The sequence below is a fragment of the Triticum urartu genome, chromosome 2A (assembly GCF_056163025.1).
Source record: "Triticum urartu cultivar PI428250 chromosome 2A, HENAU_Tu73, whole genome shotgun sequence".
In the NCBI taxonomy this organism is placed as follows: domain Eukaryota; kingdom Viridiplantae; phylum Streptophyta; class Magnoliopsida; order Poales; family Poaceae; genus Triticum; species Triticum urartu.
Genome location: NC_141874.1, coordinates 447,315,897 through 447,387,985, shown reverse-complemented (window position 1 = coordinate 447,387,985; position 72,089 = coordinate 447,315,897). Strand labels below are relative to the sequence as shown.

At 47.9% G+C, this 72,089-nt stretch overlaps 1 protein-coding gene across 1 annotated transcript; it reads right to left on the bottom strand.

The window, feature by feature from the left end:
• Nucleotides 1–31,636: 31,636 nt before the first annotated feature.
• On the bottom strand, nucleotides 31,637–55,582 carry LOC147985417 (uncharacterized). The gene is made up of 6 exons (XM_087541559.1): nucleotides 55,241–55,582; nucleotides 54,593–54,784; nucleotides 43,097–43,222; nucleotides 42,690–42,993; nucleotides 32,303–32,415; nucleotides 31,637–32,203 (listed from the first exon to the last, which is right to left on the bottom strand). The coding sequence occupies exons 1-6, from the start codon at nucleotides 55,580–55,582 to the stop codon at nucleotides 31,637–31,639; spliced, it is 1,644 nt and encodes a 547-aa protein (XP_087397685.1).
• Nucleotides 55,583–72,089: the final 16,507 nt, after the last annotated feature.

Below are 72,089 nucleotides of genomic sequence, written 5' to 3'. Positions count from 1 at the left end.
ATTTTAGAGTGTAGATTCACTCATTTTGCTCTATATGTAGTCACTTGTTGAAATCTCTAAAAAGACAAATATTTAGGAACAGAGGGAGTAGAAAACAAAGTTGGTGATGATGGTGTGCGTGTCATCCTACAATATAGGCCGTCGGATTTATATCTAATGGATAGGAAGGAAACTATGGCAATTTTGCAAAAAGATACCCACACCCCTCTCCACGTTTGCAAATAAGGCTTTCCCTCGTTCATCCTTTTCCCTACTCTTACTAGAAATGTGCCCGTGCGTTGCAACGGATCCAAAATATAATAATACAAGTTCACAAACTTGAAAGAAAAATACTCTAGTTTGGTGTATATATCACTAAAAATATACTCGTATTAGGTTTCACTCAAAATATAATCCTTGTGGCTGTTTTGATGAGGTGGGGGAGGGAAGTGGTTGGTTTCAATATACTAAGAGGTTTCTGCAAATTGGATCAGAGAAGTGGGGTCTTGTTGCAAAAAGCCACGAATTACATCATATTCGTTAGATGCAGATCTGATGGTCAGAAATGACGGATGGCAGACACACCATCATCACCAATTAGGTCCTTTATAGGAGTAGAGATAAAAAACAGAGTTGGTGATGATGGTGTGCCTGCCATCCTGCAATATAGGCCGTCCAATTTATATCTGACGGATAGGAAGGAAACTATGGAAATTTTGCAAAAGGATACCCACACCCCTCTCCACATATGCAAATAAGGCCTTCCCTCGTTCATCCTTTTCTCTCACAAGATAAACTACTCATTTAAATGCATCTTGATGTTTTGTGCAACACATGGGCATCTTGCTAGTCTCTCACAAGATAAACTACTCATAAAAATTCATCTTAATGTTCCGTGCAACGCACGGGCATCTACCTAGTTTCTTTTAAAATTGTTACTTTGATAATTGGGTTGAAGTGATATATTTTATGTCTGCCCCGAATGATTTCAGATTCACTAGTAGTAACAAAGAAAAGGTTGTCTTGTTAATTAACATAAAATAGGGTGAAAACTATCACCTAAGGCCGGTAAAAACAAAGCACATTGGGTTCAGTGTCATCCTCACTACAGCTGTGCGCGCACGAGAAGTTTACATATCGAGGGGGCTACGGAGAAAAAGACGTATCGAGTGTGTCTGAGCGAGGCACAGAGACATAATGTTTGAGAGAGAAACCAATTGACAGATTAAGATCATATTGAGGTGTCACCCTTCTGCTGTCATTGTTGGGGTTGGGGTAGGGTGGGGTGGGGAGGGGGAGGGAGAGAAAGACGTATCGAGAGTGTGTGTGGTATGCACAGAGGCACAACTAGCGAGTGTGTGTGTGGGTGTGTCTATGTGTGTTTGAAAGAGGAGTAGATAGATTACTATGAAGATCGAGGTGCCACCCTACTCCTTCAGTGTCGGGTAGTGTGTGTGTGAGTGTGTGTGTGTTTGACAGAGAAGCCAATCGATAGATTAGTATCAAGATCGAGGTGTCACCCTACTCCTTCGGTGTTGGGAAGTGTGTGTGTGTGGGTGGGGGGAGCAGTGACACTTACATATCTCTACTCTTATAAAAACAGAGTTGGTGATGATGGTGTTCATGTGATCCTGCATGTGACGCCCGGATAATTAAGTTACGGTAACCCTCTAGTAATGATGCCTTGTCACCGCTGTTACTGTTGTTAATCTCGCGTTAGATCGAAACCGGTTTGAATTCAAAATTCAAAATCAGGGAAACAATAAAAGTTTTCAAATGTTAAAACTAAAATGTTAAAAATGGGACAACTAAATCCTAAGTAATAATGGTGGAGAAACCACACTTGTATAAAATGCGTAAATATTCAAAAATGAATAAAACAACAGCAAAATAAATTAATTAAATGCCTTTTGTATTTTGTAAAATATTAAACTATTTTATTTAGTTGTCCAAATTGATGTGGCAGTGGTATATTTAACCTACTACATTTAGGTGTTGTTCTCACATTCTATAAAGTTGAAATAAATTAAAAATTTATTAAAACAGAAAAGAAGAAATAAAAGAAAAGAGAAAACAGAAAACAAAACAAAAGAAACCACCCCGCTCCCCATGGGCCTCGGCCCTTCCCACCCAACTGGCCTACTTGGCCCAACCGGCCACCCCCCTGGCCTATAGGCCATAGCCCCACACCCCAGAAACCCTAACCCCCCCACTCCCTCTCCCCCTCCCGATCCAATCTGGATCAGGGACGAAACCCCACTCCCCTCGCTCCTTCTCCCCCCCCCACGAACGGATCTGGATCGGGGGGCAACCGACGCCCCCGACCCCTCCCGCTGCCGTTGCGCGCCATGGCCCCGCCGCCCTCATCGCCGGCGGCCCGAACGTCGCCCGTTGCCGCCCCGCCACGCCTCCGTCCTCCTCCGCGGCATCAGCTCGTCGACGCCGCCCCAACACCTCCCCTCGTCGGCGCCACTTCCTCATCGGACTGCCTCCCGCTCCGCCGTGTCATCCTCGTCGGACCTCCCCGAACTCCATCGAGCCCGCTGCCTGAAATCCCCACTAACCCCCGTGAGCTGCCCCTCTTTCCCTCTCTGCTCCCGTGCCACGCCGTTGTCGCACGTGCTCGCCGCCCGCTCAGCTCGCGCTCGCACGCCCAGCCATGCCGGCCCCTGCTCGACCCCGCTGTCGCCTGAGCCTACGGCCCATGCCCGCCGCTAGCCGCCGCCCCCCGTACCGCCTGCCGCACCCCATCTTCGCTGCTGCTGTGCCGCCCCGCCTCTGCCACTACTGCCGCGCCATGCCGCCAGCCGCAGCCCCGCCTTCCCTCGGCACTGCGCCGCCGCCCCGCCGTGCGCACGCGCCCTTGCGCCGGTTAGCCGCGCTGGGTCGCTTCGGGGCTTCGTTGCCCCGGCGCCCGCTAACCCGCCCCGTTTCTTCCCCTGTGCCTGTGACCAGTGGGCCCCCATGCCCTAGAACGTTTTGTTAAAAAAAGGAATTAAAAATAATATGTAAAGTAAATAAAATAAATAAATAGATAATAATAATTTAATTAATTAATTAATTAATTAAGGAATTAATTAAGTTAATTAATCATAATTAGATTAACCTAACTAACTAATTAGTTTAATTAAACAGTAGTTAGTTTAGTTAAACACTTATTAGGCTAAACAGTCAATGACCAGTGGGTCCCACACGTCAGGTTGACCAGTCAACACCTCTGTTGACTACTGACGTCATGCTGACGTCATGATGACGTCAGCAAGCACTGTTCTGGATAATGTTGTATTAAAATAATTAAATAAATCCTGAAAATGATTTAAATCTTTTAAAATTAATAGAAAATAAACCGCAGCTCAGATGGAAAAACTTTGTACATGAAAGTTGCTCAGAACGACGAGACGAATTTGAATACGCAGCCCGTTTATCCGCCACGCATCCCTAGCATAGCGAACACGCAACTTTCCCCCTCTTTTTCATCTGTCCAAAAACGTGAAACACCGGGGATACTTTCCCGGATGTTTCCCCCTTCACCGGTATCACCTCATACCGCGATAGGGCACCCCTAGCACCGATACTTGTCATGTCATGCATCGCTATGAATCTGTTTTCTTAAATATTTATTGTTTCTCCCCCCTCTTCTCTCGCTAGACACCGGGACCGACGCCGCTGCTACCCAGTACGACTACGGAGTTGACGACCACTCTCTCTTGCCAGAGCAACCAGGCAAGCCCCCCCTTTGATCACCAGATATCGCCTACTCTTCTCTATACTGCTTGCATTAGAGTAGTGTAGCATGTTACTGCTTCCCGTTAATCCTATACTGATGCATAGCCTGTCCTTGCTACTACTGTTGTTACCTTTACCTGCAATCCTAATGCTTAGTATAGGATGCTAGTTTATCATCAGGGGCCCTACATCCTTGTCCGTCTGCCATGCTATACTATCGGGCCGTGATCACTCGGGAGTTGATCACGGGTATATACTATATACTTTATACATGATACATGTGGTGATTAAAGACGGGTCGGCTCGTAGGAGCACCCGCGAGTGGATCTTTGAGGCGGAGCGACAGGGCAGGTTCCGACCACCTAGGAGAGAGGTGGGCCTGGCCCTGATCGGCGTTCGCGGATACTTAACACGCTTAACGAGATCTGGGTATTTGATCTGAGTCTGGCCATTTGGTCTATACGCACTAACCATCTACGTGGGAGTAGTTATGGGTATCCCGGCGTCGTGGTATCAGCCGAAGCCTTCGTGACGTCAGCGACTGAGTGGCGCGCGCCGGATTGGCCTGGAACGCCATTAGGCTAGGTCTGCTTCCGGCCGCGTACGCAACGTGCAGGTGTGCAAAGGGCGATGGGCCCAGACCCCTGCGCCATAGGATTTAGACCGGCGTGCTGACCTCTCTGTTGTGCCAAGGTAGGGCTGCGACGTGTTGATCTTCCGAGGCCGGGCATGACCCAGGAAAGTGTGTCCGGCCAAATGGGATCGAGCGTGTTGGGGAATGTGGTGCACCCCTGCAGGGAAGTTTATCTATTCGAATAGCCGTGTCCCTCGGTAAAAGGACGACCCGGAGTTGTACCTTGACCTTATGACAACTAGAACCGGATACTTAATAAAACACACCCTTCCAAGTGCCAGATACAACCGGTGGTCGCTCTCTCATAGGGCGACGAGGGGAGGATCATCGGTTAGGACTATGCTATACGATGCTACTTGGAGGACTTCAGTCTACTCTCTTCTACATGCTGCAAGACGGAGGCTGCCAGAAGCGTAGTCTTCGAAAGGACTAGCTATCCCCCTCTTATTCCGGCTTTCTGCAGTCCAGTCCACATATAATAGCCTTATTCCAGTTGATACCAATGCATACATATGTAGTGTAGCTCCTTGCTTGCGAGTACTTTGGATGAGTACTCACGGTTGCTTTCTCCTTCTTTTCCCTCTATCCCTTCTACCTGGTTGTCGCAACCAGATGTTGGAGTCCAGGAGCCAGACGCCACCATTGACGACGACTCCTACTACACCGGAGGTGCCTACTACTACGTGCGGCCCGCTGACGACGACCAGGAGTAGTTTAGGAGGATCCCAGGCAGGAGGCCTGCGCCTCTTTCGATCTGTATCCCAGTTTGTGCTAGCCTTCTTAAGGCAAACTTGTTTAACTTATGTCTGTACTCAGATATTGTTGCTTTCGCTGACTCGTCTATGATCGAGCTCTTGTATTCGAGCCCTCGAGGCCCCTGGCTTGTAATATGATGCTTGTATGACTTATTTTATTTGTAGAGTTGTGTTGTGATATCTACCCGTGAATCCTTGATCTTGATCGTACACATTTGCATGCATGATTAGTGTACGGTCAAATCGGGGGCGTCACAAGTTGGTATCAGAGCCGACTGCCTGTAGGAATCCCCCTTTCCAACTCCTTGGTCGAAGTCGAGTCTAGTCATTGAAAAACTTTTACTAACATGGCTGTGCGGCTTACGGGCCCACGTCGCCATCTGGGTGGTATTAGGATCTTTTACTCCTTGATCCTTACTCCGGGACTCTGAACTCTCTTCTATTAGGGTTAAATGAATTTTGCTAAATCTAACATTAGGATCTCGTTATCACTTTCACCCGGAGAGCCCCTTATTACTGATGATCGTCTGCTGCACGTGAAGACCCTGAAGATACTCACCGCTGTTAACCCGAGAACTTGTGTTCATCGCGTTTACAATTCCCCTTCCACCGTCAACCCTTATGGATAAATACTTGCAGTTGTTATGCTTGCATACATCCCTAGTTGGTCTTGTTATTACAAGATACCCCGAAATACTCGTCGTATTTTCGAGAATCCTTTGAGCTTACTGCATTGCTGTTCTTTGTCACCTGAATACCCCTACGGATAATTCTCGCACTCATCGAGTATCCGCTCATCCCCAGATATTCATGCAGTTCACAAAATTCTTCGAAATACCATTCGGTCTTCCGAAAATCCTGAGCAACCTATTGCTCCTGAAATTCTTGCTTGCTTGCATTATGGTTAATCCCATAATTAAGTATAGTAATCTTATTGGCAACCTTTGTCAATATCATTTTGAGTCCATTGACTCAATATGTTGCGAATGCTCGCAATCCTCACTCAGATCATAGAATTCATCCTTCCAGCTCAGATGTCATTTAAAACGCGAGCTGGTCCTCGGCAATCAGATTGCCATCGATTGTACCCCTAAGTCTATTCAACTTGTCCGTACTTGATCAGAGCGTTTGCTCCTGATCCCTTGATTCGAAAATCATAATTCCTTTGTTATTTAAACATTGAATTATTCAGATGTTCTATAAAACGATGCATTTTCATTCTTTCTTCCTTTGATTGGGTATTGATACTCACATCAGCTCCATTGTGGATCACCATATCCACTGTTGGATTATTATCCGACAATGTCCTTCATAATTAATCACCTTGTGAGTTCTTTCTCCGATACATAATGCCTTTGGTAAATTGTATCCTCTCCTTTTGCCAACCATGCTCTGCTTTCGAGCTGGTAATATTTACTCTCAAAGCTTGTGGTATATGTTTCCACGATACCCTGACGGGTTGAACCTATGCCTTCCTTAATTTGTGTGACCTCGAAAGTTATGCGGGTTAAACCCTGCTGACGCTTCGTCAAATAACTTCTCAACACTACAACTTCGAAAAAGGGGAGGTAAATGTAAGGTTATGCATTGAAGAAGTGGGAGTCGACCTTGCTAAATGTTTCCTGCTAAATTATCCAAACACCGCTGTATGGGTAATGTCATGAAGTTTCTCTCCCCTTTTCTAAAGGGTTTTCTACATTATATCCTGTCATGGATATCATACTCTGCTTGTCCTTGGGAAGGATATACCCTTGAAATATGTGTTTAAACACATTTTCCTTTCCATTGTTCTGCTTAAACCTGACAATCACTTTTCCTTTCCATTGGGATTGTTTAAACCTTCTTGTGATCTATATGATGTAAGCAGTAGTTTTCTCCTACTTAGGTAAACACCTCGGTGTACAATTCTGTCGGTAAGACCTTGTTTCTATTATTGATGACATTCCAGTAACCACCGATGGATGAGAACTTTGCCTATTGGTCCGCCTCGTTCAACGAGCAGGAGAATGGTTCTCTTCGTCCCTCGCCCTTGGTATCGATGTTGTTGCCGACATAACTGACAGACTAGCCTCTGACAGCCTTGCTATCGTGACCATGCAAGATGTCACCCCTCCTACTTTTATCCCACATGGTGGGCCCATAACCCACAGTTCCACAGGATCAAAACCTGACTCTCCTGTACACCCCCTGTTCCCAAAGTTATTCCTCCCGCGTGGACTCGTATGTAATTCATGAGCCACCTTTCGATGAGATCATCAATTCTGGCATCGAACACAATAATTATTCCGTCGCTTGAAACCCCTTTCACCTTCTGACTAGGCATTGAACGATTGCCTGGCTGCTTGAAACTTCTTATTGTACCTTCGAACTTTACTCTCGATGTGATTTATTTGTTCAACTCGAGAGGTACTCATATGCTCATTCATGGGTTAATCCTAGATTATTACCCTTATAGCATTATGTCGTTGCCGATTTGCCCCGTTAGCTATTCGTAAGTACGATGAAGATCCCGAAGAAAGGATGTCGACTTCATCAAGATGACCCGAAGCAGAGAAATGAGGACATCAATGTATTGGATCGGTCTCTTCGAGAAGAGCAAGCCCGAATGTTAAGACCTGCTAGATTCGTTACCAAACCTTCCCCCCTTTCACTACCTCTTAAATTTCAGGACGAGATTTCTTGTAGTGGTCGAGAATTGTGACGCCCGGATAATTAAGTTACGGTAACCCTCTAGTAATGATGCCTTGTCACCGCTGTTACTGTTGTTAATCTCGCGTTAGATCGAAACCGGTTCGAATTCAAAATTCAAAATCAGGGAAACAATAAAAGTTTTCAAATGTTAAAACTAAAATGTTAAAAATGGGACAACTAAATCCTAAGTAATAATGGTGGAGAAACCACACTTGTATAAAATGCGTAAATACTCAAAAATGAATAAAACAACAGCAGAATAAATTAATTAAATGCCTTTTGTATTTTGTAAAATATTAAACTATTTTATTTAGTTGTCCAAATTGATGTGGCAGTGGTATATTTAACCTACTACATTTAGGTGTTGTTCTCACATTCTATAAAGTTGAAATAAATTAAAAATTTAATAAAACAGAAAAGAAGAAATAAAAGAAAAGAGAAAACAGAAAACAAAACAAAAGAAACCACCCCGCTCCCCATGGGCCTCGGCCCTTCCCACCCAACTGGCCTACTTGGCCCAACCGGCCACCCCCCTGGCCTATAGGCCACAGCCCCACACCCCAGAAACCCTAACCCCCCCCACTCCCTCTCCCCCTCCCGATCCAATCTGGATCGAGGACGAAACCACCCCACTCCCCTCGCTCCTTCCCCCCCCCCCCCACGAACGGATCTGGATCGGGGGGCAACCGACGCCCCCGACCACTCCCGCTGCCGTTGCGCGCCATGGCCCCGCCGCCCTCGTCGCCGGCGGCCCGAACGTCGCCCGTTGCCGCCCCGCCACGCCTCCGTCCTCCTCCGCGGCATCAGCTCGTCGACGCCGCCCCAACACCTCCCCTCGTTGGCGCCACTTCCTCGTCGGACTGCCTCCCGCTCCGCCGTGTCGTCCTCGTCGGACCTCCCCGAACTCCATCAAGCCCGCTGCCTAAAATCCCCACTAACCCCCGTGAGCTGCCCCTCTTTCCCTCTCTGCTCCCGTGCCGCGCCGTTGTCGCATGCGCTCGCCGCCCGCTCAGCGCGCGCTCGCACGCCCAGCCATGCCGGCCCCTGCTCGACCCCGCTATCGCCTGAGCCTACGGCCCATGCCCGCCGCTAGCCGCCGCCGCCCCCCGCACCGCCTGCCGCACCCCATCTTCGCTGCTGCTGTGCCGCCCCGCCTCTGCCACTACTGTCGTGCCATGCCGCCAGCCGCAGCCCCGCCTTCCCTCGGCACTGCGCCGCCGCCCCGCCGTGCGCACGCGCCCTTGCGCCGGTTAGCCGCGCTGGGTCGCTTCGGGGCTTCGTTGCCCCGGCGCCCGCTAACCCGCCCCGTTTCTTCCCCTGTGCCTGTGACCAGTGGGCCCCCATGCCCTAGAACGTTTTGTTAAAAAAAAGGAATTAAAAATAATATGTAAAATAAATAAATAGATAATAATAATTTAATTAATTAATTAATTAATTAAGGAATTAATTAAGTTAATTAATCATAATTAGATTAACCTAACTAACTAATTAGTTTAATTAAACAGTAGTTAGTTTAGTTAAACACTTATTAGGCTAAACAGTCAATGACCAGTTGGTCCCACACGTCAGGTTGACCAGTCAACACCTCTGTTGATTGCTGACGTCATGATGATGTCAGCAAGCACTGTTCTGGATAATGTTGTATTAAAATAATTAAATAAATCCTGAAAATGATTTAAATCTTTTAAAATTAATAGAAAATAAACCGCAGCTCAGATGGAAAAACTTTGTACATGAAAGTTGCTCAGAACGACGAGACGAATTTGAATACGCAGCCCATTTATCCGCCACGCATCCCTAGCATAGCGAACACGCAACTTTCCCCCTCTTTTTCATCTGTCCGAAAACGCGAAACACCGGGGATACTTTCCCGGATGTTTCCCCCCTTCACCGGTATCACCTCATACCGCGATAGGGCACCCCTAGCACCGATACTTGTCATGTCATGCATCGCTATGCATCTGTTTGCTTAAATATTTATTGTTTCTCCCCCCTCTTCTCTCGCTAGACACCGGGACCGACGCCGCTGCTACCCAATACGACTATGGAGTTGACGACCACTCTCTCTTGCCAGAGCAACCAGGCAAGCCCCCCCTTTGATCACCAGATATCGCCTACTCTTCTCTATACTGCTTGCATTAGAGTAGTGTAGCATGTTACTGCTTCCCGTTAATCCTATACTGATGCATAGCCTGTCCTTGCTACTACTGTTGTTACCTTTACCTGCAATCCTAATGCTTAGTATAGGATGCTAGTTTATCATCAGTGGCCCTACATCCTTGTCCGTCTGCCATGCTATACTATCGGGCCGTGATCACTCGGGAGTTGATCACTGGTATATACTATATACTTTATACATGATACATGTGGTGATTAAAGACGGGTCGGCTCGTAGGAGCACCCGCGAGTGGATCTTTGAGGCGGAGCAACAGGGCAGGTTCCGACCACCTAGGAGAGAGGTGGGCCTGGCCCTGATCGGCGTTCGCGGATACTTAACACGCTTAACGAGATCTGGGTATTTGATCTGAGTCTGGCCATTTGGTCTATACGCACTAACCATCTACGTGGGAGTAGTTATGGGTATCCCAGCGTCGTGGTATCAGCTGAAGCCTTCGTGACGTCAGCGACTGAGTGGCGCGCGCCGGATTGGACTGGAACGCCATTAGGCTAGGTCTGCTTCCGGCCGCGTACGCAACGTGCAGGTGTGCAAAGGGCGATGGGCCCAGACCCCTGCGCCATAGGATTTAGACCGGCGTGCTGACCTCTCTGTTGTGCCTAGGTAGGGCTACGACGTGTTGATCTTCCGAGGCCGGGCATGACCCAGGAAAGTGTGTCCGGCCAAATGCAGGGAAGTTTATCTATTCGAATAGCCGTGTCCCTCGGTAAAAGGACGACCCGGAGTTGTACCTTGACCTTATGACAACTAGAACCGGATACTTAATAAAACACACCCTTCCAAGTGCCAGATACAACCGGTGATCGCTCTCTCACAGGGCGACGAGGGGAGGATCGTCGGTTAGGATTATGCTATACGATGCTACTTGGAGGACTTCAGTCTACTCTCTTCTACATGCTGCAAGACGGAGGCTGCCAGAAGCGTAGTCTTCGAAAGGACTAGCTATCCCCCTCTTATTCCAGCTTTCTGCAGTCCAGTCCACATATAATAGCCTTATTCCAGTTGATACCAATGCATACATATGTAGTGTAGCTCCTTGCTTGCGAGTACTTTGGATGAGTACTCACGGTTGCTTTCTCCTTCTTTTCCCTCTATCCCTTCTACCTGGTTGTCGCAACCAGATGTTGGAGTCCAGGAGCCAGACGCCACCGTCGACGACGACTCCTACTACACCGGAGGTGCCTACTACTACGTGCGGCCCGCTGACGACGACCAGGAGTAGTTTAGGAGGATCCCAGGCAGGAGGCCTGCGCCTCTTTCGATCTGTATCCCAGTTTGTGCTAGCCTTCTTAAGGCAAACTTGTTTAACTTATGTCTGTACTCAGATATTGTTGCTTTCGCTGACTCGTCTATGATCGAGCTCCTGTATTCGAGCCCTCGAGGCCCCTGGCTTGTAATATGATGCTTGTATGACTTATTTTATTTGTAGAGTTGTGTTGTGATATCTACCCGTGAGTCCTTGATCTTGATCATACACATTTGCGTGCATGATTAGTGTACGGTCAAATCGGGGGCGTCACACTGCAATATAGGCCATCCGATTTATATCTGATGGATAGGAAGGAAACTATGGCAATTTTGCAAAAGGATACCCACACCCCTCTCCACATTTGCAAATAAGGCATTCCCTCATTCATCCTTTTCTCCCACAAGATAAACTACTCATACAAATGCATCTTGATGTTCTGTGCAACGCATGGGCATCTTGCTAGTAGGGAGAAGGACTTTCTGTGACACATATCTATATTAAGGGATAGATAGATAGGATGTGTGTGAGGCATACTTAAGGCATCACGGAGATAAACAAACGGTGTGGATGCAAGTGCCAGCAAAAATGAAGCGATAAACAATGTCTACGCGCGTGTGCGTGTGTGTGTGTGTGTGTGAGAGAGAGAGAGAGAGAGATATCAAAACAAAAGGTGCTCTGCTGGAATCCCATTGTATGTATTCATATAGTTCCAAAACTCGAGTTAAACTTGGGCATATGTGTGAGAGACATAATTATCCTTTGAGACATTTGTGGCTGTGGGTGGGCGGAATTAAAGGGGTGGGCGTGTTCGACAGAGAGTGTGTGTGTGTGTTTCTGTGTGAGAGACTTGTAGGACGGGCTAGAAAAACGAATTCTAACCATGACAGAGGGAGAGAAATACACAAAGTGCGTGTGTGTGATTCCGATGCCCACGGGGAAATGAGATATGTATGTGTGTGAGGGAGATTGCACAATTCATTCACATACACTATCTAGCGATCGTGGACATGCATCGCTTGAACATAAATGAATATCTACTTCGTATCGTGGCCAAAGGTACAATATCGATTCAATGCTATAAAGATTAGACACTCACATATCACATTGTTTCTATCTAAATAAACCTTTTCAATTGTGCATGCCAAAGTTACAGTGATGTTTCTTCAAACAACCAATGTAGTTATCAAGTACATGCACCATTGTTACTCTTGCATTCAAATTCATTAGTCTTGGATGATTTAAGGTTCTATTATGAAGTAATATATGTAATATTCATATATGAATTCAACGGTTTTTCAATTTATGAAATGGAGGCTATGTAATCATATGAGGTAACACTTTTAAGTAGCGGACTCCAATATCCATTTCTTTTGTGGGACTACAATATCCATTTCTTTTTGTGCGCCTCTACACTAACACATCAATGCATTATGTTTAAAGTAAATAACCAATGGCACTAAATTATCTATTTACATGAGAAATACATAGGCTCGGCGTTTGATCCCTTTTTTGTGAACGTGCCTCTACACCCATTGGCCGCGCCCGTGTGAACGTCCAAGTTATCAGCGCATCATCCCGAGTTATTGTGTTTTTTTGGGGTGGAGTTCACACTAGTTATTAACTGCTGATGCGTGCCCCTTGTACACAATCTCGCGTGACCTTTCCGCTAGCACGGTCCAAAATTAGTTGAAACTGGATACGAACGATCCCGCGGGCGGCAAAATCTCCCGCCTCCTTCTAAAATTTCTGCCACCTAGTCTTTATCATGCGAAAATCCCCTTTTGTCCTTGGTGCATGGAGAACAACAGTAATAATACCGCCCTCATCTACATATTACGTCGGGGATGCTTTGGTAACTTCCGGTTCCCCCCACCAAACGGCACCCCCATTTCCTCTCCCCTCCCGCAAAAATGACTAACTCCACAGCACCAGAGCATCTTACATCATGCCGTTCGTACTTCCTCGGCCTTTCTTCCCCTCCTCTCTCGAAACCCTAGACTACTCATCCACCGACGTACCAGAGCCCATTCACTGCCAGCAGCGCCCACCTCACCGGATTTGCTTCTACAGCCGCATCTACCCCTCCCGCCTCCACTAGAACCAAGTAGACTGCTCATCCACCACTGTACTACAGCCCATTCAGTGCCGCCCTTGCCCACGGCGCCGGATCTGCTTCGCCGCTACTCTCCTCAACTGCAGCACATCTGCAGCGGCTCATTCATACTCCCCACTAGAGACGCTTCATCCACACCCCCAGGAGCCGCCCCATCGACGCCCCCGTCGACGGCCTCTGATCCTCTTCGCCGACACCTTCCTCAACCCTACCGGAGGCGCTTCGCCAGTACCATCGTCAACCCTACCGAAGTAGCTTCGCCTATACCATTCTCAACCCTATCGGGCCCGCTCTGCCAACTCACAAGTTCACGGCCACAGATCCGCTTCGTGATACCCTCATCCAATCTACCAGAGCAGCTTCTGACGCCCCGTCCATGGCTGTAGATCCGCATCGTCGACTCCATCCTTAACCCAACCACCAGAGCAGCTTCACCGACGCCCTTGTCCACGGCCACAGATACGCTTCGCCCACACTGTAGTCCACCATACAGGAGCCGCTCCACAAACACCCTACTCGATGATTCTAGATCTCCTTACCAGCCCCCGACAGCCAGTGAAGCGTCATCACCCTTGACGTTTCTAACCTGATTCTCATTGTCTGGCAAGATGCCAAGCACCCACCACGGCCTAGGTACTTCACCTTTAAACCCGTCCATCATCACCTGCCCGATGTACTTCGAATATACTAACATGTCGCTGTTACCTGTTATGCAGCTGGCAAAAACTACAAGGATGATGTTTCTTCTGGATCTAACAGCTTGGCCAACCAAGTTCCTAGACTAAGGCATTTCTATGATCTTGTAAGTGCGTCTCTCTCTCTTGTATTGTTGTGTGTCTGCCAGCGTGCTTTGCTAGGATTCTCGACCAGTAATCCCTTTGTGCGGACAATGATTTCTACTACCAGCTTCTAAATTAGATATGTACAGGTCAGACATGATACTACCTTGTATCTTCGTTCCTAAATACAAGTCTTTCTAGAGATTCCACTATAGGCTACATACAGAGCAAAATGAGTGAATCTACACTCGAAAATGCATCTATATACATTTGTATGTGGTCCATACTGGAATCTCTACAAAGACATATATTTAGGAACAGAGGTAGTACATTACACAAAATCGTAGGTGGCATGTAGGAATTCAGTGCACTACCTTAGGCTCCCTTAGAGTGCCTGCTAGTCCAGCACACAGAGTCATGGCTAGTTTATGCTATGCACACAATCGTTAATTGGTGGTTTAAATATGCACAAGGGATATGCAATGTACTCCCTCCGTTCCTAAATATTTTTTCTAGAGATTTCAACAAGTGACTACATACGAAGCAAAATGAGTGAATCTACACTCTAAAAGATGTCTATATACATCCGTATGTGATAGTCCATTTGAAATCTCTAAAAAGACAAATATTTAGGAATGGAGGGAGTATTATCATGTAGAGATGTATGAAATTAGCCGTCTCAACTTGCAGATAGGGTTACACAATGAAAAAGTACAAGATGTATGTGGCAATTTCATGGAACATCACAAAAAAGGAGAGGCAGCGGTGAGCCTATACAGTGTGATATGGTAGGTCACTCCTCCATTGCAATCATCGTGACATGTTATTTGTATGTCAATTCTATTGTCCAAGTTTCTTAGGGGCAGTTATTATGATTTATCCTAAGAAAATAAGCACATGTGAATATAAGCTTCGGGTAATAAGCCAACCAGTTCTTTTCGTTGCCTTCCTTTTCAGCTTATCTTTGGTATGATCACTGAAAAGTCTAGATTGCATTATATTTTGTCATTTTTCTGCCCATATGAAAATTAATTTGACTTGCAGACATCACAAATTGAACTTACTGCAGTAATTAATATGATAGGAAAACAGACCATGACTATTTGTTTAAAATGCAAATACAAAGATACCATCTACTTGGCACAATCTACTTTGGTCAATGTCTTCCATAGAGATCCCATTGTCAAATTTAAATGAAGAACGCATGACCCACATTTAAATGAAGAACAATTATTTATTTAAATTCAATGGTCCAAGTGGCTGGTTATTATCATATAGCAGCACCACCTGAAAGCATCATATAGCAGCAGCAGCTCGTAGCAACTCATCATACAGTAGCAGCAGCATTGTGTAATTCATCATACACCAGCAGAAGCTCATAGCAATTCATCATATAGCAGCAGCAGGAGCAGCACATAGCAATTCATCATATAGCAGCAGCAGAAGGAGCTCATAGAAATTCATCATATAGCAGCAGCAGGAGCAGCTTATAGCAACTCATCATATAGCAGCAGTAGCTCATCGCAATTCATCATATAGCAGCAGCTCTTAGCAATTCATCATTTAGCAGCAGCAGGATCAACTCATAGCAATGCATCATATAGCAGCAGCAGAAGCAGCTCGTAGCAATTCATCGTATAATGGATCAGAATACAAATTTGGCAAAAAATCAGAGGAGATCCTCACCTTGTTGGATGAGCTCATCCTTCAACAGCACCGCAAGGCCACGGCCTGAGAGGAGGGGAGGGGGAATAATGTGCCTTCTACCTCAGTGTGGCACCAGCCGTAGTTGTGCGGCAACCGCCGGAGTAGTGCGTTGGACGGACCACAATGGAGCAGCTGCTGGAGACCATGAGAATGAGGGGCGGCGCCAGAGGGAGGAGCAGCCGGGGAGATTTTTCCCTACCCGCCGGCCATGTAGCCTAGCTGGATAGAGCATCGTCAAGGACCAGGACAGATGGGACCAGTGGCGACGACTCGGTGGAGGAACCCTATTGTTGCAGGCAGGGGATCGAGTAGACGGAAAGGGGAGAGGAGATATAAGCGTGCAGGGTAATTGCATTTTCACTATTCCCCTTCCCTTCAATTTTTAGTGAGCTTCTACCCGAAACACCCCACTCCAAAGTGAAATAAGTTAAGCCCAAGCCCACAACTCAAAAATGACTTCTTTACATCTTTTATGGCTTATTTTGACAATAAGCTCTGAAAAGGCGGAATAGAACTGGCCCTTAACATGCAATTCAATTGTGCGTGCAATAATGAATCACTCCTGCCTGCTATAGTGTATATTTAGGCATGATCATACATGGCATAACCTAATACATATGCATTCCATTGTAGAATCTGGAATATGAAATGTTTATGTTAGTTCATACGTTGCACATGATGTTTAAATGCCCCTTAAATCTGGTCAGTCAAGTGATGGTCTTTAAGCCTCCTTCTTTGCTTCTTTTCTTGATACATCTGTTCAATTGCTTGTTTGCATCAGCCAACCATGCCAGAACTGTTTGCTTTGATTACTTGCTGTTCTTGACCTAACACTCTAGTAGAGCTTGTCAACGATTTAAACACTAAGGGCTGCTGTAGTGGGGGCTTGTCTAACTCATAGGTGAGATAAAGGTTTGGCTGTACACTAAAGTAGGCTCTCCAAGAGTACCTAGAGATCCAGTTTGAAGGTATTCCTAGTTTTTACATAGTGCACACGTAGTAAATGCTCATTTGATTGTGTGCAAGTGCAGGAGATGTGGCATGTTTCATTATGTGGTGTCGTTTTGTTTTAATCTCATCTGTTTGTGTTCACAGACTGGAAAGTATGCATATTTATCTTCCAAGGAGACTAGTAACTAGTTTGTGTCACCTTGCAAAGGGGGTGCAATGAAGATAAGGTTGAGGATTTCCAAGTACAAGATTTTTGGAAGGAGCCTTGCAAGAGATGTAGAAGCAGCGCTGAGCCTATTCAACTAGTTAAGGTAAGTCACTGTATCCAACTCAACAGTTCAATTCCTTGTTTGTTTCAGGCATAGTTAATTTGCTCTTTTTCAATTTCTTTATTTGTCCTTAGTTAATGAGACGCCAAAACAATGATGCCTGATGTTGGGTACCTGTATAACTATTAGTTGACATAATTAAAGGCCTTACCATTTAATTACTCTGGCGAAGTGTGCCTGAAGCTTTGAAGTCTATTAAGCAACTATTATGGCATGAGGCTCATAATCTAGTTTATACTAGGCTAATGATTGCATAGCTTCGCTAGCTGTAGTAGGTTTGTATGAATCCCTCTATTGTTCATTATGCTCGCTAAGACTTTAATTGAGCTACAGAATGGCCAACTGCTGGCTTACTTATATGCAACGTGCTGCCTAAATTTGTAACCTATCTGTGTTTTGGATTTGGCCCCAACATCATGCTCCTCTAGTGAGCTAAGAGAGATTTTTGTATGCAGGCAGCACAGACTACCATTTTTATAATTTTTAAAATATCACCTACTTATGTTTCATGACGTGTAACATTATTGTTAGTCCTGTTTTGCCATGTACAAAATAATCTGTCTTGCTCGCTTCACTGTTGTAACTATATTTTTGCCCTATTCATGTGTACTTAGAGAAACATTTCAGGATGAAGTGACATCAACACAAAGATCTGCGAGCAGTGCGGCATGGCCGTTACCGAATGAGTATGGATTGGAATTGGAATGTGCTGATGTTCTCGAGCATCAACTAGAGGTGGCAAGAAACGTATACATGATTCTCAACGTACAATCAACAAGTTGAGACTAGACATGCAGGTATTAGATAAATGAGTCAAAAAATGAAACAAGACGCTGAGGTAACCACGAAGGAATTGGAGATTTTGCATACTGGAATTTGTGCTATCTGAATCCGGCCAATCCTATTTTTTGAAGATATTATAGTTCAAATGGTAAGTTCTGTTGATGCGTGTCCATGATGTATGAGCTTTATTTGTCCAGTGTATGTAATTTGCTGTTGGTGTATGCTTTATTATCACTGGTGCCGAACTATAATGCCAAGTGGGTATATTCGGCTGTAATTTCTTTATTGCATAGTGTAGGATTATTGTACATTTCTATGCCTTAGTCTTTTTATTGTATAGTGTATGTTTTCTAGAGGCGATAGTATAGAGTAGGATAATTCTTGAATAATATATGCTATATCATTGAAATGGGGGCCCACACGCCCAAACATTTCCTGGACGCCATACAAATGAACAAACATGTGTAGTCAAAGCAGGCCCTAATTGTGCTGGTCAAAATAATATTAAGTGGATCCCAAATGATGTGGCCCACCATAACAACGGCTCTTAGCAGGCCGTTTATAGGCCAAAAGCTCGATAGGGTTGTATAAATGGAAATGGCCCGCGGGCCTGTGGCAGGCCGAAATAGATGTCAATTTTGTCTCGGCCCTTTTACTTTACGGGCCAGTAAGAGGCCGGAAGTGTTATGGGGCAGAGGAGGCCCAATTTGCAAACTAGGCTTTTAATAGGCCAAAAGTCACTCTGGGCTGGAAGGATGCCCTGCGGAACGTGGGCCCCTAATGGACCTAAAGTCAAAGGCCCAACTATTGTGTGGGTTGTTAACAGGCCGGGAGACTAAATGGGCTAGGAGTTGGCCCATTTACCGAATGGGCCGATTAAAGGCCTAATGTCACAGCGGGCTAGAATAGGCCCAACTGCGGAATGGGCTGAGAAAAGGTCGAAAGACGTTCTAGGCCGTTAATGAGCTGGAACTGCCGATGGGCCACTAACAGGACGAAAGAAGCGCGGGCCGCAATTGGGCCCAAAGATGTAGCCGGTTGTTAACGGGCTAAAACTGACGATGGGCTGGAAATTTTCAAATGTAGAATGGGCCTTTGATGGGCCGATTCTGTGTAACTTGTATGGGTCGTGCTTGTAAATGGGCTTGACTCAAGTAGGCCGCTAATGGGCCGGCCCGCTTATTTTGGCAGGCCCGGCCTTTTAACCTGAATGGGCCACTGTTGGGATGGTCCACCTGTCGACATATCATAGGCGCATATCGCCCATTGGATGTGTGACACATGTGCCAACGCGGAGCTGACACGTGGTTCCATCGGGCAATGAGAATTTTACACGTGGAAAATCATCATTGGTCGTGGCTGTTAGCGGGTTATCAAATCCAAAACCAGACCCGATAGCTTAACGGCGACCCGTTACGGTGGATGCCACGTGTCGGTCACCCTTGACAAAAGCACTTCCATGACGCGGCATTTATCATCATGGAAGTGAACACTTCCTGTGATGATAATTTTGGTAATGTCATGGAACACTTCTACGACGGCACAGGTATGACTATATTGATTCTGTCATAAAATCATCATGAATGTACATGCATGATAGAAAACGTGACCTACTGTGACAAACACGTATCATCACGGAAGTGTCTTTTTTGTAGTGAAAACGGAGGGAACAAACTTGTGTTGGAATGCTATGGTCGAAACGGAGGTCCTATTCATCGGAGATGGAGGAAACATACTTGTGTTGGAGCGCAACGATCAAAACAGGGGTCCTGTTCATCGGAGGGGTGTAGTGGCGTACCGCAAAATGGGACTCAGAAGACCTCGACGATATGTACAACGATGCCGGAGAAGAGCAGGCTCAAAACCCGCTGTTTACCGGACGCTGGACGGCCACCTCTTCATATGACGTGTACATGGTGGATAGACCCAAGGAGGGTGACGGCGATAACAAGAAAAATCTAGTAGAGGATAAATCTCCCGAGATACAACCAAAACACCGACGGTGCCACTCTAAATCACGTCATAGGAAAGACAGCAATACCGACACGAGAGACAATAATACTCTGGACGATGTCGAAGACCAAGAAAACCCCGTCGAGCAAAACTCTGAACAAGACGATCGGGAGGATGGGAAAGTTAGACCTGATGAAAAGGACGCAAATGAAGACTCAGAGGACAATTATTACCTTCCACTCTTCGAGGATGAGGTGAGCCTCGGCGACGAAGACTTTATCGTTCCTGAGGAACCTCTCGAGCAGGAGCGCTTTAAGCAATGGCTAAAAGCCACTGCAAGGAGTCTGAAAAGTAATAGCAACAACTTCAAGCTGATCAAGATCTACTCAGCGACAAATGGACTAATATCCTGGCAGCTGAGAAATACGGCCTGGTGCGCCCAACCAAAAGTTACCCAAAGCGGAAACTGCTACCTCAATTCGATGACGAGGCACTTGAGCCCATACCAGCAACACGTAATGCGGCTGACCGACCACCATGTGGCCGGGACAAAACGACAACTCAAGCCGATCACCGGCCCATACTATCTCACCGTAAAGGTAGAGACACAGTGGCTCGGGGATACACATATGACCTGTGGCAGGACCTTAAGAATAGAGTAGGTCCGGCCAGGTCAATTTATGGATTGTGCGGGCGTGCCTCGACGCGCGATGACGGCTATCAAGCCAAACATGACAAGCATAATCATGCCCGGGCCGAAAGCCGCAGATGGACTCCGTCCGAACTACGTCGCGACTTGGCCCGATATAGAGGCACCGCACACCCCCTCTGCTTTACAGATGAAGTGATGGAGCATGAATTCCCATAAGGGTTCAAACCCATAAATATTGAATCATATGATGGAATAACAGATCCCGTAGTATGGATTGAAGACTTTCTTCTCCATATTCATATGGCTCGCGGTGATGATCTTCATGCCATCAAATACCTCCCGCTAAAACTCAAGGGATCAGCTCGGCACTAGTTGAACAGCCTGCCCGAAAACTCCATTGGCAGCTGGGAGGACTTGGAAGACGCCTTCCACGAAAACTTCCAAGGCACATACGTCCGACCCCCGGATGCCGACGACTTAAGTCAGACAGTTCAACAGCCCGGAGAGTCAGCCAGGAAATTCTGGACAAGGTTCTTAACTAAAAAGAACTAGATCGTCGACTGCCTGGATGTCGAAGCTCTAGCGGCCTTTAAGCACAACATCTGCGACGAATGGCTCGCCCGACACCTCAGCCAAGAAAAGCCGAAGTCCATGGAGGCCCTCACGGCAGTTATGATGTGCTTTTGTGTGGGTGAAGATAGTTGGCTAGCCCATAGCAATCATAATGCAAGCGAACCTAGCACCTCCGAACCCAAGAATAGCAATGGCAAGCCCCGACGCAACAGGCATAAGCGTCGAAACAATGGTGAGAATACTGATGACATGGCGGTCAACGCCGAATTCAGTGGCTCCATGTTCGGTTAGCGGAAGAAGCCATATAAAAGGAACAATTTAGGCTCTTCCAGCCTGGAATGCATACTCGATTGTCCATGTCAGATCCACGGCACCCCTGATAAACCAGCCAATCATACCCACCGGAGTTGTTGGGTCTTCAAACAGGCCAGCAAATTAAACGCCGAAGACAAGGAGAAGGGGTCACAAAGCGATAATGACGATGAGGATCCCCGTCCGCTGAACATGGGGGGACAGGAGAAGCCCCCCCCCCCCCCCAGGTTAAAACGGTGAACATGATATACGTTACCCACATCCCCAAGAGTGAGTGCAAACGTGCGCTCAAGGACGTCTATGCGATAGAGCCAGTCACCCCAAAATTCAACCCATGGTCGTCCTGGCCGATCACTTTCGGTCGCAAGGACCATCCGACCAGTATCCATCACGGCACTTCAGCTGCACTGGTCCTTGACCCAATTATTGATGGATTCCACCTCACGCAAGTCCTCATGGACGGCAGCAGCAGCCTCAACTTGCTCTATCAGGATACAGTCCGCAAAATGGGCATCGATCCATTAAGGATCAAGCCCACAAAAACTACCTTTAAAGGAGTAATACCAGGTGTAGAGGCCCGCTGCATGGGTTCAATCACAATGGAAGTTGTCCGGATCCCCGGATAACTTCCGAAGCAAAGAATTGATCTTCGACATCGTCCCCTTCTGCAGTGGCTATCACACACTGCTTGGACGAACTACATTTGCTCAATTCAATGCGGTGCCACACTATACTTATATCAAACTTAAGATGCCCGGACCATGCGGTGTCATAACAGTCAATGGAAACACGGAGCACTCCCTCCGTACTGAGGAGCACACCGCGGTCCTAGCAGTAGAACTACAGAGCGGCATTATCAAGCCGAACCTTAATTCAGCGGCCAAGCTCCCGGACACTGTCAAACAAGTCCGGACTACTCTGCAGCAGGACAGTCCAGCCCGTCAAGAGTTCGACTAGCAATTCGGCCCCTGTCTCCGTCCCGACAAAATGTCGGTGTACGTACCGCGCGTACATAACTATGCACTCAAAGTACTATGGGCATAGACAGAGGCGTAACTTGATTGTCGTCCATCATACGGCTCCCACATATACTTTTCCTTTTCCTTTTTACTATTTTTTAATTTTTCCTTTCATAGGCCCCTCCCGACGGCCTGATCATCGGTCCTTTCGAAGGATAGATATACCAAGGCGGAAAGTAGTACAGACGTGTGGGGGAATCTCTAGATGTTCTCCTTGACGATCACTCTACCTGTTTTCAGGACCTGCACGCAACTCCCCCTTGGTCTTGGCATGTTAAATAACCCTATTGCTTATTGCACTATTTGTACAAATACGCTTTGAGGTATCAATCAAATTATAATGGACACAGCTTGCGGCCCAACTTATGTGGCACTAGCTTACTACTTCATTTTATTATTCTTATCGATTGCACCCGCACACTTTGGTACGCTTTGATTTTCCAGGGCCTCCATTTTGCCCCATACTACGACAACAAAGTCCGAACACTTTTTATAGTACAGTTCGGCACCTCGAATTTTAGCATTATATGCATCGGCTCCGAATCATGTCTTTGGTCAATAGTTGGGTTCCCCGGCTCCTATGCTTGCTACCTTACATTCTGTCCTATCGTCTAGGGTTGTAATGGGAGAACTACTACGATTGTGTTTCTGGTTTATCCGAGCAAACACCTTAGTAGAGAAAGCCGAAAACTGACTGTCATGATACAGCGAGAGTTTGTCAGCTATTCGAAGTTTACAAATCTTTTGCGATTTTTTTCGCATTGTGCGACTAATCGGCCTTTACCCGATCAGGTGTCTACAGCACCCTAGCCAGGATTAAATACTAACTAGGGCTGCGCCTACATTTCTATTGTCAAACTCCTATGGCTAAGTGAAAGTGATAAAGCCACATAGTCTGATTGCCTGGTTCGTTGCCCTAAACACCTCCTTCAAGGACCAAACTCTTGGATCAAGAGTGTTTACATTCCATCCCGAACACCCCCATACTACCTACGTGGGGCCTGAAATCGACGACTGGCCATCTCTCAGTTTTAACAAAACGGCCGCACAGGAGGTAATATTTTTTCAAACAACAAACATTATATTACATAATGGCTTTGTTTCGTAATAGAGGAAGGGATAACATGAATGACTTCATTCAAGGATAATGTCTTTTTAACACTGGCCCTCTACAATGCGGGATCCCTTCAGGACATCATCAAAATACCGCTCGGGTGTGCAGTGCTCCTTGCCCGCGGGCGGTCCCTCAGTGGCGAGCTTGACGGCGTCCATCTTCGCCCACTGCACCTTGACACGGGCGAAGGCCATCCACGCACCTTGAATGCGGACCGACCGCTTGATGGCATCAAGCCGAGGGCAGGCATTGACTAGCCGCTTCATGAGCTCGAAGTAGCTGCTGGTATGGCGTCGGCAGGCCATAGATGGATTATCAAATCCTTCATGGCCAGTTCGGCCACCCTATGCAGTTCGGTCAGCTGTTTCAGCTAATCACTAAAGGGCACCGGATGCTCTGGTGTAAGGTTTGCATCCAGAACAGCTTCCTCATTGAGATCCCCTCTTCGGCTCGAAAGAATTCTGTGGCATCGGCAACACTGCATGGCAGATCTGCAAACGCCTTGGAGAACTCCAAATCCGGGTCAGTAAGAGGAACTTTTCGGCCACAATTTTCTGGGCGCGCCATAATTTTTCTGGCCTCCTGGATTTCCTGGAGGGTGCCCTGGGCTTCAACCCGGGCATCGTGTGCGCTTTGGCGGGCCTTAAAAGTTCGAACTCTTGGTCCGCAATATTGCGCTCCAAGGACTCGCATTTCTTCACGGCGTCCTGGAGCTCCTACTGGACCTCACCAACCCTGGCCTCGTGTTTTCCGCGAGCGGCTTGTTCTTTTGCCGCTCTCTCCTGGTCTTCGGCCAGCACCTTCTTGAGGGTCTCCACCTCGGTTGCCACTCCTACAAAATATCATTGCACTATGGTCAACACAAATCATTCATCCTTTCTAAATCTACACAAGGTCATTGCATACCTTGATGGTCTTCCAGCTATTTTTTCACGCGGCCGAGCTCTTCCTCGGTCCGCTCCAGACTCTTCTTCAGTCCGGAGACCTCAGCAGCATGAGAGGTCGTAGCCAGCAAAGAAGCCTGCTTATTCACATAGACACGTATGGTTAGTCTCCTGCGAAAATTAAGTTGATCCTCTGTCTGGCTTTTCTTTTCGAACACCGGATAGTGTATAAGGGCCTACTGTCTATACTATGACCTTCCTTTTGCATAAATTGTGTTTTCATACCTCAAAGCCTGTTAGAAGGCTTGTGTACGCTTCGGTCAGTCCGCTCTTCGCGGACTGAATCCTCTCAACCACTGTACCCATGAGGGTACGGTGTTCCTCAACAATGGAAGCACTTCGCAGCACTTCCAGTAGAGTGTCCGGTGCCTCTGGATGGACAAAGGTCACCGGTGGAATCGGTGCACCTCCTTCTTTCGAAGGAGGCTGCTTGCCAGATTCCAGAACCGTATAGGTCTCCGAAATTGTATTCGGCTAGGGGCCGGATTGGATATGGCCCCCACCGCCGGTCTCCATGGGGATTTGCTCCCCCATATGTCAGCGGCCGAGGATTCACCCTCTCGCGCCACCCTGACGGCCTCCTGCGTCTCTTCCTGGCCTGGGGAGGTCCTTCGGGACAGCACCTCGGCGTTATACATGGCCTTGGGAGAAGAGGCTGCCGGAAGGGACCCGTTGTCCATCACCTTCAGATCCAGCGAATTCCTCGAAGATGATGATCGCTGGAGGTCGGAACGAGCCGGACTGCAGCGCATAATTCAACATGTTAAAACCATGAAGTAAAGGAGCCGGATATATGTGTGTGTCTTTGAGTACTTACGATTTGGCCAGGGGCTTATCCCTGGGGCGCCACTCGGAGCTACTATCGTTGTCCCATGCAGTGTTGTCCACGGAGGAGACCTTCCCCTTCTTGGACGCCTCTGCCTCCAGATGCGTGGAGGCCGCCCTTTTCTTCCTCCCCCCCTCCGGGGGAGAGTTGCTTTCCTCCTCCTCCTCATCGTTCTAAGTGTGGGAGGAGTGGTTCTCGGTGTCTTCGGACGTCATGTCCAAAGTGCCCTTACGGCGGAGACCACTCCTGGTCTCCTTGGCCTTCTTCTTGGCCTTCTTCTCCGGTGCTTGGTAGGGCGCCGGAACCAGCATCTTCGTCAGAAGAGGGATTGCTGGGTTTTCGGGCAGCAGAGCCGGACACTAGATCCGCTCCACCTTCTTCGTCCAACCCTAAAAAAATATATGGGGAAGCTTAGGCGTCTTCCTTGAGTATGCAAGTAAAGGATACACCTTGAAAAACGGAAAACTTATGGAACTGGCAGTATGGGCCAGGTCGTGCCCGCGGTCCTCAATCGTCGCCGACCACGTCTCGTTGGCCTTAAAGAGAACCTTCCAGAGGTCTTCGTGTGTAGTGCCGAAGAACTATTGCAAGGTCTGGTGCTTGGCTGGATCGAACTCCCACAAATGGCAAGTCCAGCTTTGGCACGGAAGCATTAACAAGCTTGATGTTCTTGTCCACCATGCTCCTAATGCGCGTCTGAAGAGCTGTCAGCTCGTCTGAGGAAGACTAGTCCAGGCCCTTCTCTAGCCAGCAGGTGAGCCGCATCGGGGCGTCGGACTAGAATTCGGGAGCCGCGGCCCAGGTGGCGTCGCGAGGCTCTGTGACGTAGAACCATTGTTGCCGCCACCCTTTGACGGTCTCCACGAAGGTACCTTTGGGCCATGTAACATTGGGCATCTTGCTCACCATTGCGCCTTCGCACTCTGCGTGTTGACCACCCACCACCTTCGGCTTCACATTGAATATCTTTAACCACAATCCTAAGTGGGGTGGAATGCGGAGGAAGGCCTCGCACATGACAATAAATGCCGAGATGTTGAGGAAGGAGTAGGGGGCCAGATCATGGAAATCCAGCCCGTAGTAGAACATGAGTCCATGGACGAATGGGTGGAGAGGGAATCCCAATCCGCGGACGAAGTGGGCGATGAATACCACCCTCTCATGAGACTCCGGGGTGGGGATGATCTGCCCCGTTGCTGGAAGCCGATGTCTATTTCCTTGGCTAAGTACCCGACCTCCTGGAGCTTGGTGATGCCCTTCTCCTTGACAGAGGAAACCATCCACTTGCCCTGCGCTCCAGATCCGGACATGGCTGGAATGCTTTTTTGAGGTGGAAAGGATGGAAGATTGGGCGCTGGAGCTCGAGAATGGATGGGCAGAGAGAAAGAAGGCGTGGGTGAAAAGGTGAAATCCTTATCCATTTATAAAGGCAGCGAATATCAAGCGCCTCCCCACTCTCCTAAAAACTTTCCTATTCCCCAAGGGCCATGCAGACGGCGCGTTGGATTACCCACGCCCGTATTGATGAGAATCCCGCAATAAGGGGACACGATCTCTGCTTTGACAAGACGTTCCAATAAAACCGCATCTTGAAACATGACGCGGGAGGCTAAAAATGGTTCGAAATAATGACCGGGCAGTGACGTGATGTCACGCTACAAAAGTTGTCAGTGGATTGGACTCGTAAAATATTATAATCTCTATGTGTGTGTGTGGTACTCGTTTTGCAGAGCCGGACACGTTTTCGGTGTTTGAAGGCTGTTTTGGAGTATTCGGAGGAGGAACCCGCCTTGCAATGCCGAAGACAATCTGCGCGCCGGACACATCGTCATTGAAGCTTGGTTCAGGGGCTACTGAGGGAGTCCTGGATTAAGGGGTCCTCGGGTGTCTGGGCTATGTAACATGGGCTGGACTGATGGGCTATGAAGATATGTAGATTCCTTCCTTTGTAAGACAGAAGACCTCCCTCCGTGTCCGGATGGGACTCTCCTTTGCGTGGATGGCAAGCTTGGCGTTCAGATATGTAGATTCCTTCCTTTGTAAACCGACTCTGTACAACGCTAGGCCCCTCCAGTGTCTATATAAACCGGAGTGTTTAGTCCATAGAGGCAATCATAATCACAATCATACAGGCTAGACATCTAGGGTTTAGCCATTATGATCTCATGGTAGATCAACTCTTGTAATCCTCATATTCATCAATATCAATCAAGCAGGACATAGGGTATTACCTCCATCAAGAGGGCCCGAACCTGGGTAAAACATCGTGTCCTCTGCCTCCTATTACCATCAACCCTAGACGCACAGTTCGGGAGCCCCCATCCGAGATCCGCCGGTTTTGACACTGACACCCACCGTTGACATCCTTCAGCCACCACCTACATTGTTCATCCACCGCATCTTCCTCCTACCTCCACCTGCTACTGTTTATCCAACCCTCCGCCGGCTACTGTTCATCCACCCCTCCACCAGCTCGTCTGTGGCGGCCTCCTCTCGGGGTCCTGTTCGTCTAGCGGCAATGGGGAACTATTCATCCAACCCCCATAGGGAACTATTCATCCAACCCCAACCACATACGTCTCGACGCGTTCAACCAACCCTCATGTTCACTGTTCATCAAGAGGCAGTAGGTTCGATCGGCTTAGTTAGCAGCAGTAGCGAAGGAGTCGCTCGGGTTTAGTTAACAGGATCGATCGCTCGAGTTCAGTAACATAGCTAGTGCAATCGCTTATGTTCAATAACGTAGCTAGTGCAATCGTTGGGGTTCAGTAAGCGAATGCCTCGCTCGGGTTCAGTTAGAGCCCAATGCCTCGCACACACGCGCGTACATGTATGAGAGAAACATGCAATCCCTCAGTGCATCGCTCGGCCCCGACCAACCACCGTAACCAGGAACTCCCCGAAATTTTCCTCGCCCTCGCTTCTACCATGATTTTTTCCATCATGGATGGCCCAAAGAATGTCATGCATGTGCGTCTCCGGCCCACCTAGGATGAAAAGCTCATTTTCTGTCATGATTTTTTGTCATAGAAGTAGGATCCCACGACATCTATGATGATACCGGGTTTTAATTATCGTAATAGAAATGTCATAAGCATGAAAAAAAATTCATTCGGCTCAAAATGTCACGGACGTGTCTTTTTTTTAGTGGTGGCGACATCTTCGATGTCAAAGATCTCTCTCCCTACCATGGTGATGTGGCTTTCGATCCTAGGTCGGATCTTTCCCAGGCGGGGGGGGGGGGGGGTGATGCAGAGCATCCTATGGTCATCCCCACAGACCTACCTACGTCTCCCACAACACCACTTCAACCAATGACAAGAGCTCGAGCAAAGGCTATCGAAGATAAGGTCAACTAGCTCCTCTCTGAACTACCACTTTCTACATATGAGACATGGATACTACCTCAAGTGGAGACCCTATGTGTGATCAGGTACTTGGAGGAAAGCCATGGGACAGCTATACCCGATGGACAAGACGGCGAGGGCACCAAGTACAATGAACAAGAAGAAGAGTTGCCATAAGTCTACAGCCACCAGACGACTAGTCTGGACCAGACGTCCGAAGCCTGGAAGCGCCAGCCAGACAGTCGAGTCCCAGCCTGCGCACGCTACAGTGGCCGGATAACTGACGCGGACCGGACGTCCAACACACCCCAACGACCGGACGATCGACCCCCTCCAGACATCCCCTGTCACCCAACAAAAGGGAAATTATCGAAAGACCGAAACCTCCGGACGACCGATGACCGGACGACTCCAGAAATCCGATGCCGCTTGATCAGAGCCAAAACGCCGGGCGTCCGACACCTACCTGACGACCGGGCACTCACGAGCCACCGGACGTCCGGTAGCCGCTGGACGACCGACGCCTGTCTGGGCACAGCGTGTTGGGCCGAGGCCCATGTACCCCTTCGCCCACTTAGACTATATATTCTCCCGCTCCTCCCTCTTTCTAGGGTCAGCATAGTGATAGCTCATTTGAGAAATAGAGCTTTGCTCATCCATCCGGATCTACTCCACCAAGAGAGACCGCGACCTCTACGGAGAAGGTCCAGCTTGGATTCAAGACGCCTAACGGGAAGACCCTCAAGACCTCCCCACAGAGAAGAACTTGCTATTTGTATTGTCCCTTGTTGATCGTGGATCATGTATCTCTTTGTGTTTCGAGGATCTAGCACATGCGTAATCGAATCTTGTTGGTTTGAGTGATTCCTCTCGTTTTCCCCTCATGTTTCCCCTCGTGTTCTTCGTAGGATCCGCTCCAATCGTGAAAGATCGACCCCTAGGGTTCCACCCTACATCACGCCGGTTAGCCATCGACTGCCTATAAGAGGGCGAGGGAGGCAAAGCCCCCTAGCTCATTCTCGTCTTCTTGCCTGCAATCTCCTCTTCTCCTATCTCTATGGTGCCACCATCTTGCCGAAGCGACCATGGTGCCACCGAGGAGGTTTTTGGCCGAAGAGAAGGGCAAGGCCCCTCAGGCCTTGTCAGAGGCGCCACTGCCTAAGAGAGGGCATGGTCGTCCCCGCAAATCTGTGGCCGCACCGGTGACGTCTTCACGGGGCCGCGGGCTTCCGCCTCTGGCAGCACGCAATGACCTCAACAATGGGAGATGGGCCTCCCCCGTGAGGGTGATCTCGGGGGGTGCTAGCAGCCATGGCCAAGGGGGAAGGCGTGCCATGGCCAGCCATCCGCTGCGCCCGCATGCCCGCTTGAGCAACTCGGCGTGCGAGTTCGTCGTGCGACTGGAGGGCCCTCCAGGAACTTTGCTTCTACTTCCAAACTCCTTCATGGAGGAGCTGCCGGTGGCAGGACCCGTAGGGCTATGGCTGCTGCAACGGGTCCTCATGGGTGGAGGTGGACGTCAACTCCATCGGCCATGTGTTCCTGACCCGCGGATGGCAGCCATTTGCCCGAGCCTGCGGCCTTAAGGGGAGGCGCACCCTCCACTTCAAGTATGACGGGGCGGCAATGCTCTTCGTCAGGGTCTTTGGGGAGGACAGCAGCCGCCTGGGGTGCTGCCCAGAGGGTGATGACGACGACGACCACCCTTCGAACGATGATGGCCGGCGCAGCGGCGGCATCCTCGGCTTTGAACTTGCCCTTGGCCGCAACACCTCCAGCAGCAGCGATGACATCTTCTCTGGGGGAAGCTCGAGCGATGATGACTACGACGAGCCGCCCTGTCGCCGCACCCAGACTCAGGAGGGAGGCAGGCTGCCATGCCGTCTTGCTCCCGCTTAGGAGGATGCCGAGTCGCCTCGTCACCGTGCCCCCGTCAAGCAGTAGGAGGACTCCGACTAAGCATGGGTAGTGACAAGGCCATCCCTCAGGAGCAACGACCCTCGGGAGGCCGCTCCTTTTGCTTCGCCCCCTTTTTCTTTTTCTTCTTTTTTATTTCCTACATCGAGAGTTTGCGAAGAGCTCCGCAGGGGCATGTAAGGGAATGCGGTGCTTGCACCTTTATGTTACTGTTTCTTGCTTGCGCATCAACATTACATTAGCCTTAATCAAAAGGTTCCTGCCTGGTGTGATTAGGACAACTTAGCTTGGTGCGCTCGCGGTCCTTGGCGGATCCCCTTGTCGTGGGTATGCGCCCCGGCTCCTCCGGAGCTTCTCCTGGTGGCGACGCGGTTAAGGTGCAAGAGTGACCTAGGAAGGCCCCTTATCAGGATCCAAAGTCTTGAACATTAAGCCACCCACGGGCCTCCGGAGCGCCACTTTCGTAGGTCTCTGGAGGCCCCGGGTGATGCGACCATCATTAGCACGCCAAGGCATGACACCCGACGAGGCCAGGAGCTAAGGGATCCTGAGGGTGAGGGGCCGATGGCTCGCTCAAGAGTGTCGCACGAGGATTTTGCCAAGGCCTTGGCGAGGTGTTGCGCAAGCAGGCTTGCTGGAAGGCCGGTTCAAGCGTATACACCGTGCCCAGCCCCCGCTCGCGGGACATGAAAGAGGGAGTCACGGGCAACCGCCGCACTTCTTAAAGACAAAACTAAAGAGAAGAAAAAACTGTTGGAAGAAGAAAGACCAGGTAACTCCCCCCTTTTCTGAAAAAATGCAAGAACTGCAAGTTCCATTCCAAGAAGTAGCAACTGGGTTAAAAGAGCAAAGCAAGAGAACAGCCGCGTTCGGCAGCTATGCTAGTCTTCTAGTCTTCCCGCCAGCACGGAACATGGGGCTTCCACTAGGCGTGGGCATAGTCGTGAACATGTTGTCCGCCAGCGCGGAGCATGGGGCTTCCACTTGGGCGTGGGTGGGAGCCCCTATGAGGCCCAGCGGCGGCACTGAGGAGACTCCGGGGCGCATACAGCCCCACTCATTATTATGTGAGTGTCACGGGTAGAACATCTGGAGGTGCTGGATGTTCTAGGCGTTCTGCATGGGGACCCCGTCCTGCATCTCCAAACGTACCACACCAGGCCTGGAGACGCGGGCGACCATGAACAGGCGCTCCCACATGGGCGAGAGCTTGTGAAGGCCCTCCTTGGAAAGGACCTGCCTCGGGACGAGGTCACCCACCTCGAGGGTCCGGGAGCGGACACTGCGGCAGTGGTAACGGTGCAGCACCTGCTGGTACCTCGCTACACGGAGCGAGGCCTGGCGACGGGCTTCCTCCCCGAGCATAAGGTCTGTCCCCCGTGAGGCATCCTGATGCACCTCGTCGAATGCTAGGACCCACGGGGAGCAGAGATTGACCTCATGAGGGAGGACCACCTCGGCCCCGTAGACGAGGAAGAACGGGGTCTCGCCGGTGGGCTTAGTCGCGGTGGTGCAGATATACCACAACATGGAATGAAGCTCACCGAGCCAAGACCTGCCGCAGGCCTCGAGCTTCTTCTTGAAGCTCCTTGTCTTGAGGTCCCTCAATACCTCCGCGTTAGCGCGCTCGACCTGGCCATTGCTCCGTCGATGCGCCACCGAAGCGTAGCATATCTGCGTTCCAAGGTTAGCACAATATGTCCTGAAGAGGTTGCTCGTGAACTGGGAATCAATGTCAGTAATGATACGGTTGGGCACACCAAAATGGCTCACAAGGCCCTTGATGAACTTGACAGCCGAGCCAGCGGGGATGGCACGCACGTGCTCCACCTTCGCCCACTTGGTGAACTTGTCGATGGTGACGTAGAGGTAGTGGTATCCGATGGCTGCTCGAGGGAAAGGGCCCAGGATATCTGAACCCCAAAACCACGAAGGGATGCTACTTCTTGAGCTTGCGTTGGTTTTTCCCTTGAAGAGGAAAGGGTGATGCAGCAAACTAGAGATAAGTATTTCCCTTAGTTAGAGAAACAAGCACAACTAGGGAAAAGCCTAGCAGTAGCGCTGGTTTTTGGCCAATCAGTAGCACGGGTAAGCGTGCTACTGATAAGGCGCTACAGCTAATGCTTAGCAGTAGCGCCTACTGGCACTCGCTACTGCTGTATCTACTTAGTAGTAGCGCTTTCCAAGTCAATCGATACTGCTAATTATTAGTAGCGCTTTTGAAAACAACCGCTACTACTATTATTCCCTATTCCATTTATTTTGAATTTTAGGTCGTATTCATATACCTGTTGTCGGTGTCAAAACCGGCGGATCTCGGGTAGGGGGTCCCGAACTGTGCGTCTAAGGCGGATGGTAACAGGAGGCAGGGGACACGATGTTTTACCCAGGTTCGGGCCCTCTTGATGGACGTAAAACCCTATGTCCTGCTTGATTGTTCTTGATAATATGAGTAGTACAAGAGTTGATCTACCACGAGATCAGAGAGGCTAAACCCTAGAAGCTAGCCTATGGTATGATTATATGTTGTCCTACGGACTAAAACCCTCTGGTTTATATAGACACCGGAGGAGGCTAGGGTTACACAAGGTCGGTTACAAAGGAGGAGATATGCATATCCGTATTGCCTAGCTTGCCTTCCACGCCAAGTAGAGTCCCATCCCGACACAGGACGAAGTCTTCAATCTCGTACCTTCATAGTCCAACAGTCTAACCAAAGGATATAGTCCGGCTGTCCGGAGACCCCCTAATCCAGGACTCCCTCAGTAGCCCGTGAACCAGGCTTCAATGACGATGAGTCTGGCGTGCAGTGTTGTCTTCGGCATTGCAAGGCGGGTTCCTCCTCCGAATACACCACGGAAGATTTTGAATACAAGGATAGTGTCCGACCCTGCAAAATAAGTTCCACATACCACCGTAGAGAGAATAATATTTCCACAAATCTAATCTGCTGACATGTTTTGGCAGCATGACATCACGCCACGGCCCAGTAATTATTTGAACTGTTTTTCTTTAACCAGTCCCGCACATAACGCGAGGCGGTTTCTTGACACGTCTTGTTGAAGCAGAGATCGTGTTCCCCTTATTACGGGATTCTCATCAATACGAACGTGGGTAACACAACCGTGCCTGTTAGTATGACTCCTAGATCTTAGGTAAGTCTCGAACGGCCACGAGGAGGATGCCTAATATTCATTCCCTTTATAAAGGGACAAGGCTTTTTCTTTTTTCCCTCCCATGCTCAAACGAATCCTTCCCCCGCCTCGAGTTCTAACACCCAAAGCCCAGGTCAGGTGCTTCGGACCTTCAATCATGTCCGGATCCAGCCTTCAGGGCCAGTGGATGCCTTCCTCCGTCATGGAGGAGGACATCAAGAAGTTGAGGGAGGCCAGATATGTCACTGCCGAAATTTCGCATAGGCTGCCTGCCCGAGGGCAGGTCGTCCCTACTCCCGAACCCAACGAGAGCGTTGTGTTCGTCTCCCACTTCCTCCGAGGACTAGGCCTCGCTCAAGATCCCTTTGTTAGGGGTCTTATGTTCTATTACGGGCTGGATTTTCACGATCTGGCCCCGGATTCCCTTCTTCACATCTCGTCATTTATTGTCGTTTGCGAGGCCTTCCTCTGCATTACCCCTTACTTCGGCCTTTGGCTCAAGACCTTCGATGTGAAGCCGAAGATGGTCGAGGGGCAGTACGCAGTGTGCGGAGGTGCTCTAATAAGCAAAATTGCTGACGCTCCATGGCCAAAGGGTTCCTTTCCAGAGGTGTCCGGATTGTGGCAACGGGAGTGCTTTTACGTCACAGCTCCCTGAAGTGCCAAGTGGGTAGCTGCTCCCACCTTTCGCTCGGGCCCTCCACCACAACTGATGTCATGGATCAACATGGGGCTGAGCTGGGGTCCAGCCAAGGACGTGCCAATACTGCAGAGCCGTATCCGAGATCTCTTCGAGGGAGATTTCAGTCTGGTTATGGTAATGCAAGTTATGCTGGTTCGTCGAGTCCAGCCTTGCAAACACTAGCCCCTCCGCATGTGGGAATTCAACCCGGAAGGACCGCGCACTATTCAGAATTTCCTCGGCATGACGCAAGAGGAGATGAACAAATCGTTCTTCGGACCCCAAATAGAGTGTCCGGACACTACCGAGGACGTGGGCCTGAGCTGCAACCGCCCCGCTGCCCAAGTAAGTAATCCCATGGCCGAACACACCGTCCTTTTATTTATCATGACATCATTCTGAAGAATCACTCTTTGACCAGGACTGGATAACAAAGGCGAAGATGATCCGGTGTTCGGCCCCCCTTCCTGAAGGCTTGGACAATCTGATGCAGGAAAAGATGCTCAAGCCAGCACCCTGCCTAGTGCCCTCCAAGGAAGATGAAGGGGGGAATAACGAGGCTAGCGTCTCCACGAAGGAGATTAGCCGGAGAGAAGGAATTGAAACTTCCTCTCCCTAGGGAAGGAAGAGAACCGCCCCTGCGGACCCGGAGACAATGGTCTCCAAACGAGGGATGAAATCTCCACCGGAGGGTCCTGCCCTGGGGGGATACCCTGGCCGTACTATGCCCTCAAGGGGGCTAGCCCTCCCCCGAGCTGTAAGTAAAAGGGGTAGTTAATAACGAAAATATCTTGCTCTACTTCTGAGGAAAATAATCGAAGCATTTATCTTGTAGTTCGGATCTTAGCCCTTCTCAGCAGAGCTCGTCTTTGGGGGATCTTCTTCCGGAGATGATGGAGAGCGAAACGCCTCCCCCTGCCACACCGCCTCACGAAGCAGGCGACCCTGAGGTGTCGTCGTGGAGGGTTTCTCTGGATCCGTCAAGGCCAGAAGGTAATCTTATGGCCACCCAAAGTCCTCAGCATCCGGCTCTCGAAGAGAGTCATCAAAAGAGTCTGGCACCATCTGGTGTGTGGTCGGACGTACTGAGTGGTCTGCTGGAGCAAGCGGCTATCTCAGAAGAGCACCGCACATTGATGGGTACGGTGATTGAAAGGATATCGTCCGCCGAAAGCGGGTTGCATGAAGCTTTTATGAGTCTACCGACGGGTTTTGAGGTACATGAAATGATGTACATTTTTGACGGTACCGCACATTTTTAGATGTGCCCTATGTAGATAGTAGCCCCTGAGACTCTGGTTGTTGTCGAAAACGACGGAAAACAGAGGATCATAGTCCCACGTAATAACGAGACTGCCTTTATGTGCAGGTGATAGAAGCTCCGGTGGCTAGCCGGACTGATGGGTTTGCCGAACTGAAGCGGCAGCTGGATGCGGCAGATGCCGACATCGTGCTTGTCAACAAGCGGCTTGACGAGGCACGGGGTCAATGCTTTTTCTTGTGATTGTCACATAGTAAGAGAAGCATGATGCCAGTATCTTTAATATGTTTTGACTGCATATGGAGCTGCCACCGTGGAGACACTTCGGGCGGAACTTGCCTGAGCCAAGGAGCAAGCGAGGAGCAGCAATGCGGCCGCCTTAAAGGCGGCCGAGGGCTTAAGGGCCGAACAGGCTGCACATTGCGAGAGCAAATAGAAAATTGCCAAGATGGCCGTGGAGTTAAAAGATGCTACTGACCGATACCGGCTTCCTGAAGAAGAAAACCGGGCGAAGGCGATGGACTTGGAGAAGGCCCGGGTGGCTACCAAGGAAGCCCGCTCCAAAATTAGAGCGACGAAGGAGGAACTGAGTCAAGCTTCAGATATCGTTTCTGGGAAGCCCTTCTTGTTGTGGACTAAGTTCAGAGATCCAAAATATGCTCCTCTAGACCGGCTATGGAGTTCTGTTGACGAGTACATGGATTTGGCTGCAAGTGCTGCTGATGCGACCGAGTACTTCAAGGATGAGAAAGGTCCCGAAGTGGAGAAGCTGTTCTGGTCACAGTTTCACGCTACAGTCCGTCCGCTGTTGCTGAATGAGCGATTGACCGGTTGGGCCGAGCTCCATAGATTATCCGGACTTGCCATGAGGTCCGTTGTGGATCATTTGTGGCCAAGAGGGCCAAGGCTGAATAGCTACTTTAGCTTAGTGCAACAATTCCTTGCTGCCGTGCCATGCATTGATGCTGTAAAGAGATCAGTGTGCATAGAAGGTGCGTGGATAGCCCTTGCCCGTGTCAAAACATACTGGGCAGAGATGGAGGCCACCACTGTTGCAGCACAGGGTTCGGCCATAGGCCGAGTGGCTACCGAGCACTACTTTGAAGAAGTCCTTGAAGGCGCTCGTTCGATAGAGGCTCAGTGATCGAAGAATATTATTTTTCAGTGACATGTAGTCCCATTGTACAAACAATGGTTTATTGAATTTATCAAGGCTGTATTTATACTATTGCCCGAAAGCGCTATGATGCCTCCTGTGCGGCCGTTTGTGTATATATGTATATAACCCGAAAGATGGCAGTCGTCGGCTTCAGCCCCCATGCATATAATGCGGGGGTGTTCACAGAAGACGCATGTTCACACTTGATCCAACGTCTTGGTCCATTAAGGAGGTGATAGAGCAGCAAACTAGGCAACCGGACTATAATGCTTTAACACTTTCACTTAGCCAGAGGAGTTTGACAGTGGGGCTACTATATAGCCCCTGGTGGCTCCACGCTCATCCGGATTCGGGGCGCGTACATGCCTGGCCGAGAAACGGCCCTTCGTTAAGGCAGAGGAATCCCGAAGATTCCGCTAGGTCATCGAGTGGCTGACCAGTCTCACGCTATATCATGACAGTCAGTTTTCGGCTTTCTCTACTGAGGTGCTCGTCTGGATGAACCAGGGCACAATCACAGTAGTTCTCCTGGTGCCGCCTTAGCCGATAAAGCGGAACATAAGGCAGCAAAACACAAGAGCCGGGCAAACCCAACATTTGACCAAAGACATGATTCGGAGCTGATGCATATAAGGCCAAACTCGCGAAGCCGAACACTCCCTAAGGTATTCGGTCTTTATGATGTAAACCGGGCCTAAACAGTGCCCTTTATAATAAGCCCCTGGTGTCCAGGTACGTGCAATATTTTGACGTGGCCACATGCCAATACGTCAGCATCCTTCTCAATTGTATTGAGAATCCGAGGGATGTGTATCAACAAGAGACAGTCAAAAAGGTTTACGCAGGGTCTTAATCTAAAAAGAATCCTTAGAACGGGTCCCTGCTGCACGTCTGCGCATGTGTCTCCATTGTGCCGTATTCTGGACGGGTGTAGCACGATGGTCATCTGAAAAAGAGAGGAACTTAATTGAAAAGTTGTCGTGCAGAAGGTAAGTTATACTAAATAAACAATATATAGTTCGAAATGAGTAAAGTTGAGCCTAATTGCCACTTGTTTGCGCGCATTGAGCCCCTTGTATTGTAATAGGTGTATAGACATCAAACCTGTATTAATTACATATAGCTGCACCGGACTCGTCCAACCGTGTCTGTGGTCTTAACGACCTGTGAGATGCTTTAGTTGGTGAGGCCGTTTAGTGTGCGGCTGACAAGGCAGCCGCACGGTCTTCCGCGCGCAAGGAGCGCTCAATATTTCTGTTTACTGTAATGATGCCACGCGGACTGGGCATCTTAAGCATGAGAGAAGCGTAATGCGGTATTGCGTTAAAGCGAGCGAAAGCTTCGCGTCTGAGTAGTGCTTGATAGCCGCTTTGGAACGGAGCGATGTGGAAGGTTAAATTTTCGATGCGGAAGTTATCAGGGAAGCCGAATATAACCTCTAGTAGCAGGGAGCCCGTGCAATGGGCTTCTGGGCCTGGCGTTACTCCTTTAAAGGTAGTATTGCTATGGCTAATTTTTATTGGGTCTATCCCCATTTTGCGGACTGTGTCCTGATATATCAGGTTTAAACTACTGCCGCCATCCATCAGGACTCGTGTGAAGTGGTATCCGTCAATTATCGGGTCTAACACCAAGGCAGCCCATCCTGCACGCCGGATACTTGTCGAGTAATCTCGATGGTCGAAGGTGATCGGTTGGGACGACCAGTGGCAGAACTCCGCGGCGATAGGCCCTGGGGCATGTGTCTCTAGGAGTGCCGCTTTGTTTCTCCCCTTTGTCACGTGTAACACGTTTACTGTTTTGACTTCTGGTGGGAATTTCTTCTGTTCCCCAGTGCTTTTCTTGCAAGGCTTGTCCTCGTCTTCGCTTGGTGTATCCTACTCCTTGTGTGCGGCGTTGAGCTTGTCGGACTGCTTGAAGACCCAACATTCTCTATGGGTATGATTTGCAGGTTTATCGGGGGTGCTGTGGATCTGACATGTTTTATCCAGAATCTTGTTTAGGCTGGATAGTTCGTCTCTGTTTCCTTTGGAGGGCAGCTTTTGCTGATCTGGCCGAGAGCTTCTGAATCCGGCATTTACCGCCGTGCTCTTCGGGCTGTCTTCTTTATTCCGGCTCTTGTTTTTGCTGTGCCGTGGTTTCCTGTTTTCGTCCCTGACTTCGGATGTACTTGGGTCGTTGGTGCTGCATCGGGCTAACCAGCTATCCTCGCCTGTGCAAAAGTGCGTCATGAGGCTTGTTAATGCTGCCACTGTTCTCGGCTTTTCTTGGCCGAGGTGTCTGGCCAGCCATTCATCTCGAACGCTGTGCTTGAAAGCTGCTAAGGCTTCAGCGTCCGGACAGTCGACTATTTGGTTCTTTTTAATGAGAAACCTGTGCCAAAGCTTTCGGGCTGACTCTCCGGGCTATTGAGTTATATGACTTAAATCGTCTGCATCCGGAGGTCGGACATAGGTCCCTTGAAATTTTTTCTGAAAAGCGTCTTCGAGCTCTTCCCAGCTTCCAATGGAGTTTTTGGGGAGGCTTTTAAGCCAGTGCCGAGCTGGCCCTTTGAGCTTGAAGGGGTAAGTACTTGATGGCGTGGAGATCGTCTCCTTGAGCCATATGGATATGGAGGATGTAGTCCTCAATCCAGACTCCAGGGTCTATCGTTCCGTCGTACGCCTCTATGTTTACGGGTTTGAATCCCTATGGAAATTCATGGTCCAGCACCTCATCGGTGAAACATAGGGGGTGTGCGGCACCCTTGTATTTGGGTGTACCATGGTGTTGGGATGTTTGTTGTGTTGCATTGCGTGCTGGAGCGCGCTTGCGTGGCCCGCAGATGGATCTAGTTGCGCCGTCTTTTTGATGCGAGCCTCCACGTGGATCGCGTACTGGCTTATGTGCGGCATCGTTTGCCGCTTTATATTGGCCACGAGGTCATCCATCCGACCGGATAGCCATTTTGTTTTTTGATTGCAGGGGATCTAAGGCCTCCTCATCGAATTCAGGTAGCAACATTCGCTTCGGGTAGCTCTTGGTGTGGCGATTACCTCCGTACTTTGCTTCAGTGTTGAGTACTTCACTCCATCTGATTCTGAGTGTCTCTTGTGCAGCCCTGAGCCTTTGCTTCTGCTTTTTCAGACTCCTTGAAGTGGCAACAAGCCTTTTATGGGTATTCTGTTGCTCCGGGTGCCTGTCCGGTGTGATGTTATCTGGACTGTTATCTTCGACGGAGTCGGGATGTTCGGTTTGATTCTCCGTGTCGCCATGGTCGGACGATGGTTCAATGCCGTGTTTGTCGTCCGCTGGCTCACCTTGCTCTATCGCTGGGTTTATATGATCGCTATTTCTGCCGAGGCGGGATTTGGAGCGGCGCTTATGCTGCCGCTTTGACTGCTTCTCGAGGGAACAACCCTTCGTTGTGTCCTTCCGCTCTTCGTCGTTGTTTTCTTTGGGTGCGTCCACCATGTATACATCATATGATGAAGTGGGCGTCCAGTGCCCTGTGGGCAGTGGTTCCTGTTCGTCTCCTACATCGTCGTCCATACCATCGATGTCTTCGGAGTCGAAGTCGAGCATGTCGGTCAAATCGTCGACAGTGGCTATTAAGTGGGTGGTGGGTGGGCGGCGAATTTCTTCGTCATCCGCATCCCAATCCTACCGGACATAGTTCCGCCAGGACTCTCCTGACAAGGAGAGAGCCCTTAATGAGTTCAGTATGTCGCCGAAGGGTGAGTGCTGAAAGATATCCGCGGAGGTGAACTACATGATCGGCGCCCAGTCGGATTCGATAGGCACAAGCGCAGGCAGTTCAGAGTCCGTGGTCGGGGAAGAATCCGGTAGTTCGGCGTCACGGCTCTCGTGAAGGGTAAGGTCGATACTCGGCTCCATCGCCGCTGAGAATACGACCTCTGTGGTGGGGTCTATCCACCCGTCCATGGATGGCGCAATTGGCTCTGAATTGAGGGTCGGAGCGGTCGCCGGTGCGGCCTCCTGAACACTGTCCGATGGTAGAGCTAAATCATGCTCATCATGACTGTGTGGCGCACTCGGCAAGGGCTCGAATCCGTCGAAGATCAAGTTTCTGCGGATGTCAGCCGTGTAGTTTAAGCTTCCAAACCTGACCTGGTGCCCAGGGGCGTAACTCTCGATCTGCTCCAGATGGCCAAGCGAGTTGGCCCGCAGTGAGAAGCCGCCGAATACAAAGATCTGTCCGGGGAGAAAAGTCTCACCTTGGACTGCATCGCTGTCGATGATCAAAGGAGCCATCAAGCCTAACGGCGACGACACAGAGGAACTCTCAATGAAAGCACCAATGTCGGTGTCAAAACCGGCGGATCTCGGGTAGGGGGTCCCGAACCGTGCGTCTAAGGTGGATGGTAACAGCAGGCAGGGGACATGATGTTTTACCTAGGTTCGGGCCCTCTTGATGGAGCTAAAACCCTACGTCCTGCTTGATTGTTCTTGATAATATGAGTAGTACAAGAGTAGATCTACCACGAGATCAGAGAGGCTAAACCCTAGAAGCTAGTCTATGGTATGATTGTATGTTGTCCTACGGACTAAAACCCTCTGGTTTATATAGACACCGGAGGAGGCTAGGGTTACACAAGGTCGGTTACAAAGGAGGAGATATGCATATCTGTATTGCCTAGCTTGCCTTCCACGCCAAGTAGAGTCCCATCCGGAAACGGGACGAAGTCTTCAATCTCTTACCTTCATAGTCCAACAGTCCGGCCAAAGGATATAGTCCGGCTGTCCGGAGACCCCCTAATCTAGGACTCCCTCACTTGTATACAATTTTCATACAGTAGCAATTTAGAGATTGTTTTTACATCGTAATGAGTTATTAAATCACTAGGTGAAAGAACCTTGGATTAGTTTCAAGTGCATGGATCCAAAGTAACCGATGGTCACTTTGGATCCATCCATTTGAAACTAATCGGCGGTTCTTTCGCCCAATGACATAATAACTTCTCCTCATCATCATCATCATCATAATATATCATTGTCATATAACTCCTCATAATCATCATTTTTGCCCATGATGGGACATCATATAACAACTTCGTCACTAGTTATAATAACAACTCGTCCTCATCATCATCATCATAGTACTCATAGTCACTACTCCTACTCAGCATCACCATCAATTCTAAGACATTGTAGTCATATATAATCAACACTAACTAATTGTTCTTAATACTTAGGACCTACTCCTCTCTCCTAGCTAAAATACCATAAAACAGATAAACCGGTCCTTCACCATAATGAAGAATGGACATAAACCCATCTCCAACTTGTGGCTTGTGCACATTCATTTTGTCTCCAATTTTTTGCGTGTGCACATTCATCACTTTGCTCCATTCTTTGATTTTGAGCCTTACATCATTTGAAGAAATCGAGTATGCAGTATGGTAAGCGTCCGAAGGAGTTGGTCGTAAGCTAAACATATGCATATCACCTTCGGTAAATAGCATGTCAGTCACAACCTGCTTCGGAAGCCTCTGTTGAAAAACGAAATAGTAACATATATAGTTAGCAATGGTTTACTTGAGAATAATGTATGCAATGAAGTTACCATCATTAACAAAATCTTACCAAGTTTTTAGCAATGAAGCTATCATCAAGCAATGTATGGACTAGTGGCACGTATCTAGTATAATTTGGGCTGATAGAGTGACTGGTTTTGAAGGCCTCGACATCTTCTATGAATGAGACAAGATATCCTTTCTCCTCACAATTAAGCTTGGAGTCATAGCTGTAGTATGTATTGTCTACTACCTTCCGAGTATTTCTTGAAGATAAGAAATAAGCTAAAAATTATAAATAAATAAGTTTAGTATGGACGAACACCAAATATTTTTAAATTAACAACATATATTACTGAACTTAACAAATTAGTTTGACAGACTCACATCTAGGAAAAACTGGAGGCATATCCACATCTACCCAAATGTCGATATTATCATCATCATCATAATCTTCGGGAAGAATATCAAATCTTATTCGCATTCCCTCCTCAAATCCATATGCCTTGCAGAGAGCTTCCCAATTACAGCAACCGAAATGGGACCGATTGACCGCATTGTAGAACTTAACCAGAAACTCGTAACCATGTTTAGTTCTTAAGTGAGCCCTCCTCGTATCCACATTCTCAAAGTCATCTAAACCAAAACCAAGCTTCTCCAATACATATTGTCTAGCATAGCACGGGATGTACTAATCGAATTGAAAAAAATCCATAAATTAAACGTTGAACAAAAGAAGCACAAGTGATGATATTAATTACGATGAAATGTTTGTTGTTGTGTAACATACAAACATCGAAGGTCTCTTCCAGCTTCACGGTGAAAAACCTATCATTTTGCAGGTGAGGAAACCTGTCGCACACACCCCGGTCATCATAGCAGTACCCGCACTCCGGGATCCCACCGTCATCAAACATCTCCTGTGTTCAAAATTCAGAGATTATAACTCGACAGCAAAACCCAAAAAATCCGGCATGACCTTTGCTAAAAAAGGACACATCGAGCGCCTGAAATTTGCATGAACGGAAATTAATCAACACTCCGGCAAAACATAGGCCACTTATCGATGGTCATTGCTTTTCAATGGTTCAAAATATGAAGAAAAAAAACATTCGAAAATATCTTATATATAATCCTAACACTAATTAAACTAATTTTATTAACTACTTACTAAATAAACTAGTTTTACTAACTACTTACTAAATAAACTAGTTCTATAAAGCACTTACTAAATAAACTAGGTCCATTAAGCACTTAATATAAATAAGCTAGTTATATTAATCACTTGCTAAATAAACTAGTTACCTACGATTTGCAAAAACAAAGACAAGGGAGGGAGGGAGGAGAGAGGAGGGGGAGGGGGCGGCCGGAGGAGGAGGAGGCAGGGGTGGTAGGAGGACGAGGAGGAGGAGGGAGGGGCGGTGGGAGGAGGGCTGCTGGCAGAGGAGGGAGGAGGGGGTGGCCGCAGGCAGAGGGAGGAGGACGCGGTGGGAGGAGGAGGGAGGAGGGAACAGTGGGAGGAGGAGGGACGGAAAGAGGGAGTACCTCGGTGGTGGATGGACAACGGCGGCGGAGGTGGCAAACGACAATGGATATCGGCGCAGGCAAGAGTGACTGAGAGGGAGAGTGAGTGAGAGAGAGGGTCGGCCGCGTGGGGATAAGGTAGGGTTAGTAGTAGCGCGGGTATGAAAAGCGCTACAGGTAAGGATAATAGCAGTAGCGCGGTACGGTGTAAGGCACTACTTGTAACGCCCTCAATGCAGCTATATCTCCCACGTGTCGAAGCACAGCTTAGAGGCATAACCGCATTGAAAGCAATGTCGCAAGTGAGGTAATCTTCACACAACCCATGTAATACATAAGGGAAAGAGATACATAGATGGCTTACAATCGCCATCTCGCACAATTACATGAATAAAGCATTACATCCTCCAGAATACAATCAAGGTCCGACTATGGAACCAAAATAAAAGAAGACTACCCCAAATGCTACACAGATCCCCGATCGTCCCAACTGGGCTCCACTACTGATCAACTGAAACGAAACCACACAAGGAACGAGATCTTCATTGAACTCCTCCTTGAGCTTGGTTGCATCACCTGCACGGTTTCATCGGCACCTGCAAACTGGTTTTTGGAAGTATCTGTGAGTCACGAGGACTCAGCAATCTCACACCCTTGCGATCAAGACTATTTAAGGTTATAGGTAGGGTAAAAGGTATGAGGTGGAGCTGCAGCAAGCGACTAGCATATATGGTGGCTAACATATGCAAAAGAGAGCGAGAAGAGAAGGCAAAAGCACGGTCGATAAACTATGATCAAGAAGTGATCGTAGAACAACCTATGTGAAGCATAACTCCAACACTGTTTTCACTTCCCGGACTCTGCCGAGAAGAGACCATCATGGTTACACACGTGGTTGATGTATTTTAATTAAGGTCCACTTCAGGTTTTCTACAACCGGACATTAACAAATTCCCATCTGCCCATAACTGCGGGCACGGCTTTCGAAAGTTCAAAACCCTGCAAGTGTGTCCCAACTTAGCCCATCACAAGCTCTCACGGTCAACGAAGGATATTCCTTCTCCCAGGAAGACCCGATCAGGCTCGGAATCCCGGTTACAAGACTTTCCTACAATGGTAAAACAAGACCAGCAAAGCCACCCGAATGTGCCGACAAATCCCAATAGGAGCTGCACGTATCTCGTTCTCAGGGCACACCGGATTGTCCAAGGTTCCGGTAGGCCAGCCCAGAGTTGCCCCTGGTGGCCACCGGCAGCTGACAGGTTGGACCAACACTGAGAGGAGCACTGGCCCAGGGGGTTTAAATAAAGATGAACCTTGAGTCTGCAGAACCCAAGGGGAAAAGGTTAGGTGGCAAATGGTAAAACCAATGTTGAGCCTTGCTGGAGGAGTTTTATTCAAGGCGAACTGTCAAGGGGTTCCTATTATAGTAAGAAACGCAAAATCAAGGAACATAACACCAGTATGACGGAAACTAGGGCGGCAAGAGTGGAACAAAACACTAGGCATAAGGTCGAGCCTTCCACCCTTTACCAAGTATATAGATGCATTAATTAAATAAGAGATATTGTGATATGCCAACAAATATCCATGTTCCAACAAGGAACGAACTCCAATCTTCACCTGCAACTAACAACGCTATAAGAGGGGCTGAGCAAAGCGGTAACATGGCCAAACAACGGTTTGCTAGGACATGGTAGGTTAGAGGCTTGGCTCAATAATATGGGAGGCGTGATAAGCAAGTGGTAGGTATCGCGGCATAGGCATAGAAATAGAGCGAGCATCTAGCAAGCAAAGATAGAAGTGATTTTGAGGGTATGGTCATCTTGCCTGAGATCCCGCAAGGAAGAAGAACGAGTCCATGAAGAAGACAAACATATGTAGTCGAACGGATCCTCACAAACGCGACGTTATCGGAACTAACCCAAAGAAGCAACACCGGAAAGAAGCAAACAACATAGTAAACAACCATCACATAAGCATGGCATGATGCACAAACAAGTATGATGCATGTCCGGTTTAAGTATGGATGGCATGACAAAGTGCACAAACAATACTACAAATTAAGTGGAGCTCAATATGCAACGAGTTGCATATTGACGAAACACCACATGACTTATTTAGTTCACTCTTGTTTATTTACCCAACAATATTAAATGTTGTTAAACATGGCAAGAGGGTGAAGCATAGTAAAACTACCTATCTAGTCAAGTTTAAATGAGGCCGAAAACAATGAACAACAATTCCGGAAAATCCTCATATGCATATATTAGGTTTGGTACTGTTCTGCCCTAAACCATATTTTATCGTTGTTAAACATGCAAAGTAATGCCACCTTGTTAAACTAGGCATTTTTCTACCCCAAATGCATGTAAACTTTATTAAATTTGGAGCTACGGTTATTTAGTTATGAATTAAAGCATTTTAACATGACATAGGAGCAAATTAATGCAAACAGCAGTTTAAACATTCTAAACATGCATGAAAAGGCATAATGTGAAACTAGATGAAATTCTAAGAATTTTACATATATAGTTTGTTTAAATCCAAAGCATGGTTATTTAAATATGAGCAATGCAAGATGATGGCATTTCAGTAAATAAGAATGCATTGGAAAATGCTAAAATACACAGACTGGAAAAAAATATGCACGGGCCCGAAGCATTACGGTGCAGCGGCCTAGATGAGGATTCGGCCCATGTGGCTGTGGTGTGTGCAAAAGAAATAAAAGAACATAGCAAAAACCATATTTTATCGTTGTTAAACATGCAAAGTAATGCCACCATATTAAACTAGGCATTTTTCTACCCCAAATGCATGTAAACTTTATTAAATTTGGAGCTACGGTTATTTAGTTATGAATTAAAGCATTTTAACATGACATAGGAGCAAATTAATGCAAACAGAAGTTTAAACATTCTAAACATGCATGAAAAAGGCATAATGTGAAACTAGATGAAATTCTAAGAATTTTACATATATAGTTTGTTTAAATCCAAAGCATGGTTATTTAAATATGAGCAATGCAAGATGATGGCATTTCAGTAAATAAGAATGCATTGGAAAATGCTAAAATACACAGACTGGAAAAAAAATATGCACGGGCCCGAAGCATTACGATGCAGCGGCCTAGATGAGGATTCGGCCCATGTGGCTGTGGTGTGTGCAAAAGAAATAAAAAATATGCACGGGCCCGAAGCATTACGGTGCAGCGGCCTAGATGAGGATTCGGCCCATGTGGCTGTGGTGTGTGCAAAAGAAATAAAAGAACATAGCAAAAATAGGGGTGCCTGGGAATCGAACCCCAGACCCCTTGGATGGAAACTGGCAGCGCTTACCACTGGGATAGCTATGTGCTGGTGATGCAAAGGGAGCTCAGCAGGAAGATAAGGCATATGGTCAACGCGACCAGGACCCAAACTGAACCGTCCGCACGAGGACACGCCGGCGACGGAAGCCAACAGCAACAACTGCTGTGATTTCAGAGGACCGGCGGGGGTGCGGAATCCTTCTAGGGAGGCTGTGGTGGGGCGCGCGCGGGCATGCGGCAAGGGGTGGCGTGGTGCAGGAGACTGGCGAGCTCGCAGCCATGGCATGGTTTTCTCATAGATGTGCGTGCAGGTGTGGCAGCAAAGAGGCAGCATGTGTGCAAAGGACGCGCGTGCGTGCGAGGAATCTGGCAAGGACACGGGCATAGCATGGAATGCATCGATGCACCTATGGAAAGAGAGCGAGGTGCTCTATTTCATCCGCATGGTGAGAGCATGGTGAGTGGCCTTCGGGCACAAGCAGCACGCTGCTACGGCGAGGAAACCGATAGGGTACGAGGCTTGGAGGAGCGGATGCTCACCGACGATGGAGGCGATGAGGGGGCTCGCTGAACTTAGCGTCTTCCTGATCCGTGAAGGAGACGAAGTAGAGGAAGAAGGGTTCGTCGTGGATGGAGTCCTCGGGCTCGGATCGGCGTCTGAACGGAATCGGGGAGGCTTTGTGGTGCTCAGGATCGACGGAGGGGAGGCCGGCGATGCTCCTACGGCGGTAAGGAGCTCTTTCTCGGGCCGACCATGGTGGCTGGGAGCAGCGAACAGGCACAAGAGGGGGATCTGTGGAAAGGCGGCGGCGTGGAGGGAGGTGAGGAGGAGAGGGAGAAACCCTAGGGCGCGGTCTCGGAGTTCTTTATAGAAGGGTACGCGGAGTGAGGGCTCGGCCACGGTGGCCATGTGATCGTGCCCCTGCCGGTTTTACTGTGAGAGCGAGAGGGGGACCGAGGGGGATGAAGGAGAGGAGGAGGGGTCGCTGCCAAGCGGGCCCTGCATGGGCATCCACGTGGTTTTACCACGGGAGAGAGAGAGAGGGGCTACGCTAAGGCTGCGGCTGGACCTACTGCTGGGCCGGCCTGGTAGGAGGAGGCCCAGCTAGGCTGCTGCTGCTGTCCTCTAGTGTTTCCTTTATCCAAATAATTCCTTCAGAAAGGAGACAAGGACATAAATGTGCAGGGGGTTAGGAGAGGGGTAAGTCCAAGATGAAAATATTTCTGCTCTCCAGGAAATATGGTAGATTTTATAAAATTGGTTTGGGAAATTTTAGAGGTATAAAAATAATACAAGTTTGAATAAAATTCAAACTTGGGCCATTTTTGAACCCAACCAAACACATCCAATTGAGCTTAAATTTAATAGAGTAGATACTGACAAGGTGTAGAATTTATAGGAAAAGAATGAAGGGACTGAGGAGTAAAAAGAATCCTACTCTCCGATATATATAATCCTAAAGGACTCAAAACATTTTTCTAGACTCAACAACGCCAACAATTCGATCAAGCAGGGGGCTCCTAAGTCGGGAAGGCTCTGATACCAACTTGTAACGCCCTCGATGCGGCTATATCTCTCACGTGTCGAAGCACGACTTAGAGGCATAACCGCATTGAAAACAATGTCGCAAGTGAGGTAATCTTCACACATCCCATGTAATACATAAGGGAAAGAGATACATAGATGGCTTACAATCGCCATCTCACACAATTACATGAATAAAGCATTACATCCTCCAAAATACAATCAAGGTCCGACTATGGAACCAAAATAAAAGAAGACTACCCCAAATGCTATACAGACCCCGACCGTCCCAACTGGGCTCCACTACTGATCAACTGAAACGAAACCACACAAGGAACGAGATCTTCATTGAACTCCTCCTTGAGCTCGGTTGCGTCACCTGCACGGTTTCATCGGCACCTGCAAACTAGTTTTTGGAAGTACCTGTGAGTCACGAGGACTTAGCAATCTCACACCCTCGCGATCAAGACTATTTAAGCTTATAGGTAGGGTAAAAGGTATGAGGTGGAGCTGCAGCAAGCGACTAGCATATATGGTGGCTAACATACGCAAAAGAGAGCGAGAAGAGAAGGCAAAAGCACGGTCGATAAACTATGATCAAGAAGTGATCGTAGAACAACCTATGTCAAGCATAACTCCAACACCGTGTTCACTTCCCGGACTCCGCCGAGAAGAGACCATCACGGTTACACACATGGTTGATGTATTTTAATTAAGGTCCACTTCAGGTTTTCTACAACCGGACATTTGCAAATTACCATCTACCCATAACCGCGGGCACGGCTTTTGAAAGTTCAAAACCCTGCAGGGGTGTCCCAAGTTAGCCCATCACAAGCTCTCACGGTCAATGAAGGATATTCCTTCTCCCAGGAAGACCCGATCAGGCTCGGAATCCCGGTTACAAGACTTTTCGACAATGGTAAAACAAGACCAGCAAAGCCACCCGAATGTCCCGATAGGAGCTGCTCATATCTCATTCTCAGGGCACATCGGATTTTCCAAGGTTCCGGTAGGCCAGCCCAGAGTTGCCCCTGGTGGCCACTGGTAGCTGACAGGTTGGACCAACACTCAGAGGAGCACTGCCCAGGGGGGTTTAAATAAAGATGACCCTTGAGTCTGCAGAACCCAAGGGAAAAAGGCTAGGTGGCAAATGGTAAAACCAATGTTTGGCCTTGCTGGAGGAGTTTTATTCAAGGCGAACTGTCAAGGGGTTCCCATTATAACCCAACCGTGTAAGGAACGCAAAATCAAGGAACATAACACCAGTATGACGAAAACTAGGGTGGAAAGGGTGGAACAAAACACCAGGCATAAGGCCGAGCCTTCCACCCTTTACCAAGTATATAGATGCATTAATTAAATAAGAGATATTGTGATATCCCAACAAATATCCATGTTCCAACAAGGAACAAACTCCAATCTTCACCTGCAACTAACAACGCTATAAGAGGGGCTGAGCAAAGCGGTAACATAGCCAAACAACGATTTGCTAGGACAAGGTGGGTTAGAGGCTTGGCTCAACAATATGGGAGGCATGATAAGCAAGTGGTAGGTATCGTGGCATAGGCATAGCAAAAGAGCGAGCATCTAGCAAGCAAAGATAGAAGTGATTTCGAGGGTATGGTCATCTTGCCTGAGATCCCGCAAGGAAGAAGAACGAGTCCATGAAGAAGACAAATGGACGTAGTCGAACGGAGCCTCACAAACGCGACGTTATCGGAACTAACCCAAAGAAGCAACACCGGAAAGAAGCAAACAACATAGTAAACAACCATCACATAAGCATGGCATGATGCGCAAACAAGTATGGTGCATGTCCGGTTTAAATATGCATGGCATGACAAAGTGCACAAACAATCCTACAAATTAAGTGGATCTCAATATGCAACGAGTTGCATACTGACGAAACACCACGTGACTTATTTAGTTCAGTCTTGTTTATTTACCCAACAATATTAAATGTTGTTAAACATGGCAAGAGGATGAAGCATAGTAAAACTACCTATCTAGTAAAGTTTAAATGAGGCCGGAAACAACGAACAACAATTCCAGAAAATCCTCATATGCATATATTAGGTTTGGTACTGTTCTTCCCTAAACCATATTTTATCGTTGTTAAACATGCAAAGTAATGCCACCATGTTAAACTAGGCATTTTTTGTACCCCAAATGCATGTAAAATTTATTAAATTTGGAGCTACGGTTATTTAGTTATGAATTAAAGCATTTTAACATGACATAGGAGCAAATTAATGCAAACAGCAGTTTAAGCATTCTAAACATGCATGAAAAAGGCATAATGTGAAACTAGGTGAAATTCTAAGCATTTTACATATATAGTTTGTTTAAATCCAAAGCATGGTTATTTAAATATGAGCAATGCAAGATGATGGCATTTCAGTAAATAAGAATGCATTGGAAAATGCTAAAATACACAGACTGAAAAAAAATATGCACGGGCCCGAAGCATTATGGTGCAGCGGCCCAGATGAGGATTCGGCCCGTGTGGCTGTGGTGTGTGCAAAAGAAATAAAAGAACAGAGCAAAAACAGGGGCGCCTGGGAATCAAACCCCAGACCCCTTGGATGGAAACTGGCTGCACTAACCACTGGGCTAGCTATGTGTTGGTGATGCAAAGGGAGCTCAGCGGGAAGATAAGGCATATGGTCAACGCGACCAGGACCCAAACTGAACCGTCCGCACGGGGACTCGCCGGCAACGGAAGCCAACAGCAACAACTGCTGTGATTTCAAAGGACCGGGGGGGTGCGGAATCCTTCTAGGGAGGCTGTGGTGGGGCGCGCGGGGACATGCGGCAAGGGGTGGCATGGTGCAGGAGACTGGCGAGCTTGCAGCCATGGCATGGTTTCCTCGGAGATGTGCGTGCAGGTGTGGCAGCGAAGAGGCAGCATGCGTGCAGAGGACACGCGTGCGTGCGAGGAATCTGGCAAGGACACGGGCATAGCATGGAGTGCATGGATGCACATATGGAAAGAGAGCGAGGTGCTCTGTTTCATCCGGATGGTGAGAGCACGGTGACTGGCCTTCGGGCACAACCAGCACGCTGCTACGGCGAGGAAACCGACAGGGTACGAGGCTTGGAGGAGCGGATGCTCACCACGGGGTGCTGGCAGCGATAGATCGGACGGAGAGACAACGGAGGCGACGAGGGGGCCCGCTGAACTTGGCGTTTCCCTGATCCATGAAGGAGACGAAGTAGAGGAAGAAGGGGACGTCGTGGATGGATTCCTCGGGCTTGGATCGGCGTCAGAACGGAATCGAGGAGGCTTTGTGGTGCTCAGGATCGACGGAGGGGAGGCCGGCGACGCTCCTACGGCGGTAAGGAGCTCTTGCTCGGGCCGTCCATGGTGGCTGGGAGCAGCGAACAGGCACGAGAGGGGGATCTGTGGAAAGGTGGCGGCACGGAGGGAGGTGAGGAGGAGAGGGAGAAACCCTAGGGCGCGGTCTCGGAGTGCTTTACAGAAGGGTACGCGGAGTGAGGGCTCGGCCACGGTGGCCATGTGATCGTGCCCCTGCCGGTTTTACTGTGAGAGCGAGAGGGGGGCCGAGGAGGACGAAGCAGAGGAGGAGGGGTTGCTGCCAAGCGGGCCCTGCATGGGCATCCACGTGGTTTTACCACAGGAGAGAGAGGGGCTGAGCTAAGGCTGCGGCTGGACCTGCTGCTGGGCCGGCCTAGTAGGAGGAGGCCCAGCTAGGCTGCTGCTGCTGTCCTCTGATGTTTCCTTTATCCAAATTGTTCCTTCAGAAAGGAGACAAGGACATAAATGTGCAGGGGGTTAGGAGAGGGGTAAGTCCAAGATGAAAATATTTCTGCTCTCCAGGAAATATGGTTGATTTTATAAAATTGGTTTGGGAAATTTTAGAGGTATAAAAATAATACAAGTTTGAATAAAATTCAAACTTGGGCCATTTTTGAACCCAACCAAACACATCCAATTGAGCTTAAATTTAACAGAGTAGATACTGACATGGTGTAGGATTTATAGGAAAATAATGAACATTTTTTTGGGGGAGGAAAAGTGTCACCCGAGTGAATGGCTAAAATCTGAAAGAAGGAAGAAGGAGATGGGGTTTGCTTGGATATGGATTAACTTGAAGGATGAAGATGCCAATAGCAAGGGAGATGAAGAGAAAGATATCGCACCATAACATACACAATTAAAATGCACATGGAACAACAAGCAAGATGATCATGATGCAATGCAATAAAATGACAATAAGCACAACAAAATCATGAAGCATACAACAAAGCAAGATGATCATGATGCGAGAAGCAAAATATGGCAATGGAATTCATCATGAACATGGCAACAAGCATATTGGAATGAAATGTTCAAAACAATTATGATAATGCAACAAACACAATACACACGGCAACAACTAAAATAAATGGAAGACAAACTGGAGCATCGGTCTTGGGGCATCACACTACTGCTATAACTAGCTGGACGGCGAGGTCATGGCAATTAGAGCAGTAGCGTGGTTTAGAGATGACGCGCTACTGCAATTTTCTGTCAGCGGCGCGTTTTTCTGGCACGCGCTGCTATTAAATAGCAGTAGTGTCGTATTTTGAAGAGCGTTGCTGGTAATATTCTGTGTATAAGGTTTTCCCTAGTAGTGAAGGTATCAATACAGAAGGAGACAACGCACAAATCACCAATACCTGCACAAACAATCAAACAACTTGCACCCAACGTGATAAAGGGCTTGTCAATCCCTTCATGGTCACTTGCAAAAATGAGATCGGATAGAGATAGATAAAACTAAACAAAAGATAAAGTAAATATTTTTGGTGTTTTTGGTTTATAGATCGGAAAGTAAAAGATTGCAAAATAGTAGATCGGAAACTTATATGATGGAAAATAGACCCGGGGGGCATAGGTTTCACTTAGATGTAGACCCATCTGTTTATTCTCAATGGAAACAATAAAATACGGGCCTTGCTGCCCCTACTGTCACTTGGAAAGGACACCGCAAGATTGAACCCAAATCTAAGCACTTCTCCCATTACAAGGAAAACCAATCTAGTTGGCCAAACTAAACCGATAGTTTGAAGAGAATTACAAAGATATCAAATCATGCATAAAAGAATTCCGAAAATATTCAAATAATATTAATAGATAAGCTGATCATAAATCCATAATTCATCGGATCTCAACAAACATACCGCAAAAGAAGATTACGTCGGATGGATCTCCCTGAACATCGAGGAGAACATGGTATTCAGAATCAAAGAGAGCGAAGAAGCCATCTAGCTACTAGCTATGGACCCATAGGTCTGAGGTAAACTACTCACGCTTCATCAGAAGGGCAATAGATTTGATGTAGAAGCCCTCTGTGATCGAATCCGCCTCCGGCAGGATGCCGCAAAAGGTCCCTATATGGGATCTAATGGGAACAGAAGGTTGCAGCGGTGGAAAAGTGTTTTCGTGGATGCTTCTGGTGGTTTGGGAATATATGTGTATATATAGGAGGCAGAACTAGGTCAGGGGAGTCACGAGGGACCCACAAGGTAGGGGCACGCCCTCCCCCCTTGTTGCTGCCTCGTGGCTCTTCTGACTTGAACTCCAAGTCTCCGGGGTGTCTTCTAGTCCAAGAAAAATCATCGCGCAAGTTTTATTCTGTTTGGACTTCATTTGGTATTCCTTTTCTACAAAACTCAAAAACAAGGAAAAAAACAAAAACTGGCACTGGGATCTAGGTTAATAAGTTAGTCCCCAAAATAATATAAAATAGCATATTAATGCATATAAAACATAAAAAATAGATAATATAATAGCATGGAACAATAAAAAAAATTATAGATACGTTGGAGACGTATCAAGTGCCATGAGAGCGGGATGGTCTGGAGACCTTGCGTGGCCTGGTGAACATGCTTGGCCTGTAACTAGCAGGCCTCGCAGGATCGCACCAGCTCGGTGGCGCCGTTGAGCGTCGTTGGCCCATAGAAGCCGCTACAGAACACCTTGCCCATGAGGGTGTGTGATGAGGAGTGATGCCTGCAATCCCCATCGTGGGTATCAGCTAGCAACTCGCGCCCTTGTTCTCCGGATATGCACCGCAGCGAGATGTTGTTGGGGCGCCGCCGGTACAGCTCGACGTCCTACAAGCAGTAGGTAGTGGCCTAGCGGACCACTCACTCCACATCCTCCTCTTCCTCTGACAAGGTGCCGCGGAATAGGTACGCCTTGAACTCCTTGGTCCAGCAGCCCATGTGAGGCACCAGTGCCAGGAGTAAGCGGGCTTCTGAGGTCGGCACACAAGCCGGTGCTCCTGAGGCTGGGGCCGGTGGCAGCTCCTCCCTGAGCAATGCCGAGCCCGCGGTTGGGGGGGTGGGTGGGCGCTGCAGTTTTGTGGAGCATCTCCTCGAAGATGCAGGGCCTCTGGGACTCGTGCCGGGTTGCGCCCTTTTGGTGACGTCATCTGCTTCCTTATTCGTGCCTTGCAGAACGTGCTGCAATTCCAAGCCTAAGAATAGCTTTTCAATTTGATGTACCTCTTCCAGGTAAGCCTCCATGTGCTCATCCTTCGGCTTGTAATCTTTGTTGGAGAAGTTGACGAGCAGTTGGGAGTCTCCCTTGATGGTGAGGAGCTTGATCCCCATGACAGCCGTGACCCTGAGGCCAGCGATCAAGCCCTCGTACTCTACGATGATGTTGGATACCCGCTCGCTGTGCTGGAAGCAAAGCTGCACAACATAGTAGAGCTTGTCCTCGGTTGGCAAGATGAGCATGACTCCAGCCCCCGCGTCCTGCCACGCGAAAGCACCGTCAAAGTGAATGACCCATCGGTCCTCGTCGCAGGGTGTGAGGGTCTGGCCCTCGTCCGGCCCATGATCCGGAGCGTCGGTCCATTCCACCACGAAATTGGCCAGGGCTGCCCCCTTGATGACCCTAGTCATGCTGAACTCTAGCTAGAGGGCCTATAGCTCGATGTTCCATTCCACAACCCTTCCCACGGCGTTGGGGCTGCGCAATATCTTCTCCAGGGGATACGCCAACACGACCTTGATGGGGTGGCCCTATAAATAGTGACGCAGCTTCCTAGAGGCGATGTGGAGCGCGAGCAAAAGCTTCTACTGCATGGGATAGCGTGTGTGTGCGTCGCGCAACATCGTGCTGACGAAGTACACCGGATGCTCGACGAGGGGCGAAGAGTCAGAGACGTCTTGCCCCGTGGGGGGCTCGAGGGGCTCGTGAGGCTTGGTGGTCGGTGAAGCGACGAGACCCTCGGGAGCGCCGCCCTGGGGCAGCGGAGGTTGCACGGCTTCTTGCAGGCCACCTTGTTTCAAACCCGCACCGACGGGCCTTTCCCTGACCGCCACGAGCGCCGTGTTGGCCGAGTAGTGAGTGGACTCCAAGTACAACACCAGGGGCTCGAGCGGATGAGGCGCCACCATGACAGGTGGGCTCGTGAGGTATTGCTTTATGTGTTTGAAGGCCGCCTTAGCTTTCGGGGTCCACTCAAACAGGCCTTTCTTCTTCATCAGCTTGAAGAAAGGAAGGGCACATTCACCAAGATTGGAAATGAAGTGCCCCAAGGAGGTCACGCACCCTACGAGCTTCCGCATCACCTTGAGGGTTTGAGGTGGGCTCATCCGCTCTATCGCCTTGACCTTCTTGGTGTTGGCTTTGATTCCTCTATGAGAGACCAAGAAACCCAGCAGCTTTTCGGATGGGACCCCAAACACGCACTTCTCTGGATTGAGCTTCAAGTTGATGGTACGAAGGTTAGAGAATGTTTCCTCCAGGTCTTTGATCACTATCCTTTCTTCCCTTGACTTGACCATGATGTCATCGACGTATGCCTCCGCATTCCTCCCCAACTGCGGCCCGAGCGCTATGTGCATCAGTCGCTGGAAAGTGGCGCTAACGTTCCACATCCCAAAGGGCATGCAGGTGTAGCAGTACATGATGTCGCTTGAAGCTACGTTGGTATTTCCCCAAAGAGGAAGGGATGATGCAGCACAACAGCAGTAGGTATTACCCTCATATATGAAACCAAGGTTATCGAACCAGTAGGAGAACCAAGCAACACAACATAAACAGCCCTTGCACACAGATAACAAATCCTCGCAACCCGGCGTGTTAAAGGGTTGTCAATCCCTTTCGGGTAATGGTGCCAGAAATTGGTGCATAAAGGGAGAAAGTTGTAATAGATTGAATAAATAGATCGCAAATAAATAAAGTACGACAAAGTATTTTTTGGTTTTTGGATTAATATATCTAAAAATAAAAGCAAATAAAAGTAGATCGCAAAGGAAAATAATATGAGAAAGAGACCCGGGGGCCGTAGGTTTCACTAGTGGCTTCTCTCGAGAAAAATAGCAAACGGTGGGTGAACAAATTACTGTTGGGCAATTGATAGAACTTCAAATACTCATGACGATATCCAGGCAATGATCATTACATAGGCATCAGGTCCAAGATTAGTAGACCGACTCCTGCCTACATCTACTACTATTACTCCACAAATCGACCACTATCTAGCATGCATCTAGTGTATTAAGTTCATGGATAAACGGAGTAATGCAATAAGAACAATGAAATGATGTAGACAAGATCTATCTATGTAGAGATAGACCCCATCGTTTTATCCTTAGTAGCAACGATACATACGTGTCGGTTCCCCTTCTGTTATTGGGATCAAGCACCGTAAGATCGAACCCACTACAAAGAAATTGCAAGATAAATAGATCAAGTTGGCCAAACAAAACCCACATATCAGAGAAGAAACACGAGGCTATAAGCAATCATGCATAAAAGAGATTAAAGAAACTCAAATAATTTCATGGATATAAAAATATAGATCTGATCATAAACTCAAAGTTCATCGATCCCAACAAACACACTGCAAAAGAGTTACATCATATGGATCTCCAAGAGACCATTATATTGAGAATCAAGAGAGAGAGAGAGGAAGCCATCTAGCTACTAACTACAGACCAGAAGATCTACAAAGAACTACTCACGTATCATCGGAGAGGCACCAATGGAGGTGGTGAACCCCATCCGAGATAGTGTCTAGATTGGATTTGGTGGTTCTGGACTCTGCGGTGGCCGGATCAATATTTCTTCGACTCCCCTAGGGTTTTGGGAATATTGGGGTATTTTTATAGCAAAGAGGCGGTCCGGGGGGCACCTGAGGTGGGCACAACCCACTAGGGCGCGCCTGGGCGTCCTAGCGCGCCCTGGTGGGTTGTGCTCCCCTCGGGGCACCCCCCACGCGCAGGCAGGGCCCGTTGTGTTCCTTCTGGCCCATAAAAAATTTCCGTAAAGTTTCATGGAATTTGGACTTCGTTTGATATTGATTTTCTGCGATGTAAAAAAACATGGAAAAACAGCAACTGACACTTGGCACTATGTCAATAGGTTAGTACCAAAAAATGACTATAATATGATTATAAAACATCCAAGATTGTTAATATAATAGCATGGAACAATAAAAAAATATAGATACATTGGAGACGTATCAGCATCCCGAGGCTTAACTCCTACTCGTCCTCGAGTAGGGAAGTGATAAAAACAGAATTCTTGATGTGGAATGTTGCCTAACATGTCAAATCATATTTCTTTCTTTATAGCATGGACATTTGGACTTTTATATTGTTCAGAGCAATAGTCTAGTTTTGACATGATAATTTAAATACTCAAGCATATCAACAAGCAACCATGTCTTCAAAATATCAGCGCTAAAGTAAGGTATCCCTAGCCCATCATGCTCAATCATTGATCCATTCATGAAACACACTCGCATATTAGCTACACCCAATACTGAAGTACGATCATATTGCCTCCTAGTTGGTGCTTCTATAAGAGAAGATGGAGACTCAAATTTAAAAATAAAAATTGCATAAAGTAAAAGAAAGGCCCTTCGCTGAGGGAAGTAGGGATTTGTAGTGATGCCAGAGCTCAAAGCAAAAAAACTTAGAGATAAAAACATTTTGGGAGGTGTATTCATCCCACCAGCGAAAATGACTTAGAATTCCCAACACTTTCCATGCTAGATATATCATAGGCGGATCCCAAACAGAAAATAAAGTTTATTCATTTTCCACCATACTTTCACTTTCCATGGCTAACCGTACCGGGTGCCTTTCATACCAACACTTTCCAAGGAATTTATTATTTGACAACATAAAGTAAATTCATTTTTTTATTTCAGGACTGGGCATCCCTAATACCTTTGCCTTACTCTCGTGCAATGACAAGTGAATAAACACTCATCTTGAGAATAACACCGCTCCGCGAGCGAAACGAACACACAAAAGAGAAGTTTATTTTTGAAAATTAGAGATGGCACATGCAAATTTGCTTAGAACGACAAAAGAATACCACATATAGGTAGATATAGTGAACCCGTGTGGCAAAACTGGTTCAAAGGTTTTTGGATGCACAAGTAGTGATCATACTTAGTGCAAAATGAAGGCTAGCAAAAGACTGAGAAGCGACCAACCAAGAAACGAATAATCTCATAAGCGAGCATTAAGCATAACTAACACCGAATAATGCACCATAAGTAGGATATAATTTCATTGCATAACTATTGACTTTCGTGCTTGCATAGGGAATCACAAACCATAACACCAATATTCTTACTAAAGCATAATTACTCATCAAGATGACTCACATATCACATCATCATATCTCAAAACTATTACTAAGAATCAAGTTTATTTTGTCCAATGATCTTCATGAAAGTTTTTATTATATCCTTCTTGGATATCTATCACTTTGGGACTAATTTTCATGTGTTGCTTTTGACAAGCTCAAACAAATATAAGTGAAGATCATGAACATAAATTTTCTCTCTCAAATTTATTTAAGTGAAGCAAGAGAGAATTTCTTGAAAATTTTACTAACTCTCAAATAAATCAAAGTGAAGAAGGAGAGCATTTACTCAAAAATACTAAAGCACACCATGCTCAAAAAGATATAAGTGAAGCACTAGAGCAAGTCCATAGCTCATAAAAATCTAAGTGAAGCATAGAGAGCAATTCTAACAAGTCATGACATAATTTTGGCTCTCTCAAATAGGTGTATCTCGCAAGGGATCAAGACTTAAAACACAAAATAAAACAAGCAAAGACTCATATCATACAAGACGCTCCAAGCAAAACACATAGTATGTGACAAATAAAAATATAGCTTCGAGTAAAATACCGATGGTCGTTAGAAGAAAGAGGGGATGCCACTTGAGCGCATCCCCATGGTTAGTTGGTTGCTCATTTTTGGATAATAGCTTGGGATGTCGGGGCATCCCCAAGCTTAGGCTTTTCTACTCCTTATTCCTTCATCCATCATAAGATAACCCAAAACTTGAAAACTTCAATCACACAAAACTCAACAAAAACCTTCGTGAGATCCGTTAGTATAAGAAAATAATAAATCACTACTATAAGTGTTGTATCAAACCAATTCATATTTTGTTATTGCATTATATCTGCTGTATTCCAACTTTTCTATGGCAAAAATTCATCAAAGAAAACCATAGAGCCATCAAAATAAGCACACAACACAAAGAAAACAGAATCTATCAAAACAGAACAGTCTGTAGCAATCTGACTATTTCAAATACTTCTGTAAATCCAAAAATTATGAAAAAAATAGGCCACCTGAGAAATTTGTATATTGATCTACTGCAAGTGGAATGGGTATTTTACCCCTCTTTGGTAAAAACTGAAAATTATTTTCGTGAGCGCAAAAGTTTCTGTTTTTTCAGCAAGATCAAACAACTATCACCCAAGAAGATCCTAAAGGCTTACTTGGCACAAACACTAATTAAAACATAAAAAACACAATCATAACAGTAGCATAATTGTTATGACACTCAAAAACAGGAAGCAAAAAGCAAAAATAAATTTTATTCATTGGGTGGCCTCCCAACAAGAGCTATAGTTTTACGCCCTTAGCTAGGCATAAAGCAAGGATCTAAGTTTTGTCGTCTTTGTTCTTAACCTTCTTAGAGGTGCTTTCATCATGGGCTTTTGTAAACAGAACATAAAACATATTATCCATAGAGACCTTAGCATTCCTAAGTTGATGTTCATCATAACCTCTTGGATTCCCCGTAACAATCCAAGAGTAATGTTGGTTAACATTATTGAAAACTTGTTGGATTATATCTAGAACGGGGACTTCCTTTTTGAGATTCTCATCAAAGATTTTATTATCCCGACGAAAATGTCTTAAATCATAATCACTATTGTAAAGAATTTCATCTATCATAGGTTTTTTACGATTCATACCATAAAAATCAAAGATTTCCCTAGCTTCCCATATTATGTAGTCAAACTCATTCATAAGAACGAGAGTGGCCAACTTTTTAGCCCTAGGATTCTTTATAACGGGAAGCTCAAAAAAATATTTGCAAAGTAGGATGGGTACGTATAAATTTACTTTCAAGATTCAGAACTAGTGCTGAAATAGCAACCACATAAGATCTAGTAGTTTTAAGTATAGGAGCATCATCTAGACTTAGATTCCCAACACAATTGAAAAATTCTTGGATATGTTCTTTTCCCATAACATTCCCTTGCCCCAAAATAAAAATTTTAGCATCCAGATTGCTCGTACGTCCAATTTTAGGAGTTAAGTCATCATCTGTTGGTGCCATACCAAAATCACTCATGATTGCAAGTAAAGGATAGATCTGACGAGAAAACGGCGAACGAAAAAGAGAGGCGAATAAAACGGCATTTTTTTGTAAAGTGGGGGAGAGGAAAATGAGAGGAAAATGGCAAATAATGTAAATTGCAAGGAGATGAGATTTGTGATTAGGAACCTGGTATATGTTGAAGATCTTCCCCGGCAATGGCACAAGAAATTCCTTTTAATGTCACTTGAAGCTACGTCGGTATTTACCGAAAGAGGAAGGGATGATGCAGCACAGCGGCCCTAGGTATTTCCCTCAGATATGAAACCAAGCTTATAGAACCAGTAGGAGAACCAAGCAACACAACATAAACAGCCCCTGCACACAGATAACATCGCAACCCGACGTGTTAAAGGGGTTGTCAATGCCTTTCAGGTAATGGTGCCAGAAATTGGTGCGTGACGGGAGAAAGTTGTAATAGATTGAATAAATAGATCGCAAATAAAATAAAGTGCAGCAAAGTATTTTTGGGTTTTTGGATTAACAGATCTGAAAATAAAAGCAAATAAAAGTAGATCGCAAAGGCAAATAATATGAGAAAGAGGTAATGCAGTAAGAACGATGACATGATGTAGACAAGATCTATCTATGTAGAGATAGACCCCATCGTTTTATCCTTAGTAGCAACGATGCATAAGTGTCGGTTCCCCTTCTGTCACTGGGATCAAGCACCGTAAGATCGAACCCACTACAAAGCACCTCTTCCCATTGCAAGATAAATAGATCAAGTTGGAAAAATAAAACCTAAATATCAGAGAAGAAATATGAGGCTATAAGCAATCATGCATAAAAGATATCAAAGAAACTCAAATACTTTCATGGATATAAAAAGATAGATCTGATCATAAACTCAAAGTTCATCGATCCCAACAAACACACCGCAAAAGAGTTACATCATATGGATCTCCAAGAGACCATTGTATTGAGAATCAAGAGAGAGAGACAGAGAGGAAGCCATCTAGCTACTAACTATGGACCCGAAGGTCTACAAAGAACGACTCACGCATCATCAGAGAGAGGCACCAAAGGAGGTGGTGAACCCCATCCGAGATAGTGTCTAGATTGGATTTGGTGGTTCTGACTCTGCGGTGGCTGGATCAATATTTCATCAACTCCCCTAGGGTTTTGGGAATATTGGGGTATTTATAGAGAAAAGAGGCGGTTCGGGGGGCACCGTAGGTGGGCACAACCCACCAGGGCATGCCTGGGCCTCCTGGCTCACCCTGGTGGGTTGTGCTCCCCACGGGGCACCCCCAGGCGCAGCCAGGGCCCGTTGTGTTCCTTCTAGCCCATAAAAATTCTCCATAAAGTTTCATGGCATTTGGACTCCGTTTGATATTGATTTTCTGCGATGTAAAAACATGGAAAAAACAACAAGTGGCACTTGGCACTATGTCAATAGGTTAGTACCAAAAATGATATAAAATGACTATAAAATGATTATAAAACATCCAAGATTGATAATATAATAGCATGATACGTTGGAGATGTATCAGTACACACCGCACGGGGAGATGAAAGCTGCCTTCTCGACATCCTCTGTTGCCATTTTGATTTGATGATATCACGAGAAAGCATCCAAGATGCATAGCAAACCGCACTCAGCGGTGGAGTCCATGATCTAGTCAATACGCGGGAGCTGGAAAGGATCTTGAGGGACGGCCTTGTTGAGGCTGGTGAAGTCGACGCACATGTGCTCCTTCCCACCTTTCTTGGGGATGATCACAGGATTGCCCAACCAATCTGGGTGCCGCACCTCCCGGATGACGACGGCCTCTTGAAGCTTGCCGACCTCCTTGACGATGAACGCCTGCTTCTCTTGCTCCTGATGCCATGCTTTTTGCTTGATCGAGCATGCACCAGGGCACACCATTAGGTGGTCCTCAATAACCTCCCTCGGGACACCGACCATGTCTGACGCTTCCCACACAAATACATCTTTGTTTGCCCTCAGGAAGGCAACGAGCGCTTGCTCCTAGTCCGGGGAAGGCCTGAACCAATGGTGAAGGTGGGGCCTGAGCCACCGGTGTCGACTGGCACCTGCTTCGTCTCAACCCGGTCCTGCGAGAACAACTACTTCTTCTTTATGGGCATGGCCTCCTGAGCCACCGCGGCATCCGTGGCGGCAGGGCATGAAGCGGCTGCAGCCCTGTAGGCAAGCTTGAGCACCCAGATCGCATCCTCCGCATCCCCGACAACCGTGATGACGCTGCTGCTGCCTAGCATCTTGACAATGTTGTAGCCGGATGGGTAGCCGCCATGAACTTGGCGAGGGCCGGATACCCCAAGATGGCATTGTACGGGAGGCCGATGTGGGCAACGTCAAAGTCGATGAGCTCGGTGTGGTAGTTGTTGCGCGTGCCGAAGGTGACGGGGAAGCGTATCTACCCCAAGGGAGTGGACGAGTGTCACAGCCCTAGAATTTGCTTGTAGCTAATTACCTGAGTGAGCATCATGCATCATGTCTAAATTCTGAAAGTTGAATTGAGGTTAGTTGAAACCCTCATAAATCACTTCAAAAATAATCAACATTAAAATCTTTTCAAAGAAGTCCAAGAAAATGTTCCTCTTAGTCTCTGAAAATATTGGCAAGAGGTAAAACTTAAAACAATATTTTTGGAATCTCAGAGATATTTATTTTGGGCCTTTGAATTAAATCAATAACTATTTGCATTGGATATATATTTATTAATTAATTAATATATGTCCAATAATTCTGATCTTTGGTGAAGGGCTTTGGAACAATCCAACTAGTCCCTACAAGAATTATCAGAAGCAACAAAAATGATTTAGTGTCTAAAACTAAATCAAAACAAATTACAGAAAATGCCAAACAGAAAGAATTAGAAAAGAGAGAGAGAGAAGAGATCACCTGGCGCTCACCTGACACGGCCCAGCACGGCCCAGCCCACCAGAGCCAGGCGCCAGTCGTCTCCTTCCTTTGCCAGGAGGACGACGGCGTGGCGCACACACAGGAGGCGAAGCCACCTCCTGCTTCCTCCCCACTCCGATCGGACGCGCTTGGAAATGCCCGAGCCCCTTGGTCCTTCCCCTCTCACGCAGCTCACTCTCCCCTCCTCTCCCTCGCTCTCTCCCGCGACGGCCGACGCGGCCATGGAAGCGCCGCCATGAACCACCGCGCTCCCCGACCCCCTCTCGCCTTCCCGTGTTGCGTGGAAGCTCCGCCACTGTCGCCTACGCCTTCTGCACCGAGCCAAGCGAGCCGGGAAGCCCTGCTTCGTCCTCGGCGTCGTCTTCTTCAACCTCGGCCACCGGAGATTGCCACCGTCATTCGCCACCGTCCGCGCTTCCCCAAGGTCTCCGACCAGCTCTCTGGATCCGTCGTGAGCTCCTCTACCTAGCCCTCTACTTCCCGTGCTCGATTACGCCGCGTAGCCACCGCCCCCTTCGAGCCTGAGCGCTCCTCGCCGCCGGCCATGTCGCCGTCATGGCTACTGCCGTGCAAACACGCGTTCGAGCGCACCACTGCACTCAGTGCGCCCTCAGGAGCCTAATGCATGCACTCCCTCGCCCTGCCATGAACCGTAGCCCTCTTTCCCTCTCCGCCCGAACTCCGGCGCCGCCGCAAGCTCTGCTCCGGCGAGCTTCGGCCACCCTGCGCCCTGCTGCTGCCTCTGCTGGATGCGGCCGAGTGAGGGCTTCCTCCTGGTGTCCCCAGTGCGCCAAACGGTGACCTGCACAAGAAACCCGAGCAATTTCGGCGAAACCCCGCCGTGTATTTGGTCGCCGCCGGCCAAGCTCCGGCAAGCTGACGTGGCGCTGACTTAATTAGTGCTAATGACCCTGCTAAAACTCCCAAGAGCCACTGCCATGTGGGCCCAGTGCCTGTTCAGTTTAACTTAATGTTCTGTTTAGATTAGTTATTAACCCAGCTGGTCCCACACGTCAGTTTGACTTGCTGACATGGCCTTTGACCGGCCCCACACGTCAGTGACTCATGCCAGTGGTGTGTCACTGACCAGTAGGCCCCACAGGTCAGGGTTGACCTGGACCGCGCCCGTTGACCGCTGACATCGCAGTGATGTCATGCTGACGCAGTAACTCATTTTATGGATTTATTCTTATATAGGAAAATTCCTGAAAATTACCAAAACTTCTAAAAATCATAGAAAATCAACCGTAACTCCAAATGAAATAAGTTATATATGAAAAATTATCAGAAAAATTCAAGGAATCCATCTGTGCCATTTTCATGCATGTTAGAACAACTTATGGCTGCTGATTAGGCCAATTCATATAAATGGAAGTTAAACTCTCGCATATGGAGTTTGAATTTGAACCTAGGGTTCAAACCAACTCCATTTAACATGTTGCTAGTTGCATTAGCTCAAACCATAGCATATTGACATGTCATGATCATGCATCATATTGTGCATTGCATTGATTGTGTTTCTTTCTCCTGTTGCTGGTATTTGTCCCCTCTCAATAGACGTGGTTTCGACGATGGGTTCGATGACACCGATGAAGAGCTATAATATCTTCAGAAGTGCCAGGCAAGCAAAACCCCCTTGTTCATTCCGATACAATCCCACTCTCTCGCTCCTGCTCTCTTTTACTACATTAGGACAACAACGATTCATCTGTTACTTGCTGCGGTAGCTGAACCCCTTTATCCTTTGCATGACCTGTCATTGCCACAGTAAATAGATGAAACCCACTAGCATGAGTAGGAGTTGTTTGAGCCCTGATGTGCCTACTCATTCATGCTTGTTGTCATGCCTGCTATTGCATAGAGTTGTGTCAGGTCTGATTCATCGGGAATGAATCGGAGGTGTGTGAACATGTCCTACTGTTGAGAGCTAAATGTGTGAACACGATTTGGTAAAGGTAGCGGTGAGAGGCCATGTAGGAGTACATGGTGGGTTGTCTCATTGAAGCCGTCCTCAGGAACTGAGTTCTGTGTTTGTGATCCATGAAACAGTTACTACCACGCATTGGGCCCGAAACCAATGGACCCTCTCGGCTTCTTAATCACCCTAGTACTCTGTCTAGGAGTTGCAACTAGTTTCTGGTGTTTATAGGTTATGTGTTGGCGGCCGTGCGTAGCGCTAACCCCAGGGGTGGGCTATGTTGCGGTAGATACACCGTGGCCGGGCATGCCGGGCGCTCGTTTGGTGTCTCGGAACCCTGTACACATAGTTCGGGGCCGTATGTGGAAACCTCGACCGGACTCCCTGCGGATGGAACCTGGATAGGCGATAAACCTGGACTAGAGACTTGAGTGTTTAGGTAGGCCGTGGCCGACACCCTCGTTGGGCTTCCGCTTGAAGGTTGCCGAGTACATGTCGTGTAAACGGCGGTAAGTGGTGAGAGCGTGTGTGAAGAAGTACACCCCTGCAGGGTTAACATCATCTATTCGAATAGCCGTGTCCGCGGTAATGGACTTCTGGGTTGCCTATAACAGTTCATAGACAAGTGAAAGTGGATACTTTAAAACTCGCAAGATAAGTGTGAGTGCTATGGATGGCCTTCCCGTAGGGAGACGGGAGCGGATCCATAGTGGTGTATTGAATGGTGAATATGTGGACTCGTGTGCGCCACCCCAAAAGAGTTGCTTGCAGTCGTATTTCAGGTTAGCCACCGAGTCAAAGCTGGCTTGCTGTAGTTAAACTCCACCACCCCTTTGTTGATACCGATGCATATGTACTTAGTTCTGATGTAAGTCTTGCTGAGTACAATTGTACTCACATTTGCTTAATTTATGTTTTTGCAGAGAGGCTTCAGTCTCGCTAGTAGTTCCGCATGGACTTCGATGTTTAGCTTGATACCTCAGCTACGATCTTGTGCCCTCGGCAGGATCTGGTAGATAGTCAGGCTTCTCAGCCTTCTTCATTTGTAGTTGTCTGTACTCAGACAAGTTAAGCTTCCGCATGTGCTTGTTGCTTGTATGCTCTGTTTGTTGGGTCATAAGACCCATGTTTGTAATATCTTGCTCCTCGGAGCCTAATGAATAAATACTTTGAGTCGTAGAGTTATGTTGTGATGCCATGTTGTATTTACACATATCGAGCATATTGTGTGTATGATTGAAATGCTTGGTATGTGTGGGATCCGACAATCTAGTTGTTTATCCTTGGCAGCCTCTCTTATGGGGAAATGTAGTCTAGTGCTTCCTTGAGCCATAGTAGTCCGCTACAGCCCGGTTCACCGGAGTCCTGCTAGCCCAGCACTACTGCTCAGGACGCTTGACTGGCCGGCATGTGTTTCACTTCATTCCTGTGTCTGTCCCTTCGGGGAAATGTCACGCGGTGACATCCGGAGTCCTTCCTAGCCTACTACAGCCCAGGTTACTGGAGTCCTGTTAGCCCAGTGCTACAGCCCGGATTCACACGCTGTTGACCGACATGCTCGAAGTTGATTCATGTATGCCTGTCCCCATGGGTTAGTGCCGCTTTGGGTTCATGACTAGCCATGTCGGCCCGGGTTCTTTGTAATATGGATGCTAGCGACACTATCATATAGGTGAGCCAAAAGGCGCAAACGGTCCCGGGCCAGGTAAGGTGGCACCCGTGGGAATACCGTGCATGAGGCCGCAAAGTGATATGATGTGTTACATGCTAGATCGGTGTGACTTAGGATCGGGGTCCTGACAGCGAGTCCTTGACCACCCCGAGGAAGGTCGGGTGGGGAGTAGCTAATCATACGACACTTGAAGAAAATCGAAGGTTTCCACCGAGACGACGTTCAGGCCGGCGTCTCCGTCGATGAGGGTCTTGGTCACAGCGAAGTTGCTAATGGTGGAAGTACATAGCATGGGGAGGGAACCCGCCACGGTCGTGGCCTTGGGGTGATCTCTGGAATCGAAGGTGATGGCGGTCTCTGGCCCTGCACGGCGCTGTGTCACCCCGCATTGTGGCCGGACGACACCTTGCTGATGGAGAAGCTGCTTGAAGTGGCGACCGGGCGCAGGCGCCTGTGACCCGCCGATGATGCATGTGACTGCGTGGGGGCGCTGCAGCCGCTAAGCGCGTGATGAACTGGTCGCAGAGTTCCACCCAAGAAGAGATCGAGGCGCGCTGGAGGCCGCGGAGCCAGGATCCAGGGGCCTATATGAGGGTGAGGGGAAACCAGTTTGCTATGGCCTTGTCGTCGCCCGCCACCTCAATGGCCTGCGCGCATGACCGGAGGAACCCTTTGGGGTCTGCGACGCCATCTTATCGCGGGGGCAACGTCGGCCTGAACTTCATGGGCCACTACACTCGCCGTAGATCGGGGGTGAAAGCCAGGTGACCCGCAATGCTCCCGTATGCCTCGGGCGGCCACGCCCGCAGGGCCGCGCCTGCCATGGGTGCCGCGAGACGAGGGTGACGCATGTTTGTCAGAGGAGGAAACTTTGACACGCCCCTACCTGGCGTGCCAAATGTCAGATTCATGGCTCCGTAGACCCAAGAAGGTTCTAACTCTAAGGCGTGTACGAAGGTTTCAACCTCTCTTGTTTAGATCTCGTTGCCCACACAGCCTAGCCTAGCCGGATCCTTGAGGGCGAGGAAGCAAATGCACGATAGTTTACCCAGGTTCGGGCCACCTTGCGATGTAAAACCCTACTCATGCTTTGTAGTGATTGGCCTCATGAGGGGTAGAGGATGAACTAGTACAGTGGATGAACAGCCTCGCGAGGGTGGAAAGGATCCAATCCCTCTTTATGGTGGTGGTTAACCTATATTTATTGTGGCATTGGTCCTCTCCCCAAAACTTAGGCGGGAAGGGAGCCCACAATGACCAATTTGAAAGGGGACAAGTAGTACATCTAACCCTGATGAAAGGTGGTCTTCGCCTGCAAAGCTTCTGGTCGTGACGCAGCGGTGGGCTCGGTGATGACCTCGGTCTTGCCAAGCCCGTGGTCTTGGTCTTGTAGCACCAGAATGGAAACCTTTGGGAGATTCCTTGGGAACCCACACATGTCCTTGCCTCCTTAGCACCAAAGAGGAAACTGCCTCCTCTACGCCCGCCTGGCCTTGGTCGTCAAGTCTGACGTCATCGCAGCCTCGTGAGGCTGGGTACCTGCATAGAAATCTCCACTCCTCGAGAAGCCGCTTGGGGAGGCCACTCCCTTGGGAGGTCTTGGTGTTGTCTGCCTCGCGAGGCCTGGCCCCTCGCGAGGGTCTTGTCTTGGTGGTATTGCAGGTGGGCTGTACCAGGCCATCAAGGGTGCCATGCCGTGGGCTGCAGGCAGGCAAGTCTGGGTACCCTAGTTTCCAGGACGCCGAATGATACGTCCATTTTGCATCATTCTTTTATATCGATATTTATTGCATGATGGGCTATTATTACATGTTATGTCACAATACTTATGCCTATTCTCTCTTATTTTACAAGGTTTACAAAAAGAGGGAGAATGCCGGCAGCTGGGATTCTGGGCTAGAAAAGGAGCAAATATTAGAGACCTATTCCGCATAGCTCCAAAAGTCCTGAAACTTCACGGAAGTCAATTTCAGAATATATAAAAATAATGAGCGCAAGAAGTTCACCAGGGGGGCACACCCTGCCCACGAGGGTGGGGGCGCTCCCTACCCCCCTGGGTGCGCCCCCCTACCTCATGGGCCCCCTGGTGGCCCTCCGATGACCATCTTCTACTATATGGAGTCTTTCAATGTGGAAAAAATTATAAGCCATCTTCTCGGACAAAACTACGCCGCCATGAGGCGGAACCTTGGCGGAACCAATCTAGGGCTTTGGCGGAGCTGTTCTGCCAGGGAAACTTCCCTCCGGGAGGGGGAAATCATCGCCATCGTCATCGCCAACGCTCCTCTCATCGGGAGAGGGCAATCTCCATCAACATCTTCACCAGCACCATCTCCTCTCCAAACCCTAGTTCATCTCTTGTATCCAATTCTTGTCTCCAAGTCTGGGATTGGTACCTGTGGGTTGCTAGTAGTGTTAATTACTCCTTGTAGTTGATGCTAGTTGGTTTATTTGGTGGAAGATCATATGTTCAGATCCTATATGCATATTAATACCCCTCTGATTATGAACATGAATATGCTTCGTGGGTAGTTCGTTTGTTCCTGAGGACATGGGAGAAGTCTTCACTACTAGGAAAAGGCCTACTAATGGAGCACCAGTTTTGCCTACTAATGGCGCATCACTGGTGCGCCATTAGTATCACGCCACTAGTATTTATTACTAATGGCGCACCACTGGTGTGCCATTAGTATCTGGTATACTAATGGCGCACCACCCAGTGCGCCATTAGTATATAACACCATGCGCCATTAGTATGCCTCCCAGGGGCCATATTTAACCATGTGCTTTGGCACACTAATGGCACACTACGGATGGATGCGCCATTAGTATACTTGGCATACTAATGGCGCACTGTTTGGTGATGCGCCATTAGTATACTTTGGCATACTAATGGCGCACTCTGTAGTGATGCACCATTAGTATGAATATTAGGTTTTATTTTTTTACTTTTCTGATTTTTGCACATGTTACAAAATATATTATTTGACAGAATATAGACAGTAGCACACAACAACAGTAGATTCATCTAATACAATAGAAGATTAGTCTCCGAATACAGTTCATCATATTAGTCTCCGAATTCAAAAGACCGAACAAAGATAAAACATTACAAGTCTCAAGACCGCGAGTATCGAGTTTGTCTTCACATTACAAGTCGATATCGATCATCTAAACTACCATCACATAGAAGAGAGTTGCGGTCATCACGATGAGCATCATCGCGATGAAACTGGTCTTCATCCGGTTCCTCTGACGCTCCCTCCTCTCTCCCGCTAGATAGCGGGCGTATCTAGATTCCGCCTCCGCCCTAGTGGTGTACCCTTTGTAACTGTCACCGCTGAAACGGTGAACCTGTCTCCGACACTCCTCCCAGTCGTCGTAGACTCCGGGAACCTTACCCTTGTACATGACATACGATGGCATCTCTATGCACAAGCCAAACAACAGACAATACATACATAAGCAATATATAAGTATGCAACAAAAGGATCGGAAGAGAAAAGCAAGACATTAATAGCACGATTCATGGTCCTACTAATAAATAGCATCGATTACATCTAAATTGAACGACTGTCCAAACTAAAGAGACATACAATTCATTAAAGTTTAATTACAACATGAGCCAATCAATGTTTCAGAACTACACATCACTACTTTCGACTCGACTCATGGACAGGAGCGTGGATGAAGCCGCCATCTGTCGTGATGGTCATGAAATCGCAGGCGTTGTCAGCCTGCATTTGTAGCATTCCGTCTATCTCAATGTTGGACGGTTGATATCTGAGGAAGAACTGCCCCGAGGTATGAAGGACATCTTGATGGATGATGTCCGCAAACTCCGACTGGATGCGAAAGAATTCTTGTCTGATGTCCGCGTCCTGGATTGCCAACAAGCTCGCAGCCCAATCTTTGAGATTATTTGGTAGCAGAAGGTGATGATGGTCCCTTACAATCGCCCGCATGTGATGGAGGGCGTAGTAGGCATCCTTCCGACCGCCAGGTGGCTGCTTGACGCAGCAGAATGTCGTATTGTGGGCGAACACGTGCTTGCCGTACTTACGAACTGCCCTGATGAAGGTGCCTCCAGATTTGGCATAGCCGGGGAGAACATCATCAAGAACTTTCTTGATATTTGTGTAGTCTATCTTGGAGTTACAGTTCGGGTCGACATACGTGGCCATGGAATATTTCGGGCTTAAGAGGATGAGTGTGCAATGTGTGTCACTGCACAGAACACGGAATGTTAGAAAAAAAAAGAACGATCAAAA

What these genes read in the sequence shown, in the direction of transcription:
- LOC147985417 (XM_087541559.1), bottom strand. Translation starts at nt 55,582, where the DNA reads ATGACTAGGGTCATCAAGGGGGCAGCCCTGGCCAATTTCGTGGTGGAA. An exon ending in AGGGAGACTCCCAACTGCTC is followed by an intron (nt 54,785 to 55,240) that starts GTCAACTTCTCC and finishes TACTGCTTGTAG; the next exon opens with GACGTCGAGCTGTACCGGCG. An exon ending in GCCTCCAGTTTTTCCTAGAT is followed by an intron (nt 32,416 to 42,689) that starts GTGAGTCTGTCA and finishes TCCCTCGAGCAG; the next exon opens with CCATCGGATACCACTACCTC.